This window comes from Diadema antillarum, unplaced genomic scaffold (genome assembly GCF_040938485.1).
Source record: "Diadema antillarum isolate AM-2024a unplaced genomic scaffold, OU_Dant_1.0 scf00000119, whole genome shotgun sequence".
Lineage (NCBI taxonomy): Eukaryota > Metazoa > Echinodermata > Echinoidea > Diadematoida > Diadematidae > Diadema > Diadema antillarum.
Genome location: NW_027271008.1, coordinates 775,070 through 847,158, shown reverse-complemented (window position 1 = coordinate 847,158; position 72,089 = coordinate 775,070). Strand labels below are relative to the sequence as shown.

The following is a 72,089-nucleotide window of genomic DNA, read 5'->3' as shown; positions in this document are numbered from 1 at the left end:
TGGTCAATGGTAATTTTTTTTACGAAAACAATTGCGTTAATGAATAATCTTGTCTATGAGATATATGAAATGGTTGAAAATAATTTGCCTGATTTGTTTACAAGTTGAAAAACCCTGAACAATGCTTAAACTGCCGCAAACGGGATATTTTTACTCTACACACAGCCCAGTCGCTTTATTATAGTGTGCTTCGCACAGCGTCTGGTCGGGCTACAGTACAAATGTGTACCTATATCCATACATGACAATAAAAAGAAAAAATTATGTCTGCGGTTTTTTGACAAAAATCGAGTTTTAATCAAGCAATTTGCAGCGACCCACTGAAGCACAGGCGCAAGCGGGTTTGCTCCATGCAGGGCTGTTGATTGTTGCACCTATCGACCTGATCCGACTCAAAATTTTCTGTGCTCGTTTCTGCGGCTCTCACCTTTCCACTCACAAATCAGCCCCATGAAACTGAAGTCTGACATCATTTTACAAATATTCATAAAGAGAAAAAATAAAATCAGCACTAACCTGATCTTGTGCATATATTCCAAATTACTATTCCCCACACTGGTAGAGTAGGTGGGTACTCGAACTTGTAAATCAAACTAATCACTTTGTAGGTACAATACTCTCCATGTAATTGGGTACTCTACATAATTGACTTAAAAAGTGAAAAACAGTTCCCTATACGTGTTACATTGTATATATTTACCAGATAATTGGGTAGGCATTCCGGATAAATGGGTAGGAATTATCCAGATTAACCTGATTTATTTCCATAATTTCCTGCAGTAAACCATGTACACATGAATGAAGCGTACATTTGTAGATTCGACAATCTACATGTATGACGTAATTAACAGCGTTATTTGGGCAGACCAGAATTTGCCAAATTGCAATGCTGTACAATGTAATTAAACTTTTGATAGATTATTTTCAGTGATATGAATGCAATTCACCAGCCAATTTAACTTTTTGATAGAGGAGAGTTTATATATTCCCAAGTTCCACAAAAGTGTTCCACTGTATTCTCATCCTGTGCCTTTGAGGTTTAAAAAGTTAGAGATATAACTGTATACTATATACCACATGATATCATGACATTCACATAAAATTAGAACACTGCTCTGTATTTTCAATTGCTATACAAATCACTTTGAAAATGGTATTAAATGCCAAAATGAATTAAGGAGTATGACATGCATCAAAACAGTGTATTATGATTACATTTTTCTAGTGTGTTTCCTGGTGGAAATTATTAATTCGTAATGCATTGTCAGAAAACAAGAGATGAGAGGTGTACGGTATCTCAGTAATCTGTGTGTACTGTATGAATGGGGTGTGGTGGAAGATGGGGAGGAGGTTGACTACTGATTTCATTCTTTAGAAATGATTCTTGTATCATGAGCTATGTGCAAACTCTCGTAAGTTTGTTTTCAAATAAATGACCATGAATTAATGAAATTTCTATTTGCCTGTTTTACATGTACGGTACACACTGTACATAACACATTTGAAGTGAATGATTGTGATTTATGCAGTCATTATTTATTTAATGAAATCAAATAAAGACTACTAAAAAAGTGTATGTGTTTGTCCAAATGCAACTCTGAAATGGTGTTATGATGGTTATCATTCTGATTTTTTTTTTTTTTGCATGACATTTTAGGAAGACAAGCTAACAGAAGCCTTGGAAGGTCTCCTGTCCCTTGAGAAGCAGACGAGGACAGCTGCTGACATGCACTCCACCGCAAGGATCCTTGTAACCATCGTCAAACTCTGCTTCGAGGCTCGCAATTGGGAGACACTCAATGAACACATCATCCTCTTGTCCAAGCGGAGAAGTCAGCTGAAACAGGTTGGTGGAATCAGTGTAGCCTTTTACAGAGTTACCAAATACAGGGAATAATTTTCCAACTTTAAAGGTATTGTTGCAGTTTACCATTTGGAGCAATGATTTAAAAAAATGTTCGAGAAATCACATTTGATGCATGTGTGTAGGTCAATTGTATCACAAAACACCCTGTCATATGAAAAGGTTGCAGTAAAGCCTGAAATGCACACTTTTTTTCTCAATAAACAATAACTGTGGACAGTTTAGTCAAGAAATATTTTTTATTTGAATAACTATTGTTCACATTTTGTAAGAATACTTGACATTGATTATACTGATTCAAATTTTTTACATTGTTCATTTTCTATCCCGAACTCACATTCTAGAACTACTGTGAAGCACTAAAGCTTGGTTTTTGTTTCATCTGCAAATGGTGAATAATGCCTTTATTTGATTAGCAATTTCAGTTGATGAATGATATTTCAAACGATTTCCTGTACACTTTCCATGGAAGAAAAGTGCTACACAAAAGACAGTATTTTGTAGCAGTGGTACAAAAAAAAACAAAACAGAATGATAGCAATTTGTAATGCAATACCAGGAAAATTATTTCCTAAAATACCGGCATGTGATCTTGTCAGCTATAAAAGGATGTGTGACCTCTTGGGGAGTTTAATATGATAGAATGTTGAGAAAAAGACATCTTAGACTAACATTTGAGTAGAGAGTTAGGACCTTAATTAAGGTCTGTTTAACACCACAAGATCCATACAGTGAAAATCCACTCCATTTACAAGTTAAGTCTTTTGAATAGAGTGTGTGTGGCAATGGCAGTCTCACCCAATGATGCAAAATCATTGTTCATGTTTATGAACATGATATGTGTTTTTTTTTTTTTACTGAATTGAATGTATGTGGTACGAGGGTATTGTGTGACTTTATTCCCATTTTCCTCATCTCTCCTTTTTTTTTTGGGTCTTTATTATCTTGGTTCTTCATTTGCTTATCAGGATGATTTTTGTTGCTAGTTTGTTTTTTCCTCAGGCTGTAGTGAAGATGGTGCAAGAAGCATGTAACATATGTTGAACAGACACCGGATATGGAGACCAAACTCAAATTAATTGATACTCTGCGATTGGTCACTGCTGGGAAGGTAGGAAGTACAGAAGTTTGTTCACTACTTGCCTAATTCCACATGACATATTTTTATGTACAGTGTAATATTGCGGTAATTTCATATTTTGTATGTTTCTTTCAATAATAGTCAAATATCGTACATACCATGAACAAACTTATCTGCAGTTTTATTCAGTGCTGCAGATGGTCACTGTGAAATGCATCCAGTATGAATTGCCAGGTTGCATCTTTGCCTCAGCTATTTAGGATTTGCCAAATTGAATTACCAGTAAACAGCAGCCAAATTTAGACAAGTGTGAGCTGTAATAAATTCTCTTCCTTGAGATACTGTATAAGGAAATTGCCACCACTCGTCTCATATCACATGTCGTGGCTAGTTTGTGCAGCATGCATATATGATTGGTGTAACAAGAGTGCGTTTCTCAATCTTGTTCAACCCTACTTCTGTGTTCTGTGTCACATATGTCCTGCATTAGATTTACGTGGAGATTGAAAGAGCGCGGCTGACCATGACACTGGCCAAGATAAAGGAAGGACAGGGAGACATCACAGAGGCTGCTAACATTCTCCAAGAACTGCAGGTAATCCAGAGGAAGCATGAAGGAGACAGTCGGTTGCACTTCTCTTTGTTCTTGTCTTACAGCGTATGGATTCTTTTCAATTGTAGAACTGCTGAGGTATCTTACAATCTGAGCTTCACTCGCATCTTTCTTCACTGCCCCACTCGAAGACATATTCACAATGCTTGTATACACCATGTATTTCATGAGTATCTGATCACAAAGTGGGACTTGTAAGACAATTTTGTTTGTAGTGGAATTCATGATGAACAATCACATTGATGGAATGAGAAGGAAGTTTTGCCATTTTTTTCAAGTGAAAACTTCCTATATTGGATATGATATGCAACTTATTTGCATTCAGGGAAGAAATATTTGCCATTGATATCGGTACATTTTCAGACCTCCCAACCATTCTGATTTTGGAGGAAAGAATCTAAATTTTGACCGTTCCTAGCTCTTGTGTAAGATGCTTTATGAAGCTTAGTCATGTACTTTTGCCAGTTGTCTGCGAGAGGACTACTTGCATCGAGTAAAATGATCCAGCTAAAAATAGGTTGCATTACAGAGTAATGCCAATGTGACAAAGTTAATTGCATCTGTTGTGAATTGCCATTCAGTACAGACCATCCTGGTGGTAAGATGACGCATGTATCATTTCCAGACAGATATGACTGCATACTGTGGTAGAAATTCAGTAAGCTGCCATCTGGTCAAAATACAAGGAATGTAAACTTACAGCCCTTTTGCAATTTTCATCTACCATCAGGTGGAAACGTTCGGCTCCATGGAAAGGAAAGAGAAAGTCGACTTCATCTTGGAGCAAATGCGTCTCTGTCTGGCCAAGAAGGACTACATCCGCACCCAGATCATCAGCAAGAAAGTCAGCACCAAGTTCTTTGACTCTACCGACGAGGAGGTCCAGGTATTGTCACATGAATTCATACACTTCTCTTCTCTAGGGTCATTTGAGATACCATTTGTGATAGTATGACTCTTTTGTACAGCAGTTCTTAGTCATAAAGTTTAGGAGAGCTGCAATATGATAGGTCGTTGGTGTTGCAACAACATGACTAACTTCATTTGCTGATATTGAATTACAAAAATTCATATTCAGAGGATTGTGTATAAATGCACTAATTTGGTAATTTATCAGTATATTTCATGTACACTTGATATGAGTTGTGTGGTTGGTCATTCTCGGTTCTTATCAGTTTTAGTAATGCTGCCCCCTATGTTCCAGCCTTTATAGGTAACTTTGTCACATGTCTTGTGTGCACTCTACCAGCCTCATTTCTTACCTGATTTCATTCAAATGTGCTTTTATCGTGTACCGCAGGACAGTCAAGCCATTTATTATATTTGATGACAGGTGCCCTCAGTGTTCTGAATTTTAGGCCTTAGTGTGATGATGCCTCAGATGTTTATCTACTCTATGCGCCATATATTTATTGATACTCATTTCTGGTCAGTTTTCTTCTGTTTGCATTTGTTACATACTCAAAAAGCTGCATCACTTCGGTGATCCCCCAAGTTGAATTATCCTTCGGGTTTATGCCAGGTTTAAGTGTGTGCGTGTGTGTCACACACATACACACTGCTATAGCTTCTGACCATCCGAGCATTGAGAATTTAGGGTTTTTGGGACGAACACTGAACTAGGGCTTTCTATAGCTCAGTCGGTAGAGCACCGGGCTAGCATCCGGAGGTCTCGGGTTCGAATCCTGATGGAATCCATTTTCTTTGCTCATTTTTCCTCTAATATACTTATTGAGTCTGAATTTTCAAGAACCTGGACTTCCTGACAATTTTTGCTATTGGTTAAATTTGGGATTGTATAGTGTAGTACTGAATGAATGGCGAAATGTTTGCGTGCCTGTCACATTCATGGCAGGATCAGAGTTGATACTTTTTGACATAAAATTTGCGAATAGCGCCCGACTCTCAAAATTTGTGAAAAATAAAAGACCTGCGAAATTATATACTGTAAAAGTGGAAATTTTCGCGGTGTTGAAATTTTCGCGCATTTCGCGCAAACCCGAAACTAGCGCGAAAATAAAAGCACGCAAATATTTTTGCTTGCCATATGTTCCAGTAGTCGATGTCTTGATTCCGCGGAATTAAAAACATGCGAAACTCTTCTCAGCTCGCCCAGCGCGAAAAATTAGTCACGCGAAAATATCCACTTTTACAGTATGCAGTATCTGGTAAGATTGTATTTGGAGGAGAATTCATACTACGGGGCTTTGGGATACATATATGTGTTGCATGGTGATGAACCCATGTAGTTTTCAATCATGCTTAAGAATACTTATATAATTCTGACCTTTAAACTTTCAGGCGCAAAAGCTGAAATTCTACAAGCTGATGATAGAGCTAGACCAGCATGAAGGAGCTTACCTGGGCATTTGCAAGCACTACCGGGCAATCTATGACACCACCATCATTCAGAATGACGAGACTAAGTGGAAAGAGGTATGATATGCAATGTAAACAGTGTCCCATGGAGAAGTGTGTCTGTCAAATATTTCTTACCCATTGCCATGCATTCTGTGGGTTAAATGACATTGTAATAGTCTAGTTCAAACAAGTTCTTTTATGTGGGTTTGCATTATTAGTATAGGCGCAACTCTGACATATTCTCACTGGTAGTAAAAAAATGAAATTTAAGGTTTTAGCTTAAGAACAATCAAAACAGTCTATCTAAGAAGCCTTTCAATGGTTGGCTTTGGCATATCATCATGTAAGTTTTTATTTGGAATGGACATCATTTATTTTCATTTTTTTTTTTTAAATCAAACACATTTTTCTGTGGAACAGATTTTTTTTTTTTTTTTTTAAATCATGAAGATCTATCTTCAACTCATACCATGGTAAGTAACAATTACCAGTTCCAAGTGGAAATATTTGTAAGTGATTCCTTCTAGAATGATGGCAGTGTTTTTATGGTGCTTAGAGATGTAGTTCCTGCTATTCTTTTCACAAATATTCATTTTGAATGTTGTGAATTTGTAATCTGGAGGTGTTTTTTTTTTTTTTTAGATTTCAAATGATTTCAAGTCATGTTAATATTTTGAAACATTGCATGATTACATAACATCATTTTGAATGTTGTTACAACTAAATATTCAGAATTACACCAAGTATCCTCTAATGGTATGACACCATTCCTCAAGCCCTTTTGTGCCACAAAGATTTTGTGATACTCTTGTATTTGTCTATTTAAAGACCAGTTTATGACCAAAAATACAGTCAATCTCCTGATATAATGATATTATCACTTTGTCCATGCAGGCCCTGAAGCACGCCATTCTGTATCTGATCCTTGCGCCGTTTGACAATGAACAGTCTGACCTCATACACAGGGTCAGTCAGGAGAAAAAGCTGGAGGATATACCAAAGTACAAGTAAGCAGCTATGTCATCACTTACATCTTCAACTTGCAAACTTTCCTCAGTTTGAAATGGTCGTGATGGTGACACGACATTGTCCGCTGCGACAATTGCTCCAGTCTTGTTTTTTTCCAAGGACTTAGGGTTATGGTTAGGGTTGTGACAGGGTTTTAGGTTTAGATTGGTGTGAGGATTAGGATTAGAGTTAGGGTTATGTTTGTGGGTAGAATTTATGTTTGGCTTTAGCGTGCCGGTATTCCATGGGAGCAATTGTTGCAGGAGGAAATGTCATGGAACCGGTCATAATAAGTATCTTCAACCAGAGGTGTAGATAATGTATTTTCTGTGCCAGAAAAAAAAAAATGCAGAAAATATTGATATCTGGAAAATGGTATAATTTCATGTAAATAAGTGAGTGAGGAGTACACCTTGAGTGAATAATGCAAGTAACCAAGATGATCATGTTTTTTGTGAGCATGCCTGTGATGTAACCCTCAAATAGTAATTGTAAACATTTGGCTATTGATGGTATGTACAGGACACCATATGCCAATGATTTTCTGATGCAAAAACATTTTTATTATCACTCCAGTGTAACTTATTTTTCATCGCTCTTTTCTTTGTTCTTTTACTCCTATTTTGATCAGATAATATTCTTCTGCAATTGATTTCTTATTTCATTGTGATTACTGCGTGTAGCAAAAATACTCTTCTTCATCTTGACCAATGATACCCTGCACCATTGTTACGATAGCTTAGATTGGGGGCACTGTGGCATAGTGGATAAGACTCCCGACTCCCGATCGGAGGACCCGAGTTCGAATCCCGCCCAGTGCTTACGTCCTTGGACAAGATGTTTTTACCCACTGTGTCCCTCTCGACCCAGGTGTATAAATGGGTACCTGGCAACGCTAGGGTAATAATAATAGCAGGGCCCTCTGGTAGAGCAGTGGCAACACTGAAGAGGCTACCCTGGGTAAATAAGACATTATTATTATTATTATTATTATTATTATTATTATTATTATTATTACCATTATTATTATTATTATTATTATTATTATTATTATTATTATTATTATTATTATTATTATTATTATTATTATTATTATTATTATTGATAAAGACAATTAGAAATAATGGATATTGCTTGTGCATGTTACTGATAATCATCTCTGAAAACTGTGTTGTACAGTAATAAAGCTTTTGAGTTCCTCAACCCAATCACAAGAGTTTGACTGCTGTGGCTGTCCACTGTATAACAAAGCTGGTGTGTATCCGACCTCTCCATAACAGGGTTCCTGTGCACTTTTGTTTAAGTGTTTATGGAGTGTCTGTTTACAATACATTTGATGCTTTACCAATATCCTCCTCCTGACCCCATGTAGGGACCTGCTGAAATGTTTCACCACCCCGGAGCTGATGAGGTGGCAGCAGGTTTGTGCTATCTACGAGACCGAGCTGAAACAAGGGTCAGCCACCAGCCCCCCGACGGACGTCTTCTCAGACTCGGACCAGGGCAAGCAGCGCTGGAGTGACCTGAGGAACAGGGTAGTGGAGCATGTGAGTAGTCTGGAAGTCAAGTTCGGACATCTTTCTAACTTTAACACTTGTGGGTGATTTTGACAGAGCTGCTAAATAGCATGTTTGGTTTTTTGAACAGTAGTACATGTCTTCCATTTCACAACTCTTTCATTTGTTCATAGAAATAGTGGTTTTGGTTAATATTTAGCAGTACAACATCTCTCTCCCTTAAAAGTCAATGTTGCTAGATTTTGCAAAGGTACTATAATTTAGTGTAAAGAACAGAACTCTTTATACTGAGTTCATGTTGAAAAAGGAAACTGTAAACCAAGATATTTTCGCAGCATGACATTTTTGCAAAATTGGAGCCGATGGCCTTTTTCACAGCTTGAAATCTTTGTGAATTGCCACTCTCATTCAATGCATGATTATAATGTAGACAAGAACTTTCATGTGCATTTCTAGTTTTACAGTACACGTACTTTATGAGGATTATATATGTATTCATTTGCAACTAATATCACTGTTTCCTTAGTAAAACATCATAACTTTGGTAGGTACATGTAAGTACCGATTTTGATGAAACCTCTACCACTTTGTGCGTCTGAATTTACTCTAGTTGCTATTAAAGGTCAACCTGAACATTTAATGGAATTGCAATTTTAAGCATGGAACAAATGAAGGAAAATATGAACAAATTTATGGAGTCTTCTCCAAATGACTGACAATGATTCCATCTGTGACTGTACAGAACATCCGAGTGATGGCAAAGTATTACACCCGCATCACAACCAAGAGGATGGGAGAGCTCCTCGAGTTGTCGGAAGACGTAAGTTTTTTTTAGACCATTTGCCAGCTATTTTCTCGGTGTACCATCATTCTTGACATCCATGGGGTCAGTAAGAGACTAGGAGACAGTAAGAGGCTAGGAGACAGTAAGAGGCTAGGAGACCTAAGGATGGCATAAGACACACAGAGTGTGAATTTGCCTCACTTTTACTGTCCACGCAAATCACATATTCGTCCTCAGCTTCAAGGCCTGATATTTTTTTCCAGGCATGCTACCATGTTCAAATTACCCTTTGTTTGCAACCACTTCCAAGGTTTTGACATGCATAGTATAGTGTTCTTGTGTTGTCAATTTGTCTGTAGGTTTATTTGATTGATTCATAAATCAGGGGGAAAAAGATTTTCATCAAACTTGGACACATGGCGCAACAGGGCAATCAAGTCATTCGTTTAGATTGAAATTAGAATTGAGCATAGCATTTGTAGATGTGACACCAGTTTGGGAAAAAAAAAATGTTTAGTCATCTATTTCAACTACAGATACATCACATATGTATAAATTGTTCGAAAGAAAATGCCTAATAGTTTTTTAGTCTATTTTGTGAAATGTGACTTCAGAGATCTTGATACATTGAGAAGTTTGTACCTACATATAACATGACTTCATTCTTCATATCACAGGCTTGTAAATATTTGTGCAAGATACTGATAAAACAATTTGAATTGTCCCATCTGGTTTTGCCTTATCATTTGTCCCTCTTTCTGTTTGAATGTGTGCAGGAAGCAGAAGCATTCCTTTCCAAGCTGGTGGAGAAGAAGACAATCTACGCCAAGGTGGACCGGCTGGCCGGCATCGTCGACTTCATGCCGCACAGGGACCCCAATGACATCCTCAACTCGTGGTCCAACAATCTGAACGACCTGATGCACCTTGTCAACAAGACCACTCACCTCATCAACAAGGAGGAGATGCAGCACCAGTTTGCTCACTGATTTGCTCCCTTCGCCGTCCTCTAGCTTGTAGATTAATCACCCGATAGCGTGTGGGGATACCGTGAAGTGGGGAAAGCTGGCCCGGTTCAGATGTATTCGAGAGTCCTCGTAACGAATTGTGTATAGCTTTATTGCTGATCTCTGTGTGAGTACGCACACAGCCAAAAAATCTCAACTGGGGTCAGCCATTACCAATGAGTGTACATGCCAACGCACATCACAGCATCATTCACTGATGGCTGCTGTTCAAGGTTTTCGAATGTACCACGATGGGCAACAAATGAATGGGGCAACCCATGAATCCCCACACTATCAGGTCTTTAAAGAATATGTGGAATGCAAATGTATGTTGACTTGTATTGATTTATGATACTCTGGATAGACACAAGACCAAATGAAAATCAAAATCTGTGCCATATCATTTTTTTTTCTGCTATTTTTCTTCAGATTGCTTGCATCTGCCCACAAATGCAATGTCCTTTGTAAGTCGCATTCGTATTGTGGAAACATCCAAGTTATGCTCAGTTTAGGGCAAGTCGCATTCCAATATCTGTTGTTGATCATATGAGTGATTTAGCAGTGCTTGACAGATGAAGTCATCAACAGGATTATGGTTTAGAAACTTTCCTTTGGGCAGATCCAAGTAATCTGAAGAAAAGTGGCAGAAAAGTTATCATAAAATACATGGCACATATGAAGATATTTATTGTTTTATTTCTTGTTTTATTTATTGTTTTAGTGATGATGATCAGGGTATTATAAATCAACACAGGTCAACATGCATTTGCATTGCATGCATAAGTTGTTTAAATTCAGTCTGAGGGAAGCCCATGGCACAAGGATATTTTGTATATGGTTTCTGAGGAAGGGAAGCCCTGTTTGAAAGTGATTCAACAAATTGTTTGCTAGTGACAGGCCTGCCAAGTAGAGGTCACATTGAATTCTCACGTGTGTGAACACGTACAAAATGACAAGTTCTCATCATTCATCACGTGCAAGTACATTATGTACATGTACTTTGTTTTGAACAGTTTCCACAAAACCCTGAATTTCTATCTGCATTGTCTTGTGTTGCTCCTGAGACTAAAACAGACCTTATAACTTCACAAACTATTTCAGTGTCTCCCAGCTGCTACTACAAATAACTGGCCACAGTACAATTTAGGAAGAAAATCTACTGTGTGAAATGTGATGATGCTGAATATAAAGATATGCACCCTGCCATTATGATAATGATACTCCCAAGATTTCCAAAAATAATTTCAGTTCCCCATTGTGCTACGCATTGGCATTTCTTCATAGCTTCTTCAGTGTCGCCATTTTGCTTCAGATTTTAATTATTTCCCCTTTTGCATTAATGTGCATTGTGCGTCAACACGTCATGTAGCGTGCGTATCCACAAATTGTCACAAACCAGAGGTTCATGTGTACGACATTTTGTGACATGATCAATGGGTACATTTCTAGTGAATCATTAGAGCAAATTGCTCGCTCCTGGTTTTAATGGTCTCTATTGCCTTATGTGAATGGTACCATAGAATCCATATAACTACAGTGGACTCCCGGTATAACGACGTCCTCTTGACCAGCAGCTTTCTTTCGTTATATCAAAATTTCGTTATAACCTAACAAATAAACAATAAAAAATCATAGAGCCGATAATTTTGCGACCTGGATTATTATTTTGTTGTAACCAGAATTTTGTCATAACCGTGTTCGTTATAACAGGAGTGCACTGTATTTTCAAGTCAATATGAGGAGTTTGAGGTTGGGCGAATCGAAAATGGTGTATGCTCATATTGTCACATGAAAATTGAAGTGTATTCATAATTCCTAGACACCAAAAACCTTTTCCCGGAAAGTTGAGCCATAACAAACTACCTGGTAGCAACTGTCCAAACAATGTTAGTGAGGAAGTGTATGAATGGATGTTTTATTCACAAAGCATCTGATGTGAGTACAACCTCTCTGACAAGAGTTAAGTTGTAAATATGAAACACATACCTATGGCCCAAGTATACTTTGGACTATATAGCTGAAGATGTAGGAAAGTTTTTTTCTGCCCGTCAGTGTTATGGCAGGCAAGTATAGAGTTTTCTTGGACACAGACTGTATGCCACCAATCCTGGTTCCCCCGAGGTGGTGTGATGGGGTGTCCGGATCTGAAAGCTTCCTAGTAAATGTATATGTGTGTCCAGAAACCAGTCTTTGAGACTCTTGTTAAAAGATATTTCTGTCAGGATCCCTAATTTGCAAATGAGGACTGGGTTATGCCTTGAGACTGGCTTTGGCAAACCAGCAATTTTTTTCTTCCCTTCCTGTAGGTAGTAAGTATTGTATCTATATTTGTTGGATCTGTTTTAGATTTACCATGTCTGTAGCAAGAAATATGCTACTTATGTGCTGATGTAACATACAGTGTATAATTGTAGCATACTTGTGTATGTTAGCATGATAATAAATGTAACATGCTCAACATTTGAGTTGTGCAGTCTTTCTTTGTGTCAAATCTGGGGTTGGCCATGGATTGCATGGTTTGTGATAGTATGATGAGTAGGTGAGAAAGTGATGCAGCTTTCAGCAACCATCATGTAGAATAGCTTGGCTCTAAGTTTGCCATTGTTGACTTGAGAAACTTCTTGTCATAGGACAGAGATTAAAGCAAGAGATACAGAAAAGAGAAACGGCATAAATATACAAGTATGAAATTAGAATTACTTATACTCTTTATTGTATTTGCACTCCAATATATACACACTGATATATAATTTAGAAACATATTTTTTACAAGCAGAAGATAACATTGCATAATGATTTGTAAATAAATGGTAGAAATGACACACAGCATAATAAATTATGATACAGGTCCTTGTAGCTGTATCATCAAGAGGATGTCAGAACATCATGAAATGTACATACATGTATCTGCTAATGGACATTAATCCAAGGATTATTTTGTCAAGAATTCATAGACTTGGATATACTTTGCAAACTTTTTTCCTGTGCTTTGTTGTATATATTATGTCGCTTATCTCTTTGATACCAGAATCCTCAGTTACCATGGTAACTGAATGTACAGTGAAACACCATTTTGCAATCAAGTTAAAGTTATTACATAAAGCAAAGAGAAACACAGAAAGGTGGAAGTAATAATTAGGTGATACGCTATCAGCGTATCACCTATTGTGGTTGTCAAAATCTCTCTTTATTTCTTTTTATTCTTCTTTCTTTCTGGACAATTTTGTGTCATCAATATCTCAAGAATGACATTACGGAATAACATGACATTTTCAGGGAACATGTCTCATGACAAAATCTAGCCACAATAAGGTTTTCATGACAGTAACATATCTATGACGTCATCTAGGCGCCATTTTGTGATTTTCGGACCATGTTACATGATCGATCATAACTTCATATCTAAAGGTCATGTCTGTATCATTTTCGGCGGACATTAAGTTCAGGTCACGCTCTATCATACATTTTAATGCTAATTACCTAAGACATTATTACGCGCGCGTACGCGCGCGTCAAACTTTTAAAAGGCTCAAAACAACTTACCAATGGGAAATCTCGAAGTTTCAGACAATTTTAAGCGTTTCGCGCGTTCGCGTCCGTCCGCACATTTTCGCGCGTAGTGCGCGTAAGCAAACTGAAAATGCACATTTTTTGACAGATTTGGATTCCTGATACATTAAGTAACAATATCCATTGATTTCCGATCAATTTTGACCTATAACAAAGGAATGCGTTGGCGTCAAAGTTGAAATTTCGTGTGCGCGTCTTTGTGCAAATATAGCGAAAAACATGTCTTTGTTTATTTCGCCATAGCTCTTTAAAACGTCTGGTTACCCTATGTTTTTATTGCATATTACAAAAACATATGAATTGGAAATAACGTTTCAAGTATTAATATTTCCATAATTACATTATGACGTCATCATATCATCATCTGAAATCAAAAAAGTGGAATTAATTTTTTTGAGGTACTGTTTCTGACATTCATTTGCTCGTATCTCTGTTGTTTAAGCTCAATATTATCCCAAATTCAGATATGTTGTACTTTGAACAATTGCCTTTCAAGTCCAAGTCATGGTTTTGAAATTTGATGACGTCATCATACCTTAAATTGTGATTAAAGGTAAAGATGCAAAATCGGACAAGTTTACGTGTAATGTCTATGGGAGGTGATTTTTTTTAAACCATGCATTGACTTGACAACGTTTAAGCACATTTATCTCAGCTGATTTTGCTTCATTTCCTCTGAAACTTAAGTATGTTGTAGCTGAGACAATAAGCTTCAGTAATCATGCATTTTATTTTTTGAAATCTCATCATCAGGTTGACAATTTTGCAGTTTAAAACTGAAAATGAGAATGGAATGTGGACAAAACGATTCCCGATTCAGCTTTCACATACATAAGTTTACGTTCCTCATATTTTCTCGCCGAGACGTATGGCCGAGTGGTTAAAGGCGACGTCTCAGAGACGTGAAGTTGCGGGTTCGAACCCCACAAGATCACGAAACAAAATACTTAGCTATTTTACTTTTTTTTCAATTTTGTATTACATATTCGTCCATGTAGAAATCACGTTCGTATATAAACGCACCTATACACACACACAGACACACAGACACACACCATATCCCTCTTTTTTGTGTTGGAGACCACATTGCTTCGACTGCTGCAAAATTTTGCAGGCTGACTTTGTCAAACCGATCATAGTATGTAATGACGACGACTGAGGTGTTGTACTTTGAACAATTGTCTTTCAAGACCATGTCATTGTTTTGTACTTTGATGACGTCATCACATTGAAAATTGTGATTAAAGGCAAGGTATCAAAACCAGCCGATTATAGGCTTTATGTCTACGGCGCGTATTTTTCCCAAGTTGCCAGAAATGGCATAGCGACATCAGTCGTTACAAGGCCGCATTTCCGTCTAGCAATGCAATACATGTTCACGCGGCCACGATTGTTGAGTGGGCATTGCTACATTGCAATAATACGGTGATCTTCTTTATCCAGGGTAGCCTCTTCAGTGTTGACACTGTTGTACCAGACGGCCCTGCCAGAGTATACAATTATTACCCCAGTGTTATCGGGTACCCATTTATACCCCAGTTTGAGAGGGACTTGGTGGGTAAAAACGTCTTGTCCAAGGCACTTGACAGGATTCGAACTAAGGGGACCTCCAATGAAAGTCAAGTTAGGAGTAGTATCTGCTAAGCTACAGTGCCCCCACAATTTTGAGTTCCATTCAAATTGGGGACACAAAAGCAAAACAAAACTGTAATAGAGTTTCAGAATTTCAGACTTTTCCTTTAAACAGTGTTCTCAAACTGACTGGCCAAACAATGTCACATCATCTCGCTATCTTCCTATTGCTTGGTACACTGAAAACAAACAAACAAAAACATAAGCATGTACATCTGTACAACGTATTCCATCAATGATTCATCATCCACAAACCCTTATCTTTGCAAAATTACCACAACTCTGCAATGACTAGATGCTTATAGTTTCAGGTTTTTGTATATTTCATAGGAAAGAAGGAAGTCTACAGATTTGAGTGCCAGTCAGTTGGGAACTTGTAAGGCAGTGGTCATCATCAGTTCATGGACTTGATGTATAATGTACTTTTGAACATCTATATCACTGTTTCATAAAACTTGTGATACTTCCAACTCCTGTGACTCTTCTACCTTTCTGTTTGAGTTTACTTTATTGATTAACGTGAAAGTTAAAGCAAAGTGAAGATGGTGTTTGGATGAAATGAAGCTATGTAATGCTCTGGAGAAATTGATTCGGCCAGATAATGCTACACGAGTATTGTATCATAATAGCGAATATTATCCTCTATGTAGCAGAAGATGGTGCCACTTTCTTGACTAAGCCATGAATACGTACTGAAATGCGTACTGGGTGAATGACATTATACATGGGTTCTTATCATACAGTGCAGGAAAGTAATAATTACACAAAGATGATCAGCCTTTACATGATGTGCAATCACATGATACCACATTCCCTTTAAAGGAAAATATATATGCCCGAACCACACTGATAGGAAGCAACAACATACACTGCTTTTTGCTGTACAGTTGTACTTTTTTTTTCGGGTGGTGGTGTGGGAGGGGGGGGGGGGGGGGGTTGTTGAATGATGGCTGATGCTGGTATGAAAAGATGTAGATGCCCAACTAACTCCTCTTGTTTGACTTTTATAGAACCTATACAAGCATGATCTACACAAATCCGTTGTGTCTGTCAGGAGTCAAACCATCGGGGCATATAGTGAGTGTGGATCTTCGCCATACCATTGATTGTGACGTCATTTCCCGTAGAATCTACCGTTCATCCTGCAACATTGCTGATGTCAGGCAATGTTTTGTTCACTTAATATTTCTGCAGGGCTAAGCCACTTTATTTGTAACCACTCCTTCGGCCAGTCTTCGCTCGGCCAGTGGGCATACGTTGCAGACAGTCTCTCGTCCAAAATGGCTGGGCCTCCGGTCCTAGAAAGTGTAGTAGTCCAGGACACTGGAGTTGCAGACAGCCCAGAAGATGAAGCCGATGGCGGTACCACCAGCGAACATGGCGGCTACGGCCAGGAATGAGAGAAGCGATAGGACTGCCATGCCAGACAGACCGTGACCACTGGACCGATTGCACACAGAGGGGGAGAGGGGGAGGGAGAGATATAGACAGAATTAGAAAGCGAGATATATCATTTTCATCTTTGTTCTGTGCGTGATGTAAGTATTTATATGTGTGGGTGTGTGTGTGTGTGTGTGTGTGTGTGCGTGTGTGTGTGTGTGTGTGTGTGTGTGTTTAAATGGGAAGGGAGCAGCGTTTAAATTCCTAGCTGATTCTCGAATTGTTCTATAGGCATACAGAAGTAGAAACAATCAAAACGTAAGTATAGCACTATAAGAGACCATCATTACTTATATGGAATACATGAATGTACGCAGAATTTCACCACAAATGGAAAACATGATCCAGATATAGAAATCTGTCTCTCCATACATTAAATGGGCAGGAATAAATCACGCAAGTCAATATGAAAGAATGTTAGCGGGTGTTATACAACACCTCAGAATGATGTCGAATTGTGATTGGCCAAGAACATGTCACATGACATTCAATAGAAAATACCTATCAAACTCATTGAGAGTGACAGCCATACAATAGGCCCCTGGCATGGGCCTATTGCATGGCTCGAAGGTACTATAGCACAGCTTCGCGGGGGGCTACTAATGCATGGCCGCTCACAGAGTTCTGTGGCTCACACCCACCCGTAGCAAAGCGCCAGCAAACTACAGTGTACATTGTACGTGCTGGCCGGCTGCGCTGCGCTGCCGGTAAGTCTCCCATACCAGGCGCGGTGGAGTACTGCAACGTTAACGTGTACGCGCAGCTACTTTACCTAGCTAGTTGCATGTATCGCGGCCTTTACACCTCCTGCTGTGTTTTTACTTTTGACTCTGATCTGCTACGTGGACCACAGTGATCCCAAAATCAAGACTTCATTTCAAGTTGAGAAACCGTAATTTGATTATTTTTCTGTGTTTTTATACAAAAGCATTTTCGGAAATAGACAAAGTCTAGACCTACTACTAGATCTACCGACATCTCAGATCGGCCTAACAGTCAGGCCTAACTCGATCTAACGTAAGCGTATAATGGGTATAGACCCTGCGGAGTTTGTGATTCCTGTGTCGTGGTCGAATCATGACGAGTGTTTGAAAGCTGTACACAGGGTGGTTTACAATTCTCTGCCTGATGTTACATTTATTTTTGGGCCTTCCTGAGTAAGCGGTCACTAATTTAGTACTGTGATTGTGGACAAGGTCTTGTATAAAACGAATAATTTATGATTTTGTTCGTGCATTGGGGCACGTAATACCGCACTCGGCGCGAGATTCGCCACTGGTCTATTCAACGCGGCGCTACGCGCCTTGTTGAATAGACCAGTGGCTTATCTCGCGCCTCGTGCGATATTCGTGCCCTATGCACTCACAACTCATAAATTATTCGTATATTATACGCATGCCAATGGGCACCTTGAATTAATGTGCGCATTTTCTCTTCGATTATTTACATACGTACTGGTAAAGCAAACTAAAACGACAACAGTCAACCAATGGCGATTTAAAGAACTCTTCCAAATTGTGACGAAAGTGATGTGAGAGGAATATGAATCAAAGAAAATTTCGCGGTAATGTTTTCAAAGTTATGAAAGAGCGTATGTCTGTATGTATCTCTACTTGTATATATGTGTCTCTATTATGTCTCTTCTTGTATTGACCACAGACACGAACATACTGTTATTTTTGCCTCCTGTGTATTATTCAAAAGCATGTCCACTACTCCCATTATTACTCAGTATTCTGTTGAAAAAAAAATGAGAATGAAAATGAAGTTTGAAAGATTGTCATATCCTAGATTCAATTCAATTTTATTCGGCACTAAATAAATAAAAAGTACTTTATGTACACAACAAAAACAAAAGCAATGCGTATATATACCTGCACATGTTAAGGAAATTACGATAAATAGATAAATACAATAAAAGAGTGCGATGACACCACTCTTGATCAGAGGAGGAATTTCATATGCGACTGCTCAGTTGTAGTGTGTACTTACCTCGTGCAGCCACTGGCAAGCCTCGATCCAAAAATGAGAAGAAATCCGCCGATGAATGAGGAAGCTAGACTCACTCCCGGTACGCTGCCGAGGCTGCGCGACGCTGCGGCCGACACACAGGCACCGACGACTGCTCCTAGCACGTACGACACCTGAGGAAAAAAGTGACAGAAAATATAGGTCTACTCTCTAAAAAAATCGAGTGAAAATGTTCACTCTAAAAAGAGTGAATACAAAAAAGAGTGAATTTCGAGTGAAATTGGAGAGAATTTTGAGTGAAAATGCTCATTTTCACTCATTTGGGAGCGACGTCAGGGATCACTCCAAAATCTTCGAGTGATCCCTGACGTCACTCCAAAATGAGTGAAAATGAGCATTTTCACTCAAAATTCACTCCAATTTCACTCGAAATTCACTCTTTTTTTGTATTCACTCTTTTTAGAGTGAAAATTTTCACTCGATTTTTTTTTAGAGAGAAAATAGGTTAACTCAACTTCATGTTTACTGACAGTAAAACTTGAGAAGCATTGTTATGAGCACTTAACCCTTTGCACGAACATTTTCAGAAATCTCTTTTATTATGAGTACTTAACCCTTTGCATGAACATTTTCAGAAATCTTTTTTTTTTCTGTTTTACTATCTTCACTCTTGTCAAAAATTTTCGGAGGCAGTATCATTTCCATGGTAAACTGCGGGATATCAGTCCTAACATTATCAACACAGTGCCGCATATAATTATTACGATAATTATTACGATCATCAATCGTCAATTTCTTGTCAATGTTAATCATAATGACAGCGACAGTGACAACGCTAATGATGATAATAATGATGATAGTGAAAATAAGAATAAAACAATAACACTGAGGGATAATGATGATAATAATGATAACCAAAGCATTGATGATAACATTAACAATAGTATCAATGCAACGTTATTCATCCAGGGTCGCACGTTTGGTCTGAACTCTCTTCAAGAACGCTATACAGTATCAGCATTCACAGCCGGTTTCATACAGGAAGATAATGATGGTGAATACATCTTGTCCTCCGGGGTTGGACTCGAACTCGAGATTTCGATCTTTTCTGAGAGTCAAAAGCCCGATCCCGTATAGCAAGTGTTAACCTTGTCACTGTAATAATCGAAGCTCGGACCATCTACAAGTATGTACCTGCCACCAGTTTTCCGAGCCTCTCTTGAACCGTGCTAGATATGGCAGCCACTCTTCCATTCTCCTAGTGACGAGCACCTGTGCACACAGCGTGCAGTAGCTGCTGCTGCCCCCGATGGTATCACTCATTAGCAGGATTAGTGGGATCTGAAGACTGCCGATCATTATACCTGTATGACGAAACAAAGAAACACTGTTACAGGTAAATAACAATATCACGTGTAGTCATAACAGGGAGGTGTCTTTTTTAACCTCCCTGGTCATAATAAAAGCAAAAATGATGATACTGACAATCAGAAAAATGAATGCGATAATGGTGATGATGATGATGATAATCATAACAATTATACCGCAAATTAGTAATAGTTTATACTAGTATTTTGATATTGTTGGATTATTTTTCCTCTTAAAATTCTTAATAACACTATAATTACTATCAATACTAGTAGTAATAATACTAATAAGAAGAAGGAAAAATAACGTCATAAATATCACACAATGACGCAATTCTCTGAATATTAATCTTCCCGAGAAAACAAAAATTCAGTCGTCCGACACTCGTACTGAAATGTCTTCTTCAACATGACTTTCTTGTATATGATTATATTCACACTACTTACACATCTTACGATGACGTAATTGTGGAGTATACAGAACAAAGCAGTGAAAATCAACAATAACAAGGACGACATACCCGACACGTAAGGTGGCCACGCTAAATTCTCGAAGAACCATGATCCTATGACATTGGGATTCTGTGTGGGGGAAAAAAACGAATACATCGTAATTTTTTTCTCCTTCGCTTCCATATTTCTTCGCAAATTTGCTGCATTTCATAGACAGTGGATTTTAGATCTGCGACGCGAACGATAAGACAACGCAACCTCCCGGATCGGACAATGGAAACAGCTGTTTCGCTCATTGTGTATAACCATTTTGGCCTATCTAGCGTCGTCTTTCTTAGCGTTCGCGTCGCGGATCAAAAAACTCGCTAATGATAACATCACACTTGTTGTCATATTGACGCTGAATGATATGATACTGATTACAATGAATGTTCGAGGATTAGAAAGAAACTTAATAAAAAATGTTCCAGGAAGCTTCGGAAAGCCAAGTCAATTACAGCTGTTGGAATTCACCGTTGGGCTGATTCCGACAGATCAGACGATCAGACGGGTGCACGTCACGACACTGACACGCACGAGTCATACAGCCCAGGAGTCATACAGCCCACGAGTTCGGCACTATAAGCAAACAAGGCCCACGAGACCGTAGTGTCAAACTCATGGGCCTTAATTTGCCTAGTGTCGAACTCATGGGCTATAGGCCCTATGACTTGTGGTATGACCCCGATCAGACTTCTATACTTACGGCAAGGTCTGTGGTCCATGGTTTGAGTATTTCTATGGTGATGACTACCAGGCCCATTAGCACGCCCATAGTAGCAGCAAGGAAAGCGAAGTGCACCTTCCATTTGTCAACGAAGGAGTCGGCTCTGCATATCAAGGGTACAAAACAGAAATGTATGTTACTTACCAATTTCTTCAGTAATTATTTACCTCATGATGAAGACACTAATTGTACACACCATAAAATTTACGGCGAAATGGGTGAATGCATGATTTCAATGTGTTTGTGTGTGCTTGTGTGTGACTGTGTGTGCGTGCATCTGTGTGTATTAGTTTAGTTTTGGTTTGTTTGGCAAATGAGAGACGGAAATGTGATTCAGTCACAAAATGATTGAATATAGAATTCGGAAGGACGTAGTTAACGGATAACATCTATGAAACGCTGCGTCTGTATGATTTCGATTTATGCCAGGGGATAAAGTGTACAACACTGCACAATATTCGCCGTGTGAAAGTAAGTACATGTACTGTTGGCAATTAGACAGGTATATGTGTTGCTTGAAGGTGTATTTGTTATGCAAGAATGCATAGCATAAATGAATGAAGACAAATATGTATGAAAAATTGATAAAGACACTTTGTTCTGACAAATCCAAGAATTTACTTACAAATATTTGTCGTAAGGTTTTGCTGGGGCCATAAGTCTCGTCATGCATGGTTCCAGGAGAGCGTAGACGAAGACAGCCACGATGCAACCGAGGAATGTGACGGCTAAATCATGAAAACATAATGAAAATATGATTTGAAATTGATATTTTGTGTTACATTGATTTGTTGTTAATTTGATATGTGAAATGTGATATTGGAAATAAGATTTGATTTGAATTTGAAATTCGAATTTGAAATTTGAAATTTTGACAGTTTCATTTGATAAGTGACATTTGAATTTGATATTTGAAATTGAAATTGGAATTTGAAATTTGAAGTTGATATTTGAAATTGAAATTGGAATTTGATATTTGAATTTGGAATTAACGTGGTGATCGGGATTCTTGACTGGGTAACAATGATCACCAGAGCCATAATCAGAATGTTTAGGGAGAACGAATAGGCTAGATTTATGGTCTTGAGATCTCAGTTGAGACCCATGCATAGACGGAGTGAACTTCAAACAAAATCCTTCCGTGTCACCGTTCCAAATTTCTGGCAGAAACGTTCGCCCGATCAGACCTTCTCAGCTTGCAAAGAAAAACAGATATACAAACTAAGAGTAATATACCCAGAGACGTAACACTTTTGATCTAGCACTTTCAACTCGAAAGAAAAACGAAGAGATATTGGAACCCAATATACAACACATATTGTTGCAATTCAAGTATACTGGAAGCGAATATGAAAAATTTCCAAGCTTTATTTCTATCAAAATACAGACGTTTTATTAGTTTACATCATTGATGAAATTCATTAAAATGAATCAAAAGAAGATTAGTGCTTTTGTATAAGAATAATTTGCTTGTGGATTGTGAGACGAAGACAAGAGGAACAAACAGAGCAGCAACGATTTAACGCATATTAATGGTTGGTATGCATTCATTCTATTTCACACCTAACCACTTTTGTTGTTACACGAATGCATTCAATTCCACGCGGCAATTTGAATGGCGTAATGATAATGGAATGTAAATGTCTGTTTGTATGACATAGATTGTCGAAACCATCAACAGATAATATCATCCTGTCCTCCTTTCTCAACAATTATAGAGAAATTTCATTAAAAATTAATCGCTTTTCGGATGAAAACGAATGAAAAAAATTGTATAAGTTTGTTTGATGCATGTATAATGAAATTAGGTCATTCGGAAATTGTTTAACTTTTCCTCGATTGCACAACAGAAAATATGTCGTGCGTTAACGCTACGCAAATGGATCTCCACAACTGAATTAAAACAGACGTGTCTTCAAAATCTACAAACCTGAAATGAATTAACCAGAAACTAAATAATGCATGCTAGATTACTCTATATGTAGGATGAATCTAGTGTAATACCATGCATGAGGCAAATAATTACGTTTACCTATTTATCTATTCATTGGTTTGTTTAAGTAGGATAGATCTGTCAGTGGTTACAGACACTGTTTTTCTCAGAAGCCAAGATCACAATATTTTGAGTATTTTATTTGCAAACACATGACAGTATCGCGCAGATAATACAAATGTATTAAACAAATATATCATCCCGACACGCCTTCCTTTGTGAAGACGTGAATCGATTGGCTGGCTACTGATTGTCACTCACCTCCTCCGCCATTTGAAAGCCACGCCCCGATCTGTACCAGTACCATGCCAGGACACTACATAGCGAAACGAGATAAGTTTTTGACAACGTATCAGATCGGCGTTTCTATCATCCTGTTTTTGCATTCGGCAAGGGAAGACAATAGTCAACAACAATCATTGAACTGTGTGATAAGCTACGTGTTTTTCCTTTTTCTTTTCAGTGCTTTATACATACATGTACTTGTTGATTTGATAAAGGCCATGATAATATGTTCTATTTTTGCTGATTTCGTCCTATATTAGGATATAAGGTTTCGGTGAAACCATAGTGTACAAGGGCTGCTGATCAATCCAAGATGACCTCTATAATGATTAAAGTCAACAACGAAAACAACAACAACAACAACAAAACACTTTCCAAACTTTCCTACCAAAAATTTAACTTTCACTTTTCAGTGGGCAGTATGTACCTACTTTGTCGTACATAAACCTAAATCTGGACGAAGCCACATACTTAGATAATGTGGGCACAGGAAATGACAAATATAAAAATGGCCATCAACATGCCACGGGTTATTGATTTACGTGGTAATTTGGGGGTTTTCTCCCTAAGCGTGTTTTCTTCTTCTTCTTCCTCTTCTTTTTTTTCAGTATCACTATGTCAAGGATATAAGAATGTAAATGAGCAGACCGGAATATATTTGTACAAAATTTGGTGTCACGTGGTAGGACAAAGAAGATGAGCCTGACATACCGATCCGGATATAGCCATGCCGGCCCCGAGAATGGCGCCTCCAATGATTACTGTAATAACGCCCTTCTGCGTCAGGCAGCTGACGTAGGCCGTGCGCGCCGCCTCAAATTTGTGTCTGGTCGCCGGGATGACGGAGAGTAGGGCCAGACAGAGGCAGCTCGTCCCCGCGGCCGACAGGAACATCTTCATCATGATGAATCGTTGGTAGATGAATTGACCGCGAATCGTTGCCGTCTCGAACACTGTGTGACGGTAAAAAGGGAGAAAAGAGAAAAAAGGAAGCTCAATACAGACGAAACAGAAATATTCTTCTTCATGCAAATTATATCCAACTCCAACAAGAATTTCATGCGACTCGAGCGTTAACGAAAACAGATATTGACTTTAAAAATCACAACGGTGTTTCAACCGAACACTTGGTATTTCCGCGGGCACTTTAGCTTTTTGGTTTCCTATCGTGTCCAATTATCCATCGATTTACACCTCCTTCTCTCCCTCCTCCCCCCCCCCCCTCTCTCTCTCTCTCTCTCTTTCTTCCCTCTTCTTTTTTTTCCCCTGATCTTTCTCTCTATTTTCTCACTTTTTTCTGCTGTCGTTCGAATCATCCTCATTCTCACTTATCGATATCGCGCGTAATATTCGTAGGTATAGAAACGTTGACTCTTGCGTACATTTTTGTGGTCGCATTTGACATTGCGGAACTTATTCAAATATGATATTCTAATATGCATAGTATATGCATAGATAGCTATGACAACTTTCTATGCACGGGTTTGTCTTCATTGGACGCCACTTTTCTTTCACAATCCAGTTATTGTACGAGACTTTTTTTCTGTATTGCCAAAATGATATTTTGTGCCCTAAATAGGTCACATTAACTTCAACATTCCCTTTCGCTTGTCGATGACGCAATATTTTTTTAACACCGTACCCAAACCAAAGCTTACTGATTCTTTTTATTTGATTTTTTTTCTACTCTCATTGTCATCATCGTCATTTCTGATCGTTTGGTGAAAGTACAGGACCGATCAAAAGTTACGTGAAGCAAGCTGCATGATACAGCAAGCAACCTCGATCTATAGACACCATCGCGTGAGCACTCAAGAAGAACAGTTTGGGTTCGTGCTTGAGTGAATGTAGCAACGAAGTGCCCAAAGAAGCTCAAGTCACCTTTCAGCCTCACCGACCCATGCGGCTGTGAAGGAGGTTCCGTACGATAGGATCTCCTAGAAGTCACTTGTCCTATACGTTCTTAATAGGATTTCAATAAGGGCGTTTTGCATGTTACCGCACACCGTGGGCTCTATTGGCGCCTACTAGGACTGTAAAGTTATTGAACGTGCGATAATGCGATTATCCCTCCTCTATTTTATCTCGTGGCTAGTCGGGAGACGGGACGATCACTGAATTCAAAGACGCGGTCAAATACAGAGTACATTTTTGATTGGACATCAGAAACGAGAAAATATTCATTAATTGATATAATGAAGTCTCATACGCTCGAGAAACACTGATATTCGTAAGTTTATAGTGAACAATACCCCCACCACTATATTCATGCATGGTACTGCCATGACGTAATTCGATAAGGTAAACTCTCGATATCAGACGAGTTTTGAGGGCCGCGAGTATCATTTCAAACCGGACATCCGACTGACCATGATTAGTATTGGTCTAGTGATAGTGATATATCCGGAAATCACCCACCCACATCAAGTCCACGCACTAAAGATTACCACAATCGATTGAATACTTTGGTATAGGGGCGCACAAAATGTATGGCTTCTTCTCGAATGCCGTTGGCGTAGAACTTTTACAAGCAGTGCTGAAGTTCTAGTCCGCTGTATCAATGAACATTGATGGTGTGCATAGACATTTCCACACATGAACTTCATTAACGCTTAATACGGAATGTGAGGGGTATATCAGTGCACTGTCCTGCTCTTTCTGATTTACAACATTCTGTCTTCAGAGTGCAAAGTGTTCATGCACTATATATGTCTTTATAAACTTCGCAATATTGGCTAACTTTGTTACATCTCCTGCTTTGTTTGGGAGTTGTTACTCTTAAGAGGTAGAAGGAAAAGGGGGCACACATTAGCAGGAACTGAAGGATCGCCATCCACAACGTGACAGTTTCAGCAATGTAAGCGGAACAGTGTAAACACGAAATATAGAACAGACAAATATAATACTTCTTTCCTGGTGATGGTGATAGAATAAGAATAATAAAAATGGGTCCTTGGTTACGACATGTCGGCTATCTGTGTTTACTTATACTCTCTGTGTGTTTTGAGTGCAGAAAATCCCATAGCGTTGTACGTACGGTCGAAAGTCCCTGGCATAGAAAGACTTAATAATTCAATGAAAATGAAAGAGATGTATATTATGTAGCATGATATGTTTTCCGTCGAACTCAAAAGCAGTTTACCTATGATCTAATTACAGTCGTCGAAACAAAACGTGAAATAGTTGCAGGCAGGATCATGCCCAGGCCCAGCATGCCTTTTTATGCAGAAACCCTTCAGCTTCATAAACTATTTTTGAAAAGACGAACTGAAATCCATATATATATTCTGAAAGTGCTTAAAATTGTGTGCTAACAAATCTTAATGACTGAAAAGTTGAGTACTGGCTAACTTTGTTACATCTCCTGCTTTGTTTGGGACCCCAGTGTTCTTGCTTTTATTTTTCCCTAGTCGCTTCTTAATATATTTCACAGACGGCGAAAACACATTCATTCACCAGAAAAGTTTTTAACATACCTTGGATAACATACCTTGGATGTGGGCGTAAAGTTATACTTAACTTATTTGCCCCTCGGTGTCGTCATTACATGACATTAATAACTTTTGGTTAGGCGCTGTGCAGTGTAACATGGACAAAAAAATATCCCATCGGGGTTGTATTTGTTCTTGTCTTGACTCCAAAACCTCTCTAGGTTAGACTTGAAACTTCATCATCTTAAACTTATGACCACGCGTCCTTCCTCCAACTGAGAACTCAAAAAAATCTGAGGACTTCATATCATCAATCCCATTCACAATCTTAAAAATCTGTATCATATCGGCTCTATGCCGTATGTATGCCAATGAAGGCAATTTCAAATGTTCAAGTCTTGCTTCATAACTCAAAGGTCTAAGTGGACGTATCATTCTGGTAGCTCGACGCTGTACATTCTCTACTTTTACAACATTCTTCTTCCAATGAGGATGCCACACTGATGAACAATATTCTAATGTCGGTCTAACAATAGACTTGTACAGTTGAATAAATCCTTTCTCATTAAAAGTAGAAAATGTACGATTGATAATTCCAATCCTACGATTCGCTGCAGTACAAATTGTGTCCACATGATGAGTAAAATCTAACTTCTTGTCATAATTCACTCCAAGATCCTTTACATATGTAGCTACTGGAATGGGCGCGTTTGTTTCATCCATTGTATAATTGACACATGGGTTATTCCTTCCATAATGGATAACTTTACACTTTTCCTGGTTAAAAGGAAGCTGCCACTTTTTTGACCATTCCATCACTCTAATTAGTTCAGCTTGCAGATTCAGTACATCATCATTATCATATATCTGCGAATACAACTTGGTGTCATCAGCAAAAAGCTTAACTTCACATCTGCCACTTATCAACACATCAAGAAGGTCGTTTACATACAACAGAAACAAAATCGGCCCCAAAACACTACCTTGTGGGACTCCACTAGATACTGCAGTTTGTGAAGATGAAACACCATTGACCATCACTCGTTGTGATCTTTCACTTAAAAAAAGACTTAATCCACTTCAAAAGATTCCCAGTGATCCCATACGTTTCTACTTTCCTAATCAGTCGTTCGTGAGGTACACTGTCAAACGCCTTACTATAATCTAAATATATGCAATCGACGTTTCCACCATTGTCTAATACTTTAGTCCATGTTTCTGATACAGATAATAACTGTGCACCACAGCTTCTTCCTTTCCTAAAACCATATTGCTCCTCTGTAAATAACAGATTTGAGTCCATGTGTTGTACAATCTTATCTCTGACAATGGTTTCCATTAACTTACAAATATTACTAGTCAAACTCACCGGCCGATAATTATTTGGTTTCTTCTTATCTCCTTGCTTGTAACTTGGAGAAACATTAGCATTCTTCCATGCCTTTGGAAGTTCACCTTTTGACATTGACATAGTAAATAAGTCTGCAAGTGGTTTAGAGACGCAACCTACAATTTCTTTCAAAATACGATTCTGCACATTATCTGGACCGGGGGATTTTGTTTGATCCAGTTTCAATATAACATCTTTCACAACTTGTTCTGTAAAAATGACTGTATCTAACTGTACATCATGAATTCTAGTATCCAGAACTGGAACATTTGATAAGTCTTCATGTGTAAAAACAGAGGCAAAAAGTTGTTCAGTGTTTCTGCCTTTTCTGCATCACTTACTGCTATACCTCCATCTGGTTTCTCCAGAGAACTTAAACAGGGCTTGAATTTGGTTTTGTTTTGCACATACCTCCAAAAACTTTTGGGGTTACAACTCAATTCAGATATCAGTTTGCATTCAAAATCCCTTTTTGCTCCAGATACCACTCTAGTTACTTCATTTCTAGCTTTTCTATAGCACTCTCTGTCTTTCTGACTTCTTGTCTTTTGATAACGGTTCCAAGCTTTATGTTTTTTAACAATTGCTTGCTTAACAGAACTATTCAACCATAGAGGTTTCTCCTTCACTCTTGGTTTGACTTTCGGTACGAACTTATCAGTAAGCATTAGAAAATGATTACATTCAGAGCATTTAGGTGGTTTTGACGAGTGTAAATCGATCGGAAAGGTAAGCTTTGTTTTGTTTTGTTTTGTTTTGTTTTGTTTTGAGAGGGGATTGACTTGGGAGAGCTGGACATTCTCTGTTCTTTGTTGCGTGTTGCCGTCATCGTCATCACCGTGATTCAATCTCGTGTATTGGGGGCGCTATCAAAAATTTAGATGACAGCAGAAGATGCGTGATGTTCGAAGGATGATTGCACACCGAGGTGAAGTGGACCAGCACTGTTGCTTTCTGTACCGTGACCTATTTGACAATGATTGATAGTACTCCGTGCTCGATATAGGACTACTATCAACAGACCTCTTTCCGTTTGGTGTGGTTTGGAGCGGGTAGGATCCAATGTCAGTTTATCCGTTTGTCTGTCAATCACCACATCACCTGGCTGTCTGTTTGTTGGTGACATGAGAGATTGATGGCTTCTATACATGTCCAAGTTGACCAGTGCTGTGCAACAACATCAATCTGAAAAGTTATGCAATTTCTAGATTTCCACGCTCGTTCTTCTCAAGCAGTGAAATCGGTTAAAATATACTTTACTCATTATTTTTTTAATGAAAACTAGATGAGGATGTCGCAATGTCATCGCCTTCCAAGCCTCTGACGCATTTTAAGTAACTCAATTTCTTTCAGAGGTTCTTTGTTTTGTGTTTTCGTGTATGTATAGGACCCTACTCACCAAATGGCAGATCGGTCAATAACGACGCCATGACTTCATTCAAGTTTGATTTGATTTGATTTGATTTGATTCATTCTCTGTATGCCATTTTTTTTTCAAATTCATCAATTCTCTACAATTTCACTATTATTGTACACAATAACACTAGTATAAATATTTTCATCAATTATCATCATTTTCATCAATTATACACTTTAATTCAGTTACTTTGCACAATATGTGACCAAAGATCGTATGGAGTGTACGATCTTTGATGTGACTGTGACTTTTTTTTTCATTATTCTGTGGGCTTTCCTGCTACTCTATTACCATCCCTCCCTCCCCTTTCTCTTTATATGGTTGATTTGAATCTGGTGTAGAGTTCCATTTGACAAAGGGCAATTCTAGCAGATCTATTTCGAGTAATTTCATACGGCGTCACTAGCAATTAGTGTTGTCATCAATGCTTAGGCGAGCGGATATATCAAGAAACTTGTCAGTGACTGGCCAGCACTGAAATATTACCGCAGTTGTCGGAAGTTGTTTGATTAAAGAAAAAATGATTTCTGTATCATAATCTTTCAGAGGAACAAGCTTCGTTCAATTCATTACGCGTCTGAACGACTTCCGGTTCTTATTCAGATTAATATCAACCTCACTTTCCATCAACTCTTGATTTCATTGTTTGTGTTCGGTCGTTACTATTTCTACTTTTCTTACATCAACACGTTTTCTCTACTGGACAAACCTCTAACAACAACAAAAGTAAAACGATGTCTTAAATTGTAACAATACACCACATCCCAAACATCGATGTTCCTTTAACTTCAAAACAAAGATGTCTCAGGAAGCGAATGTTTCTCTCTTTTTAAAAGACATTCTTCTTCATTTTAATATCGATCCCAGACCAACGATAAGATATCATAATATATAGCATCTAATACATATAGGGATGATATAGTTTTTGTTGTTACTAATGGGCTTCAGGTTTCCAACATTTTTGTGAGATAATGAGAAACCTCTCATGAAATATTAAAAAGCGTTCAATTCTAATCATAAGAGGAATTCAAAGTGTATTTGATGACAATTGGTTTTTAAATGACCAAGATATCCAAAAACAAAGAAGTCCTATTAAAATGTGACCCACCTTACACTTTGTGTTATCTTATTGTCAGTTTTCTTTTTCCTTAAGTCGCAGCCTTTCAAAACCGATTTTCATCGAATAAACTTTTAATTCCTCTTAGAATCGTATGCTCTACTTTAACATATCATCTCAATAATATCACATATTTTCTGAAGAAGTGTTACTCCTAAAGAATACTCACACCTAAAAGTAAGGAAGTGGGGTCTGACGCAGAATTTCTAGGAATCAAGGGATATAATTTTGTCCATCCATACCCACTGATGGAGAGATTGCGCAAAGTAAGTGTGTCGAGACTTTCAGATTATTAAATCTGCCGTAAGAAAACAATTTATCTCACATCGTTTCACACCATGGATTTATAGATTTTTTTAAGATGATAAAATACGTTCAGATATACCAGAACGAAAACCATGAGGTACTGCATGAGATGGAATAAACGAAACTGTTTTTATACATCGGGAATATGGGTCGTGCCACAAACACCCTTTACGAGGCTCTCTACTGCACAACTCGGCGTGTGACATCGCAACCTCATGAGTGCTTCATGCCAGACGATCGGGCTCTTTGTCCGCGAGGCAGGCATCGATACACCTCGTCAGCGGGACGTAATAGAGCCCGCCGGCAGAGGAAATATCAATATCATACGTTTTTCCTGGTTTCCAAGTTGTGTAGGAAATTCAAATCATCTACCTGAAGATAACGATGCCACCCCGCGCGCAAAAGTAATGAACGCAGCGAACCTCTTGCAGACGATGAAGTCGCTAGACAGTCCCTTCATAGAAAGTTACCACGTTCAAGTGCGCAGAGGTTGTGCGATCGGTATTTCGCTATAATTGGCCTCGACAGTCTAAAATTAGGCATCCTGTCGAATTTGTGTGTGTGTGTGTTTGTTTGTTTGTTTGTTTGTTTGTTTGTTTGAAAGTGTGTGCAATGTTGTTTTGTGTTTGTGTTTGTTTTTGTTACTTTCTGGAAGGCACGCAGCTCTTTAAAGAAAAGTTTACTGTCCGTGTTATCACAGATAAAATTGCGAACATGCCTAGACTAACAGAAGAAAACAATGTTATTATCTTCCTTGTCTATGTCGTTATCTTCATACGTTGCTCCGTTTCTTACATTTTGACTCACAGTGTTATCATTATATCGCAGCCGATTTTATAGATTTTGAGACTGAAGGGGATTGCCTATACACTATACGCCGCCTGCCTATATATAGACGTGGGCAACAGAACAGCAGCATGGCACGTACGACAGTGAGTTTGAAGAGGCTGATAACCTGGCAAAGAAAACATCGTCGAAAAACGTACGTGCAACTGCATTCTGAGATACGATTTGCCGTTTGTGTGTTTTATTTGTGGTTTGTTTATTTGTACGTTTTCTAGTCCGTAGTCAAAGGAAGTGCATATAATTTTTCTAAACATCGTACGCGCATGTTAATATTTATATATTTTCTAATTTGTGCAGCACGGAAAGTATTTCAAGGATGATGTGAATAAAATAATGTCCGTCATGTATCTCACTCCGCATACATTCTGCTCACACTGATATCTATTCACATATCAAGCTGCGAAACTGCGCGCCAGCTGCTTGGATGTAAAGTGGGCGCCATTAATTAAAATCTGATGTGCTCTGTTCCGCGGAATTAAATGTGACATTGGGCATCCTCTGGCATTCGGGAGGGCAACGAACGATTCGAGTTTATCGTAATTTCTAGCGGCACGAAGGCAATACTATGCTAAGGATATAATTACCGTGCGACGTGCAATCCCTCTAGTGAAAGTTCGTTCTAATTTTCAAGTTTCTCGCGCTTACTGTATACACATATTAACTCTGATGTCAGTCATGATGACATAATATGTAAATATTTCCTGAGGTGATATGCCTCCACTTGATAACTGCCCCACACTATAAAATTATATACTTTACATTTTCTTTTTGATAATTGAATTAATAGAATTGAATTGAATCTATTCTCATAGTTCACAAGAAAACCAAATGCAATACATAGCAGTGGACCAAAAAAACATCAACAAAATTATCGTATCGCAATGCAAAACATGAAAAAGTAAAAACGTATTGCTACAAAACTAAATGCAATGATATCAGGCGAGTCAACAAAACAAGGCTAATAATCCCTCCTGCGAAAAAGCTGCCATTGCAGAATACTGGATTTTTTTTTTAAAATCAGTAACAAAATTCAGTTGTCAAAGATTTTGTCTGTTGGTAAACTTGCTGACATCAACATCTCTACGAATTTACTTTAATGTGATTGTGACGGAGAACGCTGATTCGTTAAACATGTCACTTTTTAAATTATATAACTTCCTTATCTTTGTCCGATGTCAGTGAAACCGTCACTCGAGTACTGTTGGTTTTGTTTTTACTCTAACTATTCAGGTCAAATCGAACACGAGTGCCTTTGCGCTTTAATTGTGGACGTGCCCGATGCTGATCCAACAATGTTGGCTATATAGCATTGCGTCGCTGAATAATTAAGACAACCATTAATGCTGTTACGATGAACGACGTAAAAATGGGCGAAGAATGATATCATTCAAATACAATGTTGGAATATAGTCTGTGAAGCTGAATTTTGTCATAGTGGAACAGAAAAAGGTGGAATTTGGCTTCAACATCCCCGTGAGAGAAAGTCGGACAAAGATCTCATCCGGCTTGGCGAAGGGACGACGTTTTAACACACTATGTCCTTCTCGACCTATCAGGTGTATAACATTCTAATGGACACCTGGAAACTCTTGATAGGATAAAAATATAGGCGTGGCTATCTGGTAGAGAATAAACTGGATAAAGCCTGCCAGAATATGGTTATTATTATCACCAAGTCATGCGTATAAGACGAGAGAACTTACTGGTTGTACCAAAGATTGAAGGCAACTATACACATCCTGTAAAATATCGGGAGAGCGAGTGCAGATCTGGTAACGCTACACAAACGGAAAATCTCTGTCAAGTGGGCTCTAGCCTGTCACGTTGGAAATTCGGTGGCCAAAACCAGTTTCTTATCATTATGTAAGAAATGAGCGTTAGCTACAAGATAGTCATTATGAGTTAACGATTGTGAAGATTCTTTCCTTTCCAAGCGTGACACCATTCAGGACTAACAAAGTGAAAATAAAAAAAAAAGAATATACATCCGGTCACTGACAGACGACACTCATGTCAATCAGAATCTAGTACCGAAGTGACAGGTATTCGCTATTTTTTCAGATTCGATTCTCTGTGCGAGTACAGCAATTGACGCGGTAAATGCGACTGCATGACAAGCATCTCCGGAAACGGACAAAACGCTGGAGTATGGGACAAGAATATTGTGGCCAGTGAACGAATTGGGACCCTTTCTTTTCAGGTATATAATAGACCGGTAATTGCATACAGCTCATTATAGTGGAAAATCTCGACAGTTGACGTGCCATCGGATGAATATGCAACCACATCAATGTAGAAAGCCCTTTATTTACAATAAGAATCAAGGAAATTCACGACACAATTAAATAGCGCCTTTTGTCAGAGACTATTATCCCGTAAGTGACTACATTGTATATGAGTCCATCCCATCACAAGGGATTTTGAATGTATGAAGATACCTCTCAGGGAAAGACTTCTGACTACTCAAGACAAGACTGAATGAAACTATGGCACATTCTAATTCTCCCCTTTCATCTTTCGTGAAAACGTATAGTCTAGGGGGGAAATAGAAAGAAGCGTGATGACCTTTCTAGACTTTCAGCGAGTTACTGAAAATACAGAACATGTATTTTGTTGATTTACGTTTTTGCAGTTATTACAAATATGTTCTGCTTATACATTGAATATAATTTTTTTCTGTTTATTTGATTGAAATAAAAGATAAATTTGAACTTTGAAATGTCATATGCACAGTGCGCTGCTAATAATCTCAAAATCGGCAAGTTTGCTGTAGCAAAAGATGAATATATACAAAGTATGTATAGACCTATTTATGTGGGCGTTTGTATGTCTGTTGTTTTGCTGCTGCTACTGCTGCTGCTGTCGTTGTTATTATTTTTTTTTTCAGATTCATTCGTATTTAATGATTAATGTTTTCGGCATGCGTTGCAGATAAGTTTCGATTTTTTTGACGAAATCCAATTAGATATAATAGTTTCCTGTTTATCTAAACAGTGTTCAGAAAGATGCACTATCAGGCGAGAACTGTTGCTGGATTTATCGGGTCTTTAACATCGAGGACATCCACACTCATTATAGTGTATACCGAAGTGATTATGTCGCAGTCTTTTGTTGTAGATTTTTATGGATTGGAACCAGGTGCGCTCATAAACACTCGGGCCAGGTGAAGTTGTTTAGAATCAGTTTCCATGGCAATGAATGGCTGTGACGTCACACTTTGCTACTCTTATAGCGTACTGGGTCTCAAATATTTGGAGAATCCGTTTTCGCTAAGTATAACACTCCAATCTTTTGACTGATATTGCAGTAGGAGGATGTGTGGAGGATTGGTGGGTACCACCAAACGAAACGGAAACCAACGTTGTATTCTCTTTGGGTGTAATAATAACACAGATGCTGTATAATTGCACTAATAGCATTGTTATGAATCGCTGCAGTCTGTTTCACTTCTGTCGCTTGACAAAACGCCTACTCAGTGAAATAGTACACTACGTGTATCTCATCGCCGTTTGTGTCGATAACATGAGTAGTATATATAGTAGTATATATACGTACCCTTTCATACCCCGGTGGAGCAGGTGGAGCAAGGGTGCTCCACCATGATTTGCATATGCATGAGATGAGGTCATATAATGAATATGCATGAGATGGCATCTACATGAATATGTATGATGCCATTATTTCCTGGTAGGATTAGATAGCGTTAATAAGGGGGGGGGAATGAATGCATCCTTCCGACAAGATTATGAAAGCTTGATGTTTTTAGCCGTCAGACGCACTGTGTTGTTGATACGCACGGGTATTTTGATATGATATTTTTAGCAGATTATTTTTGTTCGTTAATATTAATGTTAATTATGTTGATTACTTCTCGACTATGTAAATCAGCGTGCCACTGTCAGATGTGAATCTATCGTAGAGTGGAGCCTTGCGTGTGGCAAGCGATATGACATTCGTGTGTTGAGGAAAGGCGAGTACACTATGTGGAGCCTTATGAGTATGCATGAGTTTAGGTATCTCTAATGCTGTTTTTTTTTTTTGTAAATATGCAAATCAGCGTACAATGAACGTGAATGTTGGTTGTGTGGCGCCTCGGCTAGCGATGCGACCATGAGATGTGGAGCACTACCTTTGCTGTTGTTGTTGTTGACTTTTCTTAAGGAAAGTGAGCGTGGAGCCTTGGTGTTGTGACTATGACATGTGGAGCATTAGAGGAAGGGCGAGAGTTCTACCTCTGGAGCCTGATGCATATGCATGAGGCCGTGATATCACCGATGATTTATCTGTGAATATGCAAATTAGCTTTCCATAAACGCAAATCCTTTGTTCGTGGAGCCTTTACAAGCGCGGTGACTATCAGATGTGGAGCGCTATACACTCACTTTTTTTTTTAATGCTTGATTGGTTTAGGAAGGTAAGCGTGGAGCCTTTAGCCCTGTGACTATAATGTGGAGCGTTACATTTATTTCGTTTCTTAGAGGAAAGGTGAGAAATCTATATAGTATTGCCGATGATTTATCAGCGAATATGCAAATTAGCTTGTTGTTGACTTTTTTTTTTTTTTTAAGGGAAGTGAGCGTGGAGCCTTTTGCGTTGTGACTGTTGTGAGGCGTTGTATTTATTTTGTTTCTTCGAGAAAAGGTGAGAGTTCTAGCTGTGGAGCCTGATGCATACTCCGCATGAGGCCAGAGTATGACCGACGTTTTATCAGTGAATATGCAAAATAATTAGCTGTGAATATGCAAAATAATTAGCTTTCCATGAACACCAATCCATCGTTCGTGGAGCCTTTACAAGCGGTATGACTATCAGGTTTGGCGCGCTACACTTGCTTTTTTTTTTTTTCTTTGTTTATATGTTTCCTTGTTTTAGGAGGGTAAGCGTAGAACCTTATATAGCGCTGTGACTATTAATGTGGAGCGTTACATTTATTTTCGTTTCTTAGAGGAAAGGTAAGAGTTCTAGCTGTTGGGCTTGATACATATGTATGAGGCCAAAATATTGCCGATGATTTATCAGTGAATATGCAAATTAGCTTTCCATGAACATCAATCCATGGTTCGTGGAGCCTTTACAAGTGGTGTGACTATCAGAACGATGTAGAACGCTACACTTGCCTTTTGTTTATTCGCTTGTTTGTTTGCTTGTTTTTGAGCGTGGAGCATTTAGCCCTGTAACTGTGACATGTGGAGCCTTACATTTATTTCGTTTCTTAGAGGAAGGGTGGGGGGGGGGGGGTCAAGCTCTGGAGCCCGATGTACCTTGTATGAGGCCATAGTATTGTCGATGACTAGTTATCAGTGAATATGCAAATTAGCTTAATATAAGGGGCAAATCCATCGTTCGTGAGGTGTGGAGCACTGCGTCTGTTGTTGTCTTTTATTAGGAAGGTGAGGGTAGAGCCTTTACAAGCTATGAGATGTGTGGAGCGCTCAAGCTTTTGTTGTTGTTATCTTTTATTTGGAAGGTGAGGGCGGGTTCCTTGCAAGCGCTGTAACTATGAGATGTGAAGCACTACGTTTGTTCTTGTTTGTTTGTTTGTTTGTTTGTTTGTTGTTGTTGTTGTTTCTTTGAAGGTGAGGGTGGATGGAGCCTTTACAAGCTATCGGAGATGTGGAGCTCTCTTGTTGTCTTTCTTTTTAGGAAGATGAGGGAGGAGCCATTGCAGGCGCTGTGACTACGAGATGTGGAGGCTACAATTGTCGTTGTTGTTGTTGTTGTTGTTGCTGTTGTTGTTGTTGTTGTCTTTTAGAAAGGGTGACCATCGTATAGAGCTTTATGCATGAATATATGTGCTGTAATAATGACCAGTTTCTTTTCGTGAAAATGCAACGCAACATTCCACGAAGTTGTTGCCTGGAGCCTCGTACGAAGTGTCGTGCAGCAAAGTGATCTTTATTATCGCTAGTTCATATTGTATCAATGAGTAGGATACATTGCATACGTAAAACATTGAAGTTTATGAGGGCATAACGGATCATGATGTAACCTTTTAAGATAACAAAATACTCATACGTTGTAAATGACTAGAATCTATCTCGTTCGATTGGGCCTATATACACGAAGACAGAAAGAAAGAAAAATAAAAGCATCAACATATTCATACGTACGTGATATACATGTATGTATAGCTATTCAAATTACAAACCAAATATCTATACAAACGTACCCAGTCTTGCTCATGATACGATTTGGTTGATTAAGCAAAAATTAGATACAGCAGGGAGGTGAGACACTCACCTCCCTGGATACAGTTTAGTCTTTGAGCAACTCAAAACGAAACCGTCATCAAGCATCACTTGAATCGTAGACTATTTCGACAATATTTCGTATATATGCTGTTGAATATGAATACGTACTTTATCCAGTATTTCCCTAATGATTATGCGTGACAGTCACATAACTAAATTGAACACCATACGTGAACTAGACTACCAGTATATATATTTTTTAATGATGCGTGTGCTGATCAACATTTTGATTGTGCAAGCTTGCAATGCGCAAACATGGAGGCAGAGGTTTGAAAGTGTCTGCACATAACGCAGTGGTATCTTTGTACAGTGACCAGAAAGGTCAATGGTATTACGTAACCCGTAGGAAATGACTTCCCTCCATGAAGTGGGGCGGTGAATTCAAACTTCCTTTACTCCAGTTGAGAGTTCATTCGGCCTTGGTGGTTGTGGAGCATATCGCTTGCATTCATACCCACAGATATTCAGAGTGACCAATTTTTACAGAGACAATTTTATTGAGTTTTCCTCTGAACTTGAATAAGAGAAAATACCGAGCTTAGGGAAATTTCTTCATTGCGTCGTACCACGCTAAATTAGTAGTGAAGATAAAAGTGCATGGCCGTTATTTTCACTTTGGAGTAGATTAAAACATTATATAACATAATACTGGATTGATCGCTCTCATCGTGTTTCCCGCTAAAACACTGAATTGGCGCATTTTTTTTTTCCTGCGATAGTTGCTTACTGATGATGTCGATGGATGTTTGCAGTTTTGTTGACGTGGTATGCTGCTTCTAAGCAAAGAAGTACAAATCGAACGAACAATCAAAGAGCAAACAAATAGATAAACAATAACAACAGAGAAGATTAAGATACGATAGCTAATTATCTAAGTTTTATACATCGAAACATCAGTGAGTATGATCTTGTAGTGAATCAGACTGAATTGAATGTGCATTTTGCTCATTCGTTCATATTTAATGCGTTACGCAATTTTAGTCGTTACATTATGTGTGTTAAAAGGTGTTAGAGATTCTTTTTTCTTTGCGTTGTTGATTTTTTCCCCGCAATAAGTCAAAAAAGTTTAAAGTTTGTTATCGTTTGTTTGTTTACGCATCAACATACTTGTCCTCACTCCGCGTGTAAAAGTACATGTCATGTGTCGCTATACATGTTTGGTGAAACTGTTTTCTCCATTTTGTGGTTACGTATATTTGCTGAATAAAGATTTTCTTCGTATTTGCTGCATACACTTTTTTTTTTCCAGATTCCTACCAAGAATACGATAGATTTTTTTTTTCTCGTAATATGATTCCAGTAGGCCTACTCACGCCATTCAACAACACTCACATATCACAATTTTATGCCGACAAGCAACAATACCATTGAAAAAGCCTGTGCGTTGTCTGGGGCCATGTATAACAGTGTATACTAGCTGATGGAATGGGAGCAGTGGAAGTGTATAATTTCCTGTCTGAACACGTCAGCAGTGAAATCATCCAAGCGTGTGATGGTATTACGTAATATTCAGGAAATACCCTACATCAAGGGAGTGGAGTGGGAGATTTAAACACACGCTGTTACCCAACCAGTTCATTTTACCTTGGGCATTCGTGGAGCAAAGACTTCTGAAAGCTGAGGGTAGTAACCTTATTAACATGCACGCTGTACATATATTCGGATTCTAAAGTTATCTCTGACGAGCTCATTTTGTGATTCAAAATCATAATGGAGAACAACCCTTTTCCATTCAGTTGTGAATTTTGTAGCGCGGAGTTTACGGTGAAAAGGAATTTGACGCGTCATCATCGCATGTTCCATCATGGGCAGAGAGTTTTGCACGTTTGTGATACTTGTGGAAAAGCCTTTAGTCGACTTGATAGTCTAAAACGTCACATGAAAACACATCAGGATTCCAGCACTGAGTTAAAACCCGATCAGGACAACCAGCGACCAACTTGCTCACAATGCAAAGCACAGTTCCTAGAACAGAAGCACCTTGAGAAACACATGAAATTGCATCTCCCAAAGGAAACCTATCTCTGTCACACCTGTGGACAAATATATCACCATCGTGCAAAATTTATGAAACACATCAATTCGCACCGTAAACCGATTCCTCACAAGTCATCGAAAAAGCGTGTTGCCGATCAGCCATTGTCAAATCATGCAAAAGGTAAGTAAGGAAATAATCAAATTTCTTTTGGGATAGTATGAAACCGGGCCCGAAGCTTGATATGAATGTTGAAGATGTTTAACTATATTTTGTATTCATGAACCTAAATTAGGGCTTTACAGTTAGTTATTTGCCCTTTGCAAGTAAATTCAGTCAAGTTGTTACAAGGAAAAAAAAAAAAGAAGCTAATATACTGTTCATAAGGCATTTTGCAGTGATTAATTAATACCAATGTTACACAGACACACACACACACACAATAAAAAATGAAAATACTACATGCAAGTGAGATATGCTTTATTAAAATAAGGCTAAGATACATGCATAATACCAACTGAAGCATCCTACATGGTTAGGTTTTGGCTTTTGTTTTGTTAGTTTTGACAAGTAACCTCGGAAAGGGCGAATTTTGTCAAACTTAGTCCGGAACAGCTATTCAATCCTGTTGAGATGTTTCTATTTGTGATGTTGCAATTATAGGTTTTAAGAGTTAAGAGGTTTTTATGATTTCGTGTCATTCGTCCTCTAAAAAAAATACTTTGACACCGCTGAGCTTGATAGACTCAATTCAATTTTCAGATCCTTCATTTACACACACATACCCACACACATACCCACACACACATACACACACAAAAGCAGAATGTTTTTTGCAGTTTCCTGAATACTCTCCTGATTTTACTTGCGGAGCATATTTTGACCTATATACGTTCTAATACACTGATTTAATGTAAGATCATACCTCTCGTAAATCGAGTGCTGGTTGATCTCCTCATTTCCCCCACGTGTCAAGAAGCATAGATTTTATGCCTCGATCGAGACAAACGATTTCATCATAATCCACACTGTGCTTCTAGCCTGTATTATGTATTCTATATTTTGTCGTAGGACGTCGTCAACAACCCAACTTGATGCCAATGATTAACCTTCCTCCATACATCGACCCTGAAAGCTGCGCTGCCCAAGTGTACAGGGAACATTGGCTTGACATTCGAGACAGACAGTCGTTTGGCAGAGTTCATCGCTTTTACAACTTTCATCTTCCAAACCTTAACAACGAAATTCTTCGAGAAAAAGCGCAAAAAGTGTTTGAACAGCAGTCTTCAGTTTTCAAGATTAATGCGTCTTACGGTTTTGTACTCTGTAACAATGAAACTAACGAGTGTCGGTATTTCTACGCCAGTAGAAACACTAAAGTACTCAACGAACCTGCCCTCGTTACTGACAAATCGTCATTTCAAGAGTTTCTGGATACATTTCTGAAAGAAGATGTTCTGGAATATGCTCGAACACTTCGCCCAAATTCCAAATGGGTGGTTCAGCATATCACAAATGTTACATTTTTTGTGTTTTGTATCACAGATCATCCCATTGGCCAAGGGATAGATCTCCCAGATTATGTACAAAATAACAGAGCTATTGTATCTCTAGTAAAGAGCCATAAAAACAGTCAGATGTATACCGATAATTTATGTCTTTTTAGATGTTTAGCTCTCTTTCAGGGGGAAAAGTCTGACGGTCTTGAAACCAAGGCCAAAAAATTGCTGAAACAGTATACAGGCCTACCTCATGTTTCCACCTCAGAGTTTTCAGGCGTTAGACTCGGTCATTTGAGTAAAGTGGAAGAGTTCTTCAAGATCAATATTATGGTGTATGAGTTACAACCAGTAAAATGTAGTGATGAAGAAGGTGTGACGGAAAGTGAAAAGAAACTGGTAGACAATGATAATGTAACAGTAGCCGCTAAACTCGTCCGACGGGGACTGGACAAATTTCCAGATACTATGTATGTAAATCTATACGAAAATCATTTCAGCTTCATCACAGATATTGAACAATATTGCCAAAACTTCCAATGCCGCACATGCGGCAAACTTTGGAAAACTGGGAAATCACTCCATCGACACGAAAAAATATGTACTTCTACAGCCACTAAGCATATTTTCCCTAAGGGAAGAGCTACATTTCACAACCCCTTGACAATATGGGAAGAGTTGGCTGATGAAGGGATTCTGGTTGAAGAAGAGCGCAGATACTTTCCTTATTTTGCTACCTTCGACATGGAGTCCTATCTAGAAAAGATAGAAAACAACGACATGAATGATACCCCCACTGACAAATTAGAGTATATCTCTAGACATATTCCGATGAGTGTAAGCGTTAACTCAAATGTTCCCGGATACACAGAACCATTTTGTCAAGTGTCCGATGGAGACTCACAAAAACTAATCGATGACACTGTGATATATATGTTAGAAATCAGTCGTCGTTCTTATTCTTTGCTTCAGTCTTTCTACAAGGACGTCACAGAAAAATTAGATCTAAAAATACAAGAATTTGAAACCTCGCAAAAGAAAAACAAAGAAAAACCTAAGAAAGCAACCCATCTCATGAGACTAAAGCAACGATTTGTCAATCACATCGAAGAACTGCCTGTGGTTGGGTTTAATTCGGGGAGGTATGACATTAACGCAATTAAACAATTTCTCTATCCTTCGCTTTTGAAGTATGATTCGGTCGACTTTATCATAAAGCGAAACCATAATCACATGGCTCTGAAGTCGCAACATCTCCAGTTCTTAGATATTTCAAATTTTCTTGCCCCTGGATTTTCGTACGCAGCATTTCTAAAGGCGTATGACTGCGAACAGGGGAAAGGTTACTTTCCTCATGGCTGGGTAGATTGCCTCGATAAACTAAATGAATCTGAACTTCCCCCTATTGAAGCTTTCAGGGATAATCTCAAGCATACCTCCTTTTCAAGAGAGCAGTATGAATACTGTCAGCGCATCTGGAAAGAAAATAACATGTCTTGTCTGAGAGATTATTTGATATGGTACAATAATCTCGATGTAACACCTTTCATTGAAGCTGTGGAGAAGATGCGTGAGTTCTATATGAATCTCGAAATCGATCTGTTCAAAGACGGTATTTCAGTTCCTGGACTTACCATGAAGTATCTGATGAAATGTAGCCCAGATGCACACTTTAGCTTGATCTCGGAGAAAGATAAGGATCTCTATTACACATTTCGTGATAATTTGGTGGGAGGTCCGTCTATCATTTTTCATAGGTATCATGAGCGTAATGTAACAAAAATTCGTGGGGGTAAGCCATGTAAAAAGATAGTTGGTTTTGATGCAAATGCGTTGTATCTACACGCAATTATGCAAAGAATGCCAACAGGCCACTATGTAAGACGACGGATCGAGAATGACTTTAAGCCAGAAAATAGGCATCCGATCTCCCAAGAGTGGTTAGAATATGAAAGTTTTTGTCGACAAATTCCCATTCGACATGCCGGTAACCATTCTGAAAAGAAAATCGGACATCTCCAGCTTCCCGTGGATGGTTTTTGTGCCGAAACCAAACAAGTATTTGAATTTCATGGATGCTACTTCCATGGGCATTCTTGTCATCTCAATAAAGGTCGTACAAGGAACACTAAACTGGGAAAAACTATGGAGGAACTGTTGGAAAAAACTGAGGAAAAACAGCGGTACGTACAAAGTCTGGGTTACGAGTACATTTCCATTTGGGAATGTGAGTATAAAGAAATGCGCAAAACTGATCCCAAACTAAGCGCTTTTCTCACGGAAAGGTTTCCTCCTCCTAAATACCGTCATGGGTTGACCCAAGAGAATCTTCTCTCTGCTATTCAACATGGTGCTCTCTTTGGGTTCGTTCAGTGTGATATCCATGTGCCTGATCATCTCAAAGAACACTTTTCAGAAATGTGCCCAATTTTTAAGAATGTAGACATATCTAGAGAAGATATCGGGGACGTGATGGGATCCTACGCCAAGGAACATGACATCATGAACACTCCTAGGCGTAGCTTAATTGGTAGTATGTTTGGTCAAAACATTCTACTGTACACACCTCTACTCCAATGGTATCTTCGCCATGGGTTGGTCGTATCCAAGATACACCAGTTTGTGGAGTACAAGCCCGTTGCCTGTTTCAAACACTTTGGCGAAAGCGTGTCAAATGCTAGACGTAGGGGTGATATTGATCCCTCTAAAAGCATTATAGCTGACACCATGAAACTCATCGGCAACTCGTCTTATGGTAAAACAATAACAAATAAGGAAAGACATCGAAACGTCAATGTTTGCGATGGGAAGAAAGCCGAGAAACATGTTAACGACACATTTTTCCGGGACTTGAACCCCATCTCAGACAATTGTTACGAGGTTGATATGGCGAAGAGAAAGATTAACATGGACCTTCCTGTTCAAATCGGTCATGCCGTCTACCAATTAGCGAAACTACGTATGCTTCAGTTTTATTACGATTTTCTCTTGGAATACGTGGATTTGTCAGACTTTCAAATGTGCGAAATGGATACTGACTCCGCTTATATCGCCATTTCGTCTGAGTCGTTCGATAACATAATCAAACCCAATATTAGACACAAGTATGAAAACAACAAGGCAAACTGGTTCCCTCGAAACGATACCCCCGAGAACGCTCGATATGACAAGAGGACACCTGGGTTATTCAAAGTAGAGTGGGAGGGGGATGGGATAATAGCACTTTGCAGTAAAACATATTACTGTTTTGGTCCTACTGACAAATTCAGTTGTAAAGGGGTCAACAAGAAGCAAAATGACATTACGAAAGACACGTACCTGCAGGTACTCCGTTCAAAGGTTGCTGGTAGTGGCGTCAACAAGGGATTTCGCGTGGTCCAAAACGGAATTTCCACTTATTCACAAATTAAGAATGCCTTTACCTACTTCTATCCAAAGAGAAAGGTATTGGAAGACAACGTTTCAACTACCTATTTAGACATTTAACGATAAAGTGAAGGTGTTGTCATTAGATCATTCTCTCTATACATGTACATTTTGTTATCTTTGTTTGCTTGTTTTGATATTGGCTAGCTAGTGTCACTGCACGCTCTTAATAATGAAAGGAACTGTATCATACAGTAACGTCACATCTCAGTGTCATCGGTTAGTCGTTGGTAACCTACGCTTATGTGAAATGCTTTTGACATTCCTTTTTTTTTCTCTCTCTCTCTGAGTGATGATTACATTGAATGTTTCATTTTATAAGTGTATTTGTCATGTACTGCGTATTTTTGACTCACGTACACGTAGTATGGCAAATCATTAAAACCGATGGTTATACCATCAATCAACCCAGACCTTATGTCAAAACTGACTTCCTAAATGGTACATTACAGAAAACTATTCTATGACATAAAACTGATTAAAACATGGCCCCATCTATGAATTCTGCAGTGTAAAGATATGTTTTGTCGTCATTCGTGTGATTATTAACGCAGGTGCTGATGTACTGTTGTATAAGTCTCATTTATGTCTTTGATAGAGTGAAGTGTATTACATGTATTAGTTTTTTCTTCGAAACGCAGGTTACAACATGTACATATAAAGATACGGGGCAGAATTGTTGTAAATACAGGTGTTGTGAAAAGATGTATTACTCGTACACCAAGAGTCAATGGACACGCATGTTTTCTTTAGTATAATCATCATAATATACAAGTATACAAGCTAACACAATTAATGTACATCAAGAAGAAGAAGAAAAAAAAAACTTGTTCACAGTCTTTTCTATGTTTCGACCACTTCATATTGTATGTAGTTGTTTTCCATAACTTACGCTCGTATTGTTTAGTGATCGTATTCTATTTAAAAAAAAAAAATAAGAGTAGAGTGTTAACTCTATTAGTCTAACAATTGTCAATTTGTCATTGGTGTTTTGATTTTATAAACTGTATTGTTATCACTACAGGAATTTACACTGTCATTTTGTTCTTGTAAGAAAATAACCGATGCGTTTGTATTTTCATAACTTTTGTAGCCGTAAGTCAATGATCAACGATAATGCATAATATCGTAAATCAAAACGCCAAAGCAATGTTTGAATAACAAAGGCTTAAGTTTGGTCTTGCATATACAGGTGGTTGCATCGACTGTTGATACGAATTTACAGTCACTTATTTTTATTACCGTAAATTAGCAGAAAAGGCTTTTACAACATTCACAGTCTATATATTTGTAAAATGTTTATATTCTTATATGTGACATACATCAGGCTATGCGTGGAGATAACGTTCCTTCAGGCAAAGCACTGGAAATGCAAATGGCAAAGTATCTCATCAGACGAAAAGATGTAAATACATTCAACATTCTACAAGGAAACCTATCAATGTATTTCGTGTAAAAGTGTTTTCAATCGTATTCATTCTCAAAACGGTTGACTTTTAATTCAGTTGTTAATTGTTGTTGGTGAAAATGTACTGCATTGTTTTTTGGCACAATATTTTTTTTTTTTCTATGCTAAGAAATGATAACGTGTTCGTTTCTATTTTCAATATTTTGTGCAGTTGTCAGACAGAATTTTGAAAACGAGTAATCACCTAGTGTACATATGCATGAAAATGTCGATCAAAACACAAACGCAAAGTATCCCATATGGGATAGTGTAACAGAAGTATGATATCGGTTGTTGTATCGATTGCGCATGCAAGTTTCTAGTAACTAATTCTTATTAGCTGTACATACAAATAAGTTCATGCGTAGTCTTTAAATCACTAAAGTCTGAAAACATATTAATTGTTAATATACGTGATCTGTAAAAAAAAAAAAAAAGAAAAAAGAAAAAAAAAAGGTTGTTCTGTGTATGAAATTTTAATCGATGTTTCCGCATTACAAGAAACCCATGTATTTTGCAAAGTGATGTACCCTAATAAAAAAAAAAGAATTGTATCTATCTATAAAATACCAAAATGTTGCGGTCTTTCCCTCAATCCTTCCTGAAACCAACGATCTGTTTGATGCATCCTGCTTGTGTGAGTGTTGTTGAATGGCATGAGTAGGCATACTGGAATCTTATTTCGAAAAAAAAAAAAATCTATACGTATTTTTGGTAGAAATTTACAACAACAACAACAACAAAAAGTGCATGCAGCAAATACGAAGAAAATCTTTATTCATCAAATATACACGACAAAATGGAGAAAACAGTTTCACCAAACATGTATAGCGACACATGACATGTACTTTTACACGCGGAGTGAGGACAAGTATGTTGATGCGTAAACAAACAAACGATAACAAACTTTAAACTTTTTTGACTTATTGCGGGGAAAAAATCAACAACGCAAAGAAAAAAGAATCTCTAACACCTTTTAACACACATAATGTAACGACTAAAATTGCGTAACGCATTAAATATGAACGAATGAGCAAAATGCACATTCAATTCAGTCTGATTCACTACAAGATCATACTCACTGATGTTTCGATGTATAAAACTTAGATAATTAGCTATCGTATCTTAATCTTCTCTGTTGTTATTGTTTATCTATTTGTTTGCTCTTTGATTGTTCGTTCGATTTGTACTTCTTTGCTTAGAAGCAGCATACCACGTCAACAAAACTGCAAACATCCATCGACATCATCAGTAAGCAACTATCGCAGGAAAAAAAAAATGCGCCAATTCAGTGTTTTAGCGGGAAACACGATGAGAGCGATCAATCCAGTATTATGTTATATAATGTTTTAATCTACTCCAAAGTGAAAAAAACGGCCATGCACTTTTATCTTCACTACTAATTTAGCGTGGTACGACGCAATGAAGAAATTTCCCTAAGCTCGGTATTTTCTCTTATTCAAGTTCAGAGGAAAACTCAATAAAATTGTCTCTGTAAAAATTGGTCACTCTGAATATCTGTGGGTATGAATGCAAGCGATATGCTCCACAACCACCAAGGCCGAATGAACCTCAACTGGAGTAAAGGAAGTTTGAATTCACCGCCCCACTTCATGGAGGGAAGTCATTTCCTACGGGTTACGTAATACCATTGACCTTTCTGGTCACTGTACAAAGATACCACTGCGTTATGTGCAGACACTTTCAAACCTCTGCCTCCATGTTTGCGCATTGCAAGCTTGCACAATCAAAATGTTGATCAGCACACGCATCATTAAAAAATATATATACTGGTAGTCTAGTTCACGTATGGTGTTCAATTTAGTTATGTGACTGTCACGCATAATCATTAGGGAAATACTGGATAAAGTACGTATTCATATTCAACAGCATATATACGAAATATTGTCGAAATAGTCTACGATTCAAGTGATGCTTGATGACGGTTTCGTTTTGAGTTGCTCAAAGACTAAACTGTATCCAGGGAGGTGAGTGTCTCACCTCCCTGCTGTATCTAATTTTTGCTTAATCAAGCAAATCGTATCATGAGCAAGACTGGGTACGTTTGTATAGATATTTGGTTTGTAATTTGAATAGCTATACATACATGTATATCACGTACGTATGAATATGTTGATGCTTTTATTTTTCTTTCTTTCTGTCTTCGTGTATATAGGCCCAATCGAACGAGATAGATTCTAGTCATTTACAACGTATGAGTATTTTGTTATCTTAAAAGGTTACATCATGATCCGCTATGCCCTCATAAACTTCAATGTCTTACGTATGCAATGTATCCTACTCATTGATACAATATGAACTAGCGATAATAAAGATCACTTTGCTGCACGACACTTCGTAAGAGGCTCCAGGCAACAACTTCGTGGAATGTTGCGTTGCATTTTCACGAAAAGAAACGGGTCATTATTACAGCACATATATTCATGCATAAAGCTCTATACGATGGTCACCCTTTCTAAAAGACAACAACAACATTAACAGCAACAACAACAACAACAACAACGACAATTGTAGCCTCCACATCTCGTAGTCACAGCGCCTGCAATGGCTCCTCCCTCATCTTCCTAAAAAGAAAGACAACAAGAGAGCTCCACATCTCCGATAGCTTGTAAAGGCTCCATCCACCCTCACCTTCAAAGAAACAACAACAACAACAAACAAACAAACAAACAAACAAGAACAAACGTAGTGCTTCACATCTCATAGTTACAGCGCTTGCAAGGAACCCGCCCTCACCTTCCAAATAAAAGATAACAACAACAAAAGCTTGAGCGCTCCACACATCTCATAGCTTGTAAAGGCTCTACCCTCACCTTCCTAATAAAAGACAACAACAGACGCAGTGCTCCACACCTCACGAACGATGGATTTGCCCCTTATATTAAGCTAATTTGCATATTCACTGATAACTAGTCATCGACAATACTATGGCCTCATACAAGGTACATCGGGCTCCAGAGCTTGACCCCCCCACCCTTCCTCTAAGAAACGAAATAAATGTAAGGCTCCACATGTCACAGTTACAGGGCTAAATGCTCCACGCTCAAAAACAAGCAAACAAACAAGCGAATAAACAAAAGGCAAGTGTAGCGTTCTACATCGTTCTGATAGTCACACCACTTGTAAAGGCTCCACGAACCATGGATTGATGTTCATGGAAAGCTAATTTGCATATTCACTGATAAATCATCGGCAATATTTTGGCCTCATACATATGTATCAAGCCCAACAGCTAGAACTCTTACCTTTCCTCTAAGAAACGAAAATAAATGTAACGCTCCACATTAATAGTCACAGCGCTATATAAGGTTCTACGCTTACCCTCCTAAAACAAGGAAACATACAAACAAAGAAAAAAAAAAAAGCAAGTGTAGCGCGCCAAACCTGATAGTCATACCGCTTGTAAAGGCTCCACGAACGATGGATTGGTGTTCATGGAAAGCTAATTATTTTGCATATTCACAGCTAATTATTTTGCATATTCACTGATAAAACGTCGGTCATACTCTGGCCTCATGCGGAGTATGCATCAGGCTCCACAGCTAGAACTCTCACCTTTTCTCGAAGAAACAAAATAAATACAACGCCTCACAACAGTCACAACGCAAAAGGCTCCACGCTCACTTCCCTTAAAAAAAAAAAAAGTCAACAACAAGCTAATTTGCATATTCGCTGATAAATCATCGGCAATACTATATAGATTTCTCACCTTTCCTCTAAGAAACGAAATAAATGTAACGCTCCACATTATAGTCACAGGGCTAAAGGCTCCACGCTTACCTTCCTAAACCAATCAAGCATTAAAAAAAAAAAGTGAGTGTATAGCGCTCCACATCTGATAGTCACCGCGCTTGTAAAGGCTCCACGAACAAAGGATTTGCGTTTATGGAAAGCTAATTTGCATATTCACAGATAAATCATCGGTGATATCACGGCCTCATGCATATGCATCAGGCTCCAGAGGTAGAACTCTCGCCCTTCCTCTAATGCTCCACATGTCATAGTCACAACACCAAGGCTCCACGCTCACTTTCCTTAAGAAAAGTCAACAACAACAACAGCAAAGGTAGTGCTCCACATCTCATGGTCGCATCGCTAGCCGAGGCGCCACACAACCAACATTCACGTTCATTGTACGCTGATTTGCATATTTACAAAAAAAAAAAACAGCATTAGAGATACCTAAACTCATGCATACTCATAAGGCTCCACATAGTGTACTCGCCTTTCCTCAACACACGAATGTCATATCGCTTGCCACACGCAAGGCTCCACTCTACGATAGATTCACATCTGACAGTGGCACGCTGATTTACATAGTCGAGAAGTAATCAACATAATTAACATTAATATTAACGAACAAAAATAATCTGCTAAAAATATCATATCAAAATACCCGTGCGTATCAACAACACAGTGCGTCTGACGGCTAAAAACATCAAGCTTTCATAATCTTGTCGGAAGGATGCATTCATTCCCCCCCCCCCCCCCTTATTAACGCTATCTAATCCTACCAGGAAATAATGGCATCATACATATTCATGTAGATGCCATCTCATGCATATTCATTATATGACCTCATCTCATGCATATGCAAATCATGGTGGAGCACCCTTGCTCCACCTGCTCCACCGGGGTATGAAAGGGTACGTATATATACTACTAACATGATAATCATAAAAACATTCTATCAAATTTTGCACGTTTAACATCTGCCGTAAAATCAACATAATATTTAGCATCCCAAGGTTAGAATAGGGGACTGCCACTTCACTATACATTCCAAACATTCCACCAATATTGCCATGTGCTTGTATCCAAACACTTTTTTTTTGCCTTACAACATTCATTTGAGCTCTCTGTAAATAGTGCTGCTTATTGGACATGTTTGAATTACCACACTTATATATATATATATATATATATATATATATATATATATATATATCGGTATTTACATGAGAACTTGCTCCAGTCATGACACAGGCTTTAGACAGACGTGCCGTGCCTATGCCTATAGAGCTCCATATCGAAGATGAGCTCTTACCTTTGTGGAAAACCGCTGATCTTCCAACAAAGCTGGCGGTATAAATCATGTATGACATTATTGTCATACTTATCACAATAGAAACTATTGCTAGAAACTATCGATGCATTTTTTTTTTCACTGCGTCAGGCGTGTTCAGTAACATTGCCTTTGTGACACTGTGTATCGCCATTGTGAAGGCGCATTTTCCTGGCTTTCATTGTATTCCTAATTATTTTGTTGGAAATGAAATAAATCAACTTGAACAACTTGATCTTGGCTAACAATCTCTACCGCAAGGTGTCTTGAATGCCCGATTTAAGACCTTGAATGGTTTTCAATTTTTCTATTTCACTTGTATGAAAAATCCAAGCAGACAACAAATTACAAGTACGGTGATTCACATCAACATCTATTGTGATGTGAAAAGAGAGAGAAAGAGAGAGAGAGAGAGAGAGAGAGAGAGAGGATGAATCTTTAATCGTACACATATTTCATAGTTATAACATAAAATAAGTAGAATTGGCATTAATGGGATCAAAAGTGCAAAAGCAGCAAGGTCATAACTAATGTCAGAGTGTGTCGTCGATGTTATCACGAACTGAGACCATAAGGCCGTGCGAGGGGTAAACCTCATTTTGAGTAAATCGCCTTTAACGTTTCAAGTATTTTGGAATGCATATTTGACTACGTTAATTTAATAATAATTCGTTGAAAAGCACATTTTTGGAATCTGCATACATATGCTGTTGATTGGTAAAATATGCTTAATGAGCAATCATAATCAATGTTGTCACACTCGGATTCCAAATTAATGTGTCTGTTTGTGAAAACTTAAAATGAAAATTATTATATATTTCCGCTCCCGGGCAGCTACCACAAAGTGTCACATCAATCTTAAATCCGAGTAAGACGACATTGATTATGAGTGCTCATTAAAACATATAACATTTCAACAGCATAGTTCTGTAGATTCCAAAAAAAAAAACTCAATTAACGTGCCAAATCGGCATTTCAAAATACTTGAAACTTTAAACGCGATTTACTGAAAAATGAGGTTTGCCGCGCGCGTGGTCTATTGTGTCAGTTCGTTGTAACATCAACAAATTATGCCAACAAGGGCAAAAGTCGCACACTATAGCATTTAGTCAAAATCTTTAATGTTCCTATGCGCATACATATTAACTATGTAGCTATTTTCATCATCACTGTTCCTGCTCTGAATGTTCGATGTACAGCACCTCTCCCACCCACCCACCCCCCCCCCCCAAACGGGAGACGTTTGACGTTATCCATTTTATTTCTGGACGGTTGAACACGTCACAAAACATCCCGTGGCTTTACCACCATCGACCCTCACCTTCCCGGGCTCACATACCGTGAAACCGTTGCTTTGGAACAGAAATTGCAACGGTGACGGTGCAAAAAATTGTAATGTATTTCCTCGTCACCCGACCGCCCCTCTTTTAACATCTGAAACAAAACACGCCCTATCAACGACCTGATGACACGGTTTTCTTGCATTTGACAAAGCGAAAAACAAATCTGTGTACGAACATGCCGCTTTCCTTTGTATCTTTCAAAAACTCCACAACAACACGAAACATTTTTGTGGGCGTCTTTTGAAAGGAAGCAAAACAAAAATCTTGTACCACTTCACTATCAATTCAATTTTGTATATCACGCTAGTTAGAAGCGTGTGTAGCAGTTCATTGATCATCATCTGTATATCATTATCACTATAGAAAGTATGTGAGGATCCTATCATCATTAATTTTGCACTCTTTGCCTTAATGAATCCATAAGATCCGAAAAACGTAAAATCTCATCTTTTTTTGAAGTTTTTTTTTCATCATCATTATTAATTTATCATCCTCGAGTATAGAGCTGACATTATAGTCAGGGTACCTTATAGGTCATGATTACAAGCATTTACAAGATTATATACGTAGTTTATCATGTCATGAAGCTGGGATGGGATAAAGCGCGCCCTTTTTGGATTGCACCGGGATCTAAAAAATCTGGGGAAAAAAATGTAAATGTTCCAATTCATCCGTTGCTTTTAACTGTAATGAAAAGAAGTGCGCCATACAGGCTTAAATCATAGTAGAGTTTAAGATGTGATCAAAAGAGTTAGCAACATGATGGATGTAACCGCGAAGATCTTGTTGATCTACAAAGAAGGAAATAGTTTCATTTGTTCTCTTTTTGCCATGTATTTTCAAGAGAGGGACAAACAAGCGTTCAATCAATAGCGTAGTCGAAATGGCAAAGCCACAACAAGACTGACAGGCGGAACAATATGCGTGTGAGTGATACAATGCATGCATGTTGAGCGAAATGAATGTAAAACTACTGTACAGTCAAATTTCAATATTATCTCTCACTGTCACAATGAATACATGTTATTTACAGAATTTCTTTTCAGCCGTTCATCTACATGTATTATACTTCTTCGCTCAATACCGCGTACTGCTGTGCTTGGTCTAGGCATTGAGGAAGGGGGGGGGGGGGGGGGGATAGTGGCGTCCTTTCAGTGCTTGGCGACTCGTGAAAGCAAAGCGTGGCGTCTCACGGCGCCATCAGACGTGCTTTCCACACGTTTTCACCTTTTGTCCCCTCGCGTATATCCTTTACCGTGGATCATAATACAATATATCTTTCGCTTGAATGCTTGCAATATTTCTACTATTATGCTGTTGCCATCAACAACGTGTCATCAGGGTATAGACCCACATGCATCGCAAAGTTCATCAAGTTTTCACTGAAAAAATGGCAGTTAGATATCGCACTCATTTTCCTAAAATTCCTCATCTTATTGCCACGCATTCTCCAATCCACTTTTACGAACAATTAAAACCTAAAGCGCTCCATTTTTTTCATTCCATTTAGTAATATCTAAACAGGACACTGCAACAGCTTAATTCAGTAATTTTATCACGTTAGTATTACAAACTTCGGTACATGTATAGCAAATTTAGGAAGAGCATTCATGAAATTGCTACCATAAAGTTCATTCTTACAGCGTGGGAAGGAGGTCACTTGCCGCTTCCGGTATAAGATAACCCAGCACGTATACATGTACGGTGTATATCATTGAGGAGGCCTATGTCTTTTTTTATCATTTTTTTTAGATCACGCTCCCCGCTTCACCTTGAATCTGGTTTTCCGCAGAGAGAGAGAGAGAGGGAGAGAGTATTTTCGGAATGAAATATTAATATTCTATTCATAATCATTCCCATGACAGGGCATTGACATTTGCGGCACGGTAACAGAGGCGATTTCCACAAAATGCAACCGCACGCGAGGTTACGAATCACTATAGTGGACCTATCATCGGATATTTTGTAGTAATCTGCATCTATCTTTAGCCTGAAAATTATAAGTAGGTTGGCAAAATTCACCCGAAAGCAACAGAAAGTGAATTCTAAACTCCTTGATTGTCGAAAACAGATTCTTCAACAACAAAAAAGCAGCATGTTAATCAAGGTGCTCTTAATTCAAGAAATAAAATAGACACGTGATGGGCACAATGATACACAGCGATGGGCATCCTTGTTGGCACGCATTATGAAGCACTCATTGTCAAAGGTTCTTGTTTTTCTATGTTATATGTTTCTATTTCTGTTTATTATTGTTCATTTTCGGACGGTTGTTTTCGTGCTGTTTTCTCCCGGTGTTTTCTAAACTGTTCCGTGTCCTTGTTGTTGTTGTTGTTTGTTTGTTATTGTCGTTGTTTCACTTGCCCTGTGTTCAAACTGGGTCTAAATCAGCTGTATCCATTCGATTTGTGTGTGTGTGTGTATGCGTGTGTGTGTGTGTGTGTTGTTGTTGTTTCATGCCTATCAACTATGAAACAAGGAACACACTTAAATGAAACTAATTGTCTACACCAGTTGTCTGCCAGTTCATGCTTGTTTAATCCTTGCCTCCCGTGCATGACAGTGTCCGAATCTTACATACATCGAACATCTATATACATGTGTTGCTTTCAAGCACTAGATGGCGTAACTATTATAACATTACTAATGAACACATACAACACCCTTCCTTCTTTAATGAAACAAATCAACTTAATGAAATTAACAAAATTAATAAAATATACTTATACCAAAAAATCAAATCATATGAGCTTATATTAACATCATTATTTCCACTTAACCAATTTCTTCATAATCTTGAAGCCTACATAATATGGCAGTTTTTTGTTTTTTCAACTTTCCCAACTACCAAATGTTTCCTTTTTTGTTCACTATGCTTCCTCACACATAATATCCATTTACTCTGTCAAATTCTCAATAAAAATTTGACCACACAATCCAACATTGTAACATGTGTTGTAATGACATTGTGTGTTAATAACATTCCACATTCATTAACATACTTAATGCATCCTGGTGTGTGCTATACTTGGGTATTGTGTCATTGTATCGATATAACAAATAACATACTCGTTCAACATTGGGGTATTATGAAACTGAGAAGCCGTATCATGAAACTGAGAAGCCGTATCATGAAACTGAGAAGCCGTATCATAAACATGTATCACAATTCTGTAACTATCACCATTCAAACCATATTTGCTTGAACATCATATAAACCAACAAATAAATCCCTTGACATCTAAAAATAAAAGAGTATATCATAAGAGTCTTCACTTGTACATAAGAAAATCTTTCATGTACGATGGCGGTCGTCGAAGCCGCGAACTACGTCGAATTGGTTGTGGAGGTGCTCTAGCACAATTATCTGTGCCTCTCGCTTCGCGACTTGGAATTGCTTCGCGATTCACGTTTCCCGAAGCTCTCGCTTCGCGATTTGCGTCTGTTTCGCTATTGAAGTTTCCTGCATCTCTACTCGGAAGCTGCATCCCAGAACTCCCGCTACTCTGCGCACCATCGCGATTGATGCGTATATCAGGAAAAAGCTCTGCTTTGTGGTTGAAGACTTCACTCGTTTTGCGGAGATGTTTTCGATTTCTGCGATACTGTTGCCCGTGTTCCGTTCTGACGGTGTATGATCGAACGTCTGCTTGTTCCAACACTTGAGCTTTAATCCAGCGCTTATCGTGGGCGTTTGGATTTGGCTTCATACGCACTACATCCCCTTTCCTCAACGTAGGCAGATTTCATGTTCCTCTGTCATACCAGCACTTCTGCTTTTGTTGCTTCTGCGTTTTGTTCGCGACCACATTCTCCACAGTCTGCGGTTTTAACAGGTTTGTAGACGTTGGAACTAGGGTACGCGTGCGACGTCCAAACAGCCGTTGAGCTGGCGAGCTATGAAGTCCTGCTGTAGGTGTATTGCGCCAATTGAGAAGTGCTAGCTGGAAATCGCCTTTCTCTGCACTCGTTTTGCGTAACAGGTTTTTCGCGATTTTGACGGCACTTTCCGCTTTACCGTTGCTTCTCGCGTACCTAGGTGAGCTGGTCTTGTGCGTTATCTCAGTCTTTCATGAAATTCGCGAAATCCTGCGAGTTGAATGGAGGACCGTTGTCTGATATGATGCAATCAGGGATGCCGTGCCCTGCGAACATTCGCTTGAGTCTGACAAGGATGGCGTGTGCGGTTTTGCTTTGAGGGAGCGGTTCCACCTCAAAATAGTTGGAGTAGAAATCAACAACGCAAAGGAAATCCTTTCCATCAAACTCAAAAAGATCAATTCCCAGTTTTTGCCATGGGCGCGACGGAAGTTCATGACTATGAAGTGGTTCGTCCCGCTGCTCTGGCGAAAACATCTGGCATACCTCGCAATGCGAAAGATAGTCGCGAATGTCTGTTGTCATATTCGGCCAGTATATACACATTCACGCGCTCTGTTCAGAGTCGATTGTAGCCCCGTGTGGGCATAGTGTAACCGTTTTCTGATGCGTGCCCGCGCTTTCGTGGGAATAACACATCGCTGTCCACGAAAAATGAGTCCATCCTCAAAGGCCAACTCATCGCGAATACAGAAATATGGCTCAGTCCCACGCGGTAGACTATGCTTGTCTTCAGGCCATCCTGACTGTATTAGTCCCTTTACCGATTGCAATACATCATCTTGCATGGTCTCTCGTTTGATTATGTCCAGCGTTTGCTGCGATATGGATACAAGTCCATCTACCATGTGTACACACTCTACTTCTTTCTCGGCCAACGACTGATCAGTGTTCGGCAAATACGCACGAGACAATGTGTCCGCAAGATGCATTTCTCGTCCGGGTTTGTAGAAAATTTCTACATCATACTGCTGTAGACGAAGCAGTAGGCGTTGCAGTCTTTTAGGTGCGGATGCGAGCGGTTTCCTTGTGATTGACACCAATGGCTTATGATCGGTCCAGAGGATGACTTTGCGACCATACACATACTGGTGGTTTCGCTCCAGTCCGAAAACCTGTGCAAGGAGTTCCTTTTCTATCTGCGAATAGCGCGTTTCTGCATCTGTCAGCGCTCGGCTACTGTAAGTCACTGGCCTGCCGTTCTGCAACAAGACAAACCCAAGGCCTTTGTCCGAAGCATCACCTTGACCCTCTAGTGCAATTTTCTCATTGAAGTACGCTAACACGGGCGCAGAAGTGATCAACTTCTTTACTTCGGAGAACGCATTTGATTGTACCTCTCCCCAAGACCACGGGGTATCTTTATGTGTGAGTCTACGCAATGGTTCAATGGTCGCTGACAAGGCCGGCAGGAACTTGGCTAGATATTGAACCATACCAACGAATCTTTGGACACCAGGTACATCTTCCGGTTCGGGCATCTCGAGTAATGCGGCAACTTTGTCTGAGTCCGGACAAACACCCTCACGCGTTAAGCGATGTCCAATGAACGAGACTTCCTCGCACTTGTACTCAAACTTCTGAGGATTCAACTTGATGTTTTGCTGCTGACAACGCTTAAGGAATCGCTTCATGTTACGCTCATGATCAAGACATGCTTCCTGAAAACTGTCACCTTGTCCAGTGATCAGAATGTCATCGGCTATGACGATGACACCTTGCAGACCTTCGAGACACTGGTCAAGGCGCATTTGGAACAACTCTGGGGATGGCGAGAGACCGAAGGGAAGACGATAGCGATATCGTCCCCATGGAGTCTGGAAGGTTGTCAATGCTGCTGACCCGTCATCAAGCGAACACTGGAGAAACCCTTCCTTGAGATCCGCTTTACTGAACACTTTCACATTTGTGAGCTGTGGTAACACATCCTCAATGCATGGTAAGGGATAATGCTCACGCTTCAAGGCTTTATTGAGGTGCATTGGGTCTATACACACTCTGATCTTTCCATTTGGCTTCTTAACTACAACCAGACTAGACACCCAGTCACTTGGACCTTCAACTTTTTCTATGATCCCCAACTTCTCCAACCTGTCTAACTCTGCCTTAAGCAATGGTTTGACTGCTAATGGGACTTTTCGTGGAGGCATAACAACTGGTTTGGCCTCTGGGTCCACAGTGAGATGTACCTTCCCTGGCATACTACCAAGGCCAGAAAAAACATCTTTGTACTCTTCCACAATGTTTTCAACTTTGTCTGCTTGTACCTGTTGAATATTCTCATACCTCACTTCAATCAGCTTCATTTGCTGTGCTGTACTAGATCCCAACAATGGCCTGATAGTGTCACTGTCTACCACTACAAAGGGGACTAAATATTTCCTACCATTCTTTGCATTCCTTAAGTGCAGCTTACACTTTCCTAAGATATGCATTGTATCCTTGTTGTACATGGTAAGAACTTGCTTGCTTTCTTCAACGACTGTATCCATGGGAACATGCTTCCTAGGGATCACATTACAAGTTGCTCCCGAATCAACTTGCATAGCAACAGTTTCCTTGTTATCAACAACCATAGTAACCATTATCTTTTTTGCATACTTTGAATCTGAAATCTGATTGACTTCATCACTCAATAATACATATTAAGATACATGTAGTCTTCCTCAGACTGATCATCCTGGTCACCACCATAATCGACATCATGAACTTGTGTAGTACCCTGTTTACACACACTGGCAAAATGGTTCAACTTTTTACATTTGTTACATCGTTTGCCCCAAGCAGGGCATTGATTCTTATCTCTAGCATGTTTCTGACCACAGTAATAACAATCAATCACATTTGGTCGCACCTGTGTTCCACCCCGAAACCTGCCCGAGTTCTGCAGTCTTTGTGGTTTACGACCATGGTTAGGCTGAGGATACTTGTGTACTGAATATGCAACGGGATCATTTACGGCCTGCATTACGTCACCTTGTAACTTTGAGGATTCGTGGGCTTTACAAATATCCAAACATGTGCTCAACGTCAGATTTGGTTCTTGTAACAACCGTTTCCTCACATTTTCATCCGAAACACCTACTACTAGTCTGTCACGAATCAACTCGTCTGTGAGATTACCAAATTCACAGGTGCTTGCTACTGATGTGAGTCGGATATAGAAATTCTCAACAGATTCTTGACTATCTTGTGAGCACTGGTTAAACTTGTACCTTTCATATGTAAGGTTTGTTTTCCCCAAACAATGGGCATCCCACAGTTCAATGATACGAGCAAAATTTTGCTTTTCCCCCTCATTCCGAAAGGGTAAACCATTGTGCACCTGTAGAGCATCAGCTCCAATTGCCATAATAAAATGTGCAGTACGAACTTTGTCTGACTCATGCTCTAGCTCTGTTACAATTTCATAACTATCCCACATTTGTTTAAATATGGTCCAGTTTTTCTTGAGATCTCCTTGCAAGGAGAGTGGTCTGGGCAATTGCACATTTGCCCTCGTTCCACCTGACCTATGTCTGCTACTTGTGCTAGATCTACTTGGGTTAACCGGTGCGGCATTATCATCTGCATGACCTTGGACTGTATTGTCACTTGCATGTTCACTACTGGTAGCCATGACGACTGTGAAACGTATACTACCTGTACCTGTGACTTAATTGAATACATACACTAACTGCACTACTGTCTGAACCTCAATCAGGGCAACAAACATTGACCTTTGCCTGGCTTTGGCTTGTATGACCGACATGCATACGGTTAGGGATAAAAGGGATAACGTAACCAATGCGTACATACATGTATATAAACAGTCCTACACAGCACAGCTACCACAGTCCACACACAGATACTCGTGGACGTGAGATAGAGCCTTAGAAAATACACTATATACAGCAATACATTGTACGTGTACAGCCGTGCTCAAATCAAACTTCACACTGTCCTACAACTTGCAGTTTCGTTACTTCCTTCACAAAAAACACTGTGAATTTTGACGGAGAATTCAGTGACACAGATCAAATAGGGCATCGCACACGTACAGACAATGACACTGCATACATATCGAGCGTTCATTACAGTGAGTGTCCTGCCGCTCACCAACCGAGTCGCAATAGTACACAAACTACGATGCCAGATCCTTACCTCCGCGTACACGACCATATTAGTGCACGGGAATCAATGTCGACGGAGCCGTCCACGCCGACAGGCACACAAACTCACAGTTAAACAATTACAAACCTACTTTTCATGACAATTCTTTGTTTTGACTCCTGACACCATGTTGTTTCATGCCTATCAACTATGAAACAAGGAACACACTTAAATGAAACTAATTGTCTACACCAGTTGTCTGCCAGTTCATGCTTGTTTAATCCTAACTATACACAGCCCAGTCGCTGTACATGGTACGTCGCGACAGGCTGTTTTCGCATAGCGTATTCAACAGCGTCTGGTCGGGCTAGTTTAATCCTTGCCTCCCGTGCATGACAGAGTGTCCGAATCTTACATACATCGAACATCTACATGTGTTGCTTTCAAACACTAGATGGCGTAACTATTATAACATTACTAATGAACACATACAACATGTGTGTGTGTGTCAAGTCACTTTATCAAACGTTTATCTCCATACGCTTGTGTAAAGTGGATTATTTCCCCTGAAGCTAATAGCAACTTTTCTTTCAATGCATATCTCTATGTCCCGGAATCCAAGCGCGCCAACTACATGGAAGTAACAAACGATGTGTTTTGTTGTTCTTGTTGTTGTTGTTGTTGTTGTTGTTGTTGTTTTTTACAAACCTCATAACTTGAGTTAGGCGCTGAAGATAGTAAGCCGTTCATGTTTATATCTGGCCTCAATAGTTCTCTATCGAAGCCATAGACAGGAGGATTTACATTGGACAAGCCCTTTGACGCGCGGTCAGGTAACCCTCACGTCTGCTTTACTTGTTTTAATACGGCTCTGTCTGCATCATTCTTATGTGTGTAATCAAACAATCGCCTTAGAAACAGCAGGGAGTAGGCTATACTGGAATTGGATCTCCGGGCAAAAAGTAGCGGTTTCTCAACACATGCGGATGCACGGAATCCTTACCAGTATTTTTTATTTCTATGTCGGTTAGATGGATGGTATAGATTTGGTTGAGACCTAGTTTCATTTTTCTTACTTTTTTGGGGGTGAGATAATGAAATACCTCTTATGAAATACGAAAGAGCATGTAATTCCAAAACAATTTCAACGTTTATTTAATGAAAATTGATTTTGAAATGGTTGAGATATCCAAAACAAAGTGATACTAATAAGGGCCCACCTATTATTAGGATCACTTTGTTTAACCTTGTTTTTTATATGTCTGCCATTTCGAAACCGATTTTCATCAAATAAACTATGAATTCTTCTTAGAAACGTATGCTCTGTAACATTTCATTTAAGTGGATTCTTGCTATCTCGCAAAAAGTTAAAAAACTCAATCTTCATCTCCAACAAAACTATACTATCCATTCAATTAAGAATAATGTTGTATGCTGCCGACATTTAAAACATTGGTTTAAATCCTCTTCCTGCATATATCAGCAAGTTGCTGCTTAAGTGATGATAATGGCAACAGCAATAATTATTCAAAATAACAAGGATGATGACAATAATTAATAGTAGTATTAATAGTAATAATAATGATAATGATAATAATAATTATCATTATTATTACTATTATTATTATTATCATTGTTATTATTATCATTATTTTATTATTATTTCCACAATCATAATGATATATTCATCCGTAGACTGATTATGAGTACTTATATATTTTGTATCATTTTCGTAACTTCGTAAGTGCTCAACAATAGGAGTGGTCAAATTTATGCTTTGTATTATGCACTAGATCATACTTTTCGTTTGATAGAAGTTTAGATTGAATTAAAGTGAACTGATAAACAACGATTTCTGTTTATCTTGCGTACATAAAACAATCTTGTCAGCTCGAGTGCAAGAATTCTCATTCAAGCCAAGTTAGATGTGAATCATAAAATATGGAATATGGAATAAATCATTGTGATGATTCGGTGTAGGGGGATATTTGAATCTTTTAACATAATCATACTCGCTGAGGTCGATGTAGAAAAACTGCTAATCCTCACGTTTGTAGGAGGCAGTGTAAACAAAATGGAGAGGTAAAGGATGGAGGATAAATGATCCATATGATATTACACAAACCCTATCTCACCCCATGGCCAGCATGCAGCCAAACTGTGCAAGCGCAGTTGAGTGTGCGGGCATACACGTGGCTTAAACTTCTGCAATTGGAATCCATAACAAAAGAACGTAACACAACAGCACTTTGGGTTGTAAAACATAAAACGAAGCTAGGGACCGCCACAACACCTGAGGGTGAGTGATGCTAAGTGTGACTCAAATTAAATACATAACAAAAGCGTTGGGTTCGCGGTTACGACAGTGTCATTATTGACGCAGCAGAGGATACCTGTATAGCAATCTTTTGTGAACCCAGCTATCACACATTCAGGCGTGAATTAATGGAAAAGGACACGACAGCGGTTGATTACCGTACTGGCTCCCTGCCCCCCCCCCCCCCCCCCCATCGTAGGCCCTATGTATGTACGTACGTATTAATGTATTATATATGATATATGTATATATATGATATATTTATATATTTATGCATATACTTATGTCATATACATACATATGTACGTAAGAAGACAGATATATAGATAGATGTACGATCTCTCACATTAACTGTACATTGATGACAACTTAATAAATCGCGATATGATAAAACCTGTTTTTCGAATAAATGCGTTAAATAATACTTGTGTCTCTTGGTACACTATATTGAAACGACCATCCACCAACCATCTCTTGCAACCAATTTGCTTTTTAATTTTTACTTCACTGTGAATAGCACTGAAAGTCTGTGTTTTGATGACTGAGTACATTTGAAATTAAAGCAAATTTCAGAGTCTGTTATGTTTTTACTACGTTTGCCGAATCCAGTCGGAGCAAAGACAAGCAACCCTATATTATCGTCACTGTCATGGTCTGCACATACACGTAATTCTACAGTTTCTATTTACATTCGTGTCGCAGTAAATACCCTACTTTTTTCGAGATTGGCTGTGGATGCGATATATCATACCCTCTTAACATTTTTGTTTGTAGTTTGAAGACAGAATCGAAAAAGTTATAAAATAACCAAACCAATGTCAATTTTAGATAAACCATTTTAATCTCCACTTAGGCCCTATTATTATGAAGAGGACTTTGTTCGTGGGTAATATTTGCTATAGATTTATAAGGTACATGTATATCGCATATTGAAACAAACCAGTATTAGACTTTGTACTGACAAAAATTGAAAGAGCGTACCATTGTATAGGCCTAATAGACTATAGTCAGGTCATTTCCCTATACCCCACTCCCCCCCCCCCCCCCCTCCGTCGAAAGCAGTGTTAGGTGTTCATCACATAATATGAAGCAATCAGCCTTATAAGCCTGGTAGCTATAGAACTACTTGGAACCATACTTAAGGCCTGCATATTCCACTTTTTTTTTCTGTTTCTCCTTCTCCCTCCCTTACCTACATTATGTAATGATATATTATGTATGTATGTATGTATGTATGTATGTATATATATATATGTATGTGTGTGTGTGTGTGTTTCTGCGTGTGTCTGAGTGTAGGGTATACAAACATGCGTACATATCAGCACGTTGTCCTTAGCGAGATCCGGAACAAGATCCGGAGTATACTGTGTGAAATTAAACTTATTGTCCGTATATGCAGCAACATCATTTACATTTCTATCCGTTGGATCATATTTCAGCTTCATGATAGCTGGTGCGAAAAGTACCGTTGAACTTAGCTAGAGAGCCACCTCACATTTTAGATCCTGGTCAGTTGGCTGAAATGACATAATCAGGGTTGTGTGGGAGTCTGATACTGATACAATTTAAATTCGATATCAATTTCCTCAGAGCTGCATTTGGAGGAGAAAAAAAAGGAGTTTCCTCAGCTTTGCGCGCATTCTTCCTCTTCAATTGGGATAGCTGCTATACTAAATATTAATGATTTTGTTTAACATTATAGATTGCCGAAGATATTTGTAAGAAAATGACATGATAATCAATGAGAAGTAATTTTTTCAAAGTGTTTTAGATCTATATGATTCGGTATCCGTTTGTCCGTTCATCTGTCATGTATTTTGTGTCATCTCATTCGGCATTTTTTCCCCTCTCATTTGCCGTGGGAAGTACCTTTTCAAATGTAAGAACACAAATTGTTTTCCCTTATCTTTCGTTGTTTTTTTAAGTACGGAATGGTATTGAATTTTGTATGATTCAACCGGTAGTACTCTTTAGTTTCTCCCCGCAATCTTATATCACGATACCGTCTCCTCACTTTTCCCACTATTTGAATTTATTTCCCGTTCCAGCTTCTCCTTTTTTTAATGATTTGCGGACAAGGTATGTTAACTTACATTCATTTCCGCTTGGTGTTGTGTCGATATCATATCGTTTACCTTTAGTTTTCATGCTTTTGGACATTGAATTTATCCCCCCCCCCTTCTACATTTTTACCTCCTTGCCCGCTCTTCTCCTTCTTGCCATACTCAATCCTACACTTACAAATATCACTTCCTGTTAAGCAATACTCTCACCTATCCCATTATTGATGCTCAGGTGTGATGTGTATTAATATCACGTACTTTATCTTTATGTAGGCTTATATCATCAGTGCTATTTTAATTTCATTTATGAGTCTGATGTAAAGCAATCGTATCAGCCTTCGAGCTAGCTGCTGGATTGTTATTTTACACTTGCACAATAAACCATATTGAATTGAATTGGTCACACGTTTTCAAACTTATTTTGATTATTATGACAAGACAGGAAATCATTCATTCACAGGACAGAAACTGTTCGTTGGCTTACAGCTAATAAGTGTCTTACCCCTTCCCTTTTCTGCGGCAATGCCGAAGATCATTCCGCACAGAAAGCACCCGAACAACTTCGCCAAGGCCTTCGCACCCTGGCCGAGTCCCGTGCGCTCAGTTCTCCATTCCTTGTTATCAGTCAATATAACAGCCTTATCGTCTGTCCACTTAGTTTCTCCGTTCTTTCCAGCTTGATATTCCTTCGATTCCGACGGAACCTTTTCTTCCGTCCTCCCGGCGACTTTCCGATGCATGTTGTCGCCGATCGGGTCGCCACCTTTCTCGAGATCCTGTTCGGCAGCAGGGGCTGAACTGGCAACGTATTCGACAGGGATTTTTGGGCTTGCTAGTGAGGTGGCTCTCGCACTGTGCAAGCCACGCTCGTTTGCGTCTGTTTGACTCACGTCAGTGAAATGCCGCTCGTCAACGCTACGCTGCGGTTGGGGCATTGTTGCTGCGCTCTCTTGACGGCTTGTAGCAGACGGTGTGTTTGTCAATGACCGGTACGTGTCGCCACTACCGAGCACTTCAATGGGGGCGTCTCCACTGTCGGCCTCTCCGGGGAGCAGAACTTGATGAACTGATGTCATGGTGGACAGAGGAACTCGCTTTTATACTTGTAGAATCTATATCACTCGTTACGCGCCATGGATTCTTTCACACGGGCGGCTTGGTTGGTACAAAAGTGCAGTGACATCTATAGATCCCAGCAACTATAATGGAAACAACGAGAAATCAGAAACACTTAATGTTGAGGTTTATCTCACGATCATAATGCAATTTTAGTAATTTTGGACTTATCAATTGCAAACAACATCTGACATCGCTCAGGAAAAAGTGATAATGAAAATGACGATAAAAAAAATATTAAGTTTGTCTTTCACAGAAGAAAAGGTCACTTGGCGAAAAGTTAGAAAGCAATATATGTAAGACCAAACTTTTAAGACTGAATGACCAAGATGTCAAGTTTTAATAATGAAAAGCGACCGCTTTAACATACTCATTTCTTTCATTACATAATTATCAACAAAATAAAATGTAATTTCCGTAATCAATCGCTAAGACTTAATTCTAGCCAGTTATGGTATTAACGTTCGTTCCCAATATTGTTCTGAAATAATAAGGAAAAAACGAAGTATTGAGTCTTTTTACAACTAACCCCCCTAGCTGACTTCACTTTTCCGCTGAAGATGAAGTTTGAGACATTTGTGGATGTCATATTCAGAACTTCAGTTTAGATGAATGCAACTTTTCTATAATAATTCACGACTATCCTGCGGAGTAATCATTTTCATTTTATCCTCTTATAAACTTTTTTTTTTCGTGTTCTTAGAAACAAAACAAGGTGAATGCTTAATTAAGTGATTTTATGTAAACAGAGTCATTTCAGTGTATATGAAATACGTCATAATATAATGTTTACCTCCATACGCTGCAATGATCTATTCTTGGATTGATTCGTGTGTTTGCTTTGGGGTTTTTTTTCTTCATAGAATTCAGTTTGTTGGATAATTGGTCGTGCACGCTGACAAGATTATACCAATTCAAACTGTCTATAAAGACATTATGCCATTACACCATCAGAAGCAATATTGTAATATGATGATGACGTAACAAGGATTTACATAAATTCAATTCTTAGAAAACTAATCCCAAAAAGGGGGGAACAACTTGTACTCTTCAGAAATGGCGTGAATATATTCCATCACGCACACTCAGCATCATAATACTGGTCGTCATGAAGCAATGCATATAATAATATATCACATCTCCGGCGGATTCACCCCACATGAAAATCATTGGTAAGCGGTCGGCTGCCAATAGCACAGGCTAGTCCCCTACCAGCACAACTTATGACATTTATCATTCCGGAACATACACACCGTTCTTACTCGGGCCAGTATTATATACACGGTTTAACTCGAGGCCACGTATGATGCGGAAGTTCTTTTCATATTTTCACGAATATGCTTGTCAGAAAATCAATTAAGCTTTGTTTCACTGCATATATCTTGCATTGGGAAAAACTGGAATGGAACTGGCGGAAGTCATTGAATCTGCAAAAAGTCTGATGTGAATTGTTTAAAATCAATTTGAAACAGGAACTTCGATCTTCTAAAAGATTATTGCCAATCAGATTGAATTTAATGAACTTTATCAAATCAAAGTCATGCTTCAATGATTTTATTCATATTATTCCTTGCAGATCTTCGGCGTCTTCTGAAGTTGTCCACAGTATTTTCGTCATGTTGATTAAATGTGGTCAGTTTTGGAACACATCATTATGTTAAAGTATTGGCAGAGGAACTGTGAAGGGCTTTTGAAAGAAGTGTGATACCTCTATTGGTCCCCTTACAGTGATCCTCAACGGCTAAGGCAGTGGTTTTGGTTAAACGAATGGACTTCTCACTCCTTAACGCGTAGGCGTTTGTTGTGATTTCATGCTGAGAAAATCCACTCATTAAAGTGGATTTGCCCGGCTCGGGTTCTTGAACCCTTAGCGTTAGAGTGCGGCTTATCCCCGACCTTATTCAATGACCCACAAGAAGGGAATACTCTTAGAAAACCCCAATAAATTACAGGAGAGGAAAGAAAAGAAAAGAATGGGACAAGTACCTGCTGCAGTCCCCCGGTATCAAGCAATCGCTCACTTGAACGACGGTACTGTCATACTCTATAGCAGAATAATAAAAACAGAGGAATATAGGATCAGTCTCCAACAAGTAGAAATCTTCCGAGCAAAAATTTTAGTTTTTGTTTGTTTGTTTGTTTGTTTGTTTGTTTGTTTGTTTGCATTTTTCTTCTCTTTTTTTTTCTTGGGGGGGGGGGGGTAGTGCATCACGCAAAAATTTTCTTAATAGTCCTTCTCCTTAATCTTAGCCGGTTGAGGAAGAACTGATTTTGCTACAACACCCCTGCCCGAGTATACTCGGGACTCGTCCTCAACAGGTTAAAATGTTTTTGCCATGTTGCTCCTATTTAACGGATAATGTTTTTGCTTCGATTTATCTCGTTGCTGAGCAATGCTCTCATTTCACTTGTTCCTCTATCCTATTCAGAGTTCAGTCAGTTTCACGCTCTCTTACGATGAATTTTTAGGAACTTTGATTCATACTCAGTATATCGTTATGGTCTACATTAAAAAAAAAATGAAATAAACTGAAACTTAGAATCAATTAAATCGTGTATAATAGCCAACGTTGTATTCATTAATGACAATGTTTCTTTGTCACTGGTTCCACTGTCAACTCTATGCGAATCCTCCTTTCAGGTCTGGTCGGCCGCAGCCTTAAGTTATGAGTGGAAATTATGACTAAAAAAAAAAAAAAAATCAGTGCTCTTTGTAAACAACTAAATGGTTTTGACTTGTGATCGCGCTGATTGACGATAACATTGTCTTCTTATGATAAGAGAATCAAAATGGGCACATTAAACATTATGTATGAATGTACTGTCCGCAAATTATCTATTTCTATCTTTCATCATAACCTAGCCATGAATTAATTGGCAAAACAAGATATCAATGACTCCGTATATTCCTAATATTATAGGTACCAATGGTGAATATATAAATGAATACATTATTATGTACGAAACTTAGTAATGACATACATAAAAGTAGGAAGGGAAAATGAATAGATGTACAAACAAAATAAATATCGGATGGAACTATCAAGAAAAATCTTGGCTTCGGTGATCTGAAAACATCGTAAAACTTTATCAGTTTTGACTCTGGGCTCTGTAATATACTATTTGGAAAGTGCTGCAAGTACTGTAATCGCTGTACAGTGGGTCCGAACACGATCGACACTGTGCGACTAACATTGGTGAGCGCTCTCTACGTCCACTTACAGCATAACCGGAGGAGACGCGCAATGGAATGCTAAAATCTAAATCACCATTCCTTTCCCTTATATTAGAGCAACAACAACCTCATGAAAAGCAAATATGAATGATTTGATAGTTGCTTATAAAAAGATTTACATATGGATAGTGATTTATTATTGTTCATTATTACATAAAACTTTCGATGTGGCTTAATATTTTAGAATAATTATTCAAGTATAGTCGCGACGAATTTTTCTCCTCTGGAATACGGTACGCATTTTTCTTAAATCCGTTTTTTAATTCTCAGTGTACTTCTCAATTTCATTGATCAAAATTTACGGCTGGTCCTTGGAAAAAATAAAAACAAGACAAATTTTTGAAAACAAGACCGTAGCCGAATAAAGATATGTCATCAGTTTACTCAGAATGAATTTCCTTGTGTTCCAACAGCATGCTGCGAACACATAAATCCGAACATTTATTATAACGCAGACGCTACCACATAGCTCCTAACTATTTCTGTTAAGACTTTTATACCTTATCAACAATACTGTCGATATCTTTCTTGCATAGTTGCACTATTTTTCTCGACATCTACCTTGACCCTTTCTGAAATATTTTTTCAGAAAGGACTATGAAGCAACCCTGTCAGAGATTCCATTATTAATACTATTGACTGAAAGAAAGACCGCACGAGGCATTGGTGAAATATTTTGTAATTTTATACTTTTTCGCTTATTCTGAATTCTGAATGTGTTGTGCTTCGTCTGTCTTTCGATACAGTCATCGAATTGCAACAATACTACTACTACAGGAAAATAAACCCATACAGAAGTTACTACAAATGGAAATAATCCCTTAATGATCTCTAACTATTGAATCATATCTTGAAAGTACGACAAACCTAATGCCTATTAATTGCTGCCTTGGAAATATATTACATCTTTTAAAAGAATACAAATTGCACATAAGCGATATGACAAAACAGAATACTTTATAACCAGCACGACTCTGTTTGTTTATAGATCATAATCTTCAGCGCAAGATGGCGCTAATTTCTTTCTCATGTCGGGATTTTTTTTTTTTTTTTTTTTTGCACTATGAACTCGACTTGAATGCGGAGTTGCATTTCATTCAAAAACATGATATGCTGTGGCCCTGTGGGTGAAAATCGTACACAGTGTAAAATATGAGCAAGGGGAATTCCAGGCCACTTTAAATGTTACTCCGAGAAGGAAGAATTCATACAACAAGCATAGCAATGACAATTTGGTCAAATCGGATTAAAAGTAAAGAAGTTATGAAATCTATACGATTCGCTAAAATTTTGAATAACAGTTCTTGAAGAGTTGATATGAATACTTAAATGAGTGAGCTAATTATGTCATGCCCTCAAGGCTTTTCACTGACCGTGTAAATAAAAAACTTTAGAATACTCATCAGTAAGATATATTAGCATTTAAGACTGGGGTTATTGCGTTTGAACGAAAACTTGAAAATTACACAATATCATGTGCAAACTATATGGCAAGTTTTGAAGGGTGACATCATCAGTTCAGCTCACTACTTGCATATTCATATTGACTGTTCAAGAACGATTCCATGAAAAATTAGCGAAGCTTCACAGTTTCATAACTTCGTTATTTTTCATGCGACTTTGATCAAATTATAATTGTTGTGCTCAGGAAAAATTGTACTCCTTCCTTCAGACTAACTTTCAACTGGTCCAGATTTCGTACTCAATAAACTCTGTTCATCATCGTCCAGTTGTAAAACTTGGTTTCTTGAGGTATCATAACAACATTAATAATCGAAAATGATCATAGATATTTGTTATATCATCATAATAAGAATTAGTGATAGGTCTACTGTTATCATCACCATTATTTTCAAAATTATCATTGATGCTTGGTATCTAAAATAATAAGATTCTGTTTCCAACAAGACGGGCTATCTATATTCTCCCATTATCAGAGTAAAATGTATGCATGCTGCAATCAAAGGGCCGTTCTCACAATGTGACCCAACACCGACTTCAAGCCGAGCCGTCGCGAGGGCTCGTAGCATCTCACTGCTGTTGGCACTCATACTTATACCGTCACGTCTCGGCCCACCAACATGCACACCCAATTTTATGACTATTCAAATCATCGTTATCACCACCAAAAAAAAAAAAAA

At 38.6% G+C, this 72,089-nt stretch overlaps 1 protein-coding gene and 1 pseudogene across 1 annotated transcript; one reads left to right on the top strand and one right to left on the bottom strand.

Annotated features, from left to right (window-relative positions):
- The window catches only part of LOC139719992 (26S proteasome non-ATPase regulatory subunit 12-like), a 13,144-nt pseudogene extending 2,576 nt beyond the window's left edge, over positions 1-10,568 (top strand).
- A 6,167-nt stretch (positions 10,569-16,735) lies between these two features.
- On the bottom strand, positions 16,736-66,673 carry LOC139720024 (thiosulfate transporter TsuA-like). The gene is made up of 9 exons (XM_071631400.1): positions 66,100-66,673; positions 24,424-24,665; positions 23,689-23,743; positions 22,060-22,162; positions 21,414-21,537; positions 20,737-20,797; positions 20,043-20,212; positions 18,870-19,021; positions 16,736-16,877 (listed from the first exon to the last, which is right to left on the bottom strand). Exons 1-9 carry the CDS (start codon positions 66,671-66,673, stop codon positions 16,736-16,738), a joined length of 1,623 nt encoding a protein of 540 aa, XP_071487501.1.
- Between the last annotated feature and the right edge of the window lie 5,416 nt (positions 66,674-72,089).

What these genes read in the sequence shown, in the direction of transcription:
- LOC139720024 (XM_071631400.1), bottom strand. Translation starts at nt 66,673, where the DNA reads ATGACATCAGTTCATCAAGTTCTGCTCCCCGGAGAGGCCGACAGTGGA. An exon ending in GCATGGCTATATCCGGATCG is followed by an intron (nt 23,744 to 24,423) that starts GTATGTCAGGCT and finishes TTCGCTATGTAG; the next exon opens with TGTCCTGGCATGGTACTGGT. An exon ending in GCTTTCAAATGGCGGAGGAG is followed by an intron (nt 22,163 to 23,688) that starts GTGAGTGACAAT and finishes TTCATGATTTAG; the next exon opens with CCGTCACATTCCTCGGTTGC.